The 72,089-nt window shown below is 38.4% G+C and overlaps 2 protein-coding genes across 3 annotated transcripts in view; both read right to left on the bottom strand.

Annotated features, from left to right (window-relative positions):
* Positions 1-20,969: 20,969 nt before the first annotated feature.
* On the bottom strand, positions 20,970-54,769 carry ccdc3b (coiled-coil domain containing 3b). The gene is made up of 3 exons (XM_007256852.4): positions 54,319-54,769; positions 34,578-34,752; positions 20,970-24,262 (listed from the first exon to the last, which is right to left on the bottom strand). The coding sequence occupies exons 1-3, from the start codon at positions 54,726-54,728 to the stop codon at positions 23,978-23,980; spliced, it is 870 nt and encodes a 289-aa protein (XP_007256914.2). The 5' UTR covers positions 54,729-54,769; the 3' UTR covers positions 20,970-23,977.
* A 16,417-nt stretch (positions 54,770-71,186) lies between these two features.
* Positions 71,187-72,089, bottom strand: part of si:ch211-236d3.4 (protein FAM107B) — a 72,556-nt gene continuing 71,653 nt past the window's right edge. For both annotated transcript variants that reach the window (XM_049471657.1, XM_049471658.1), the window contains one exon: positions 71,187-72,089. This exon is cut by the window's right edge and continues 5,422 nt beyond it. The gene's annotated coding sequence lies outside the window, so the exon portion shown is untranslated.

The raw sequence follows: 72,089 nt of genomic DNA, 5'->3' as shown, positions 1-72,089 counted from the left end.
CAAGATCTGGGCCAGCCTTGCCAACTGCACATCAAAGGCCAGCTCTTGTTTTTCTCTTTGGTACATTGCATCTCCATTCATCCGGCCATCAATTTGGGCTGTCGCTATGCCTTCAACAAAATAAAATAAGACTCTTAATCTCTCAAATAAAGATTCATAAAAATAAAAAACTAAAAGAACAAAAGAAGCTTCACCCACATAAATTAAAAACAATGAACAAAAATATGTACAAACCATAGTTTCCACCAATTAAATAAAATTAAACAAAAAAAAAAAAAACAGATAAGATTCTCAAGCTTGCATCATTCACAAGTTCAAGAGGTAACTAGACTGAAAAAATAAAATATATACTACAATAAACCACAGATCAATCTGTGAAAACAAACATATCTGTGAGAAAAAAAAAGCGCAAAAGCGCAGAGTTGGGATCTTGGCACTAAGGGTGCATCCTGGAAAAGCGTGTAAGTGAGAGTCCTGTGTGCTCTCTGGAGGTCTTTTTGAGAGAGTTTTTGAGAGAGATCTGCTGCCTCTTTCTGGAGTCCGCTGTTGAATGTGTGTGTGTGTGTGTGTGTGTGCGTCTCTAGAGGGAGGAGTATTCCAGCAGTCCTCTAAAGCAAAACGAGTTTTCTCTCTCTCTGTTAGAGGATGGTGTTAATCAGGGCTGCTGACTGCTTGAATCGCCGCCTCCAGCTTCTCTCTGTAGATGTTGTAGCGGGTGGTTATCACATGGACCTGATCCTGCTCCTCTTTATCCAGGATGCGCAGGAAGTTGTGCAGCTCGGGGATGGAGAATGCGTCCCACTAGAAAGAGAGGAGAGATGGAAGGGGGAGTTGATTATGAGGGGGGTGTATTATATTCTTATATAGCAATCTGTAAGAAAAAGGGCTTGTGTGGTGGTGTAAAATCAATAAGCTTGATATAGTATTGCATATTTTTCCCATTGTGCATGTGATCAGGAACAGAACTGTCCATCATTAAAATAGTCGTTCATTGATCATAATCCAGGTAAAATCTTTATTTTAATTTGGGATTCAATGTATCATGATGTATTGCAATACTGTAAGCAAGGCGATATATTTTTTTATTTAAAAGTCATAGTATAATAAGACACCATTATATTTATAAAATCTAAACTACAACACAAAATGAACCTCTGTCTGCCACCAATCTTGCATCTGAACCTGAAGTCATTTGAAATCGATGCAATGTTTTAAGAATACAAACATAATATCTTAATACCTTGATATATATGTTTTTATTTATATTTTCTTATACCCATATTTGTCTATGTGCTTTGCCAATTTAGAGCGAGAGTGAAGGGGAAAAGCTGGCAAAACAAAACAATTCTAGGACGTTAGTTTTTTGCAGTAAAGTTTTCAGTATTCATAAGGACAAATGTAGGGGATTGACGGTAGTAGGGGCGGGGCCAGAGGGGCAAAGCAAGTCTGACTGACCCCTGAAGTGCCTCTGTCCTGTTGCTCATCTGTCCTTTGCCCAGGAGTGATTTTCAGAATATAGGTGCAATTGCATGTCCAAACACTAGTGGCGCTAATGAGACAAATAGGAATGTCCAGAATGATTAAAGCTTGTTTTGATTGGACAGTGTTTGTGAAAAAGATAAACGTTTTAAAAATGAATAAAATGCTGGATTTTCTCACATGCTGTGTGTTTCAGAGGTTAATTTTGTGTCAAACATTTTACACAAACATATAAAATCTGCAATCAAAATTGATTATTGATTATTATACAGATCATAGACATATAGAAGCAAAACAGTTAAGCAGAATCTATGATTCCAGAAGCAAAATTGATTAAAGCAAAAACTGGCAAAATCCAAACACACAATTTTCAATTAACTGCAAAAAAAAAAATATATATATATATTTTATATATTTTTGGTTCTGTTTTAAATTTGCAACATATACCTTTCCTTTTGATTCTAAAAATGTTTACTGCTGATTACATTTTTTTGTGTAAAACTTTTGGCTAAAAATTAAATCCATATATTTTACTGTGTAAGTTTTTAAACATGGTGTGACTGGTAAAATAATACTATATAAAATAATAATAATAACCAAAGCTTTTAGTTCTGCTTTTTGTACTTCACTATTGTAAGTCGCTTCGGACAAAAGCGTCTGCCAAATGTAATGTAATGCTGATGGAAATTTGAAGCTGTGTTTATGTTCGTTATTATATATGAGTATTTATTTCTTTCATCGCTTGCAAGCTCATTTTTATGTACTGTGATTACTTTTCTTTGGTTCGTGTGTCCTACGATACAATGCACAAAACACATAATACAAACATGCAGCTAAATTCATTTAAATAATTTTTTTATTTCTTTATTTTTTTGGTAATTGGTGATATTTACGATAGCTAAGGTATTTTATGTAATATAATTTCGGAATAAACACTGTAATTTTGTGGATATGATGAACATCAGCTGTTTAGATTTGAAACGTTTAACCCAGTGACTTGCTTTTATCTGAATCCCACTGAAACAATCAGCTACTATGTTTGTTCGACTGTCTGTTGCTTAGTAGCATGACCCGCAATGCATTTTGGGACACATTTAGCTGGCTTAGTAAGCAGCCATGTTTACTATAAATCGTGATGCATTATGGGATTTTATAGTGCCCTCCCCGAATTTCCCCGTATTCAAACACTCAAAGAAAAATGGCTGACATACTCAATAGTACCCTAAATAGTAAATAATGAGCTATTTCAGTCACAGCCATGGAGAGCTTCAGTCACAGTGCATTATCGGCTGATAATGTCACTCGTAAAACGCCTCAGCCTGCAATCACATTGCAGGGTTGAAACTAACTGTGGTATAATGTAAGTTATTGTAAATCCGAGTTTAATGTTGCCTTTTCTATAGTGGTGTACTTTTGTGTTTTTTTCATTACCTATACCTACCATCCATAGGACGTTCCCAGGTTTCTGCAGGCAGATTACAGTGTAGTTCTGCTGGTTGTGATCTTCTCAGGCACTGCTAAGGAACGGAGCAGGTGGAAACCATTTAGCCACTGCGGGGGCGTTGCACTCGCAAACGACCTGTTATTCAGCCAGTTAACGTGCATTTTATTGTCACATCCATTATGCACATGTGGACGACAGAAACAGAGTGTTATCTCACAGCTTTAGAGGGGTGAGAGGGAGGTTTCAGAGCAATGCTGGAACAGAATTATGACGCTGATCTCATTCCACACTGTGGACCACATGGTCTCACATTTCGGAATGTACTGTATAAAAGCAGCGGGGAACTGGATTTAGGGTGTGAAAATGCTGGTGTGAAATCAGATTGTTTGTTTGTTTATTTAGTATCACAACGCTTAAAATACGTTTCTGCACCAGAGATCGTAAAGTGATTTCCTGCAAAAATGTTGCAATGTTATGGGGTCACTATTATCCCATAAAAGAATATACTGCAAATTCTATATATAGTGGGACTGGTCGGGACTGCAAGCACTGCAGGACCTCTGTAATGTGTGCAGCATATCGTTTTCCATTGTCTTGTTGAACAATTCATGGGCATTCCTGAAAAATATGTTGTTGTTATTACAGAAGAGTACTGACACAACCCCATACCATGGAAGTCCCTGCCTTTAGGACTTACTGATAATGGTCTGGATGGTCCTTTTGGATTTGTTCCATTTCTTCCAAACTGTACAAGTATTCTATCCCAGAGACGTTGATGCTGTTCTATCAGCTATTGTTGAAAGACGGTTCTTAAAGGAGAAATCCTGTATAAAACTGATTTTGGGTGTAGTAAAACATGATTAAGAGTACTAACTATTCGTTGAATAGCCCACCTCCGTTCTCCTGCAGCTTTCCGAGATCCAGCAATTTTGTGCAGTTTGTCCAAACATAATTTAGAATGGGTTTTAATGGGGCATATTTTTCCCCTGCAGATAAATCCCTTTTTATACAGTTATCCAGGCTCAAAGTAGCTCCTTACCTCATTGGTAGAATCCAGAGAGCCCTGACATTTAAAATGAGGCATTGAGAACTTTAAGTGCACAAGAAGTTTATGAAAACACTGCTTACACAATATTCCCATTAAAACCCATTCTAAAGCATGTTTGGACAAACTGCATACAATTTCTGAATTTTAGAAAGCTGCAGGAGAACGGAGGTGGGCTTTTCAAGAAAAGGTAGTACTTTTATGTTTTACTACACCCAAAGTCAATTTAGTCAGTGTTCAGGCTTAGGCTCATCCCCCTACCTTTTATACACTTAAATTTATCCAAAACCCTTTGAATGGTTTAGTGGTATTATTGGGTATAGAAGGAGAATTATGCAGATCCCTTGCAGTCTTTCTTTGAAAAATATTGTTTTTAACATTTTACATTTAAATAATTTTTACACATTTATTACAAACTAAAGATCCTCTGCCCATCTTTGCTCCTCTAAGACTCTAAACTTTTGGTTGATACTGATTTTATGCCAAATCACCTGTTTGAAATGCCAAGAATACAGGAATGGGTGTCTGTTAAAGCTAATGTCTGTAAATGTTGGGATTTAGTGGATTTAGGCCCCTCTCTGGTGAGAATGGGTAATTGCACCGAGCATGCAGAAGAATCATTTTAAACTAAGCGGCTGTGATGCGGCCTCCTTTCAGAGTGAATGAATCCGATTCCAGGTTATGTTCAGTCAGAGAGGGAGAGAAGGCGCTTAGTCAGAAACATCACTCCGTTCACTTCATTTCCTTGGTTTTACTTGGTTCTACTGAGCTCTGAGTTTCCTCTTCTGAAGTCTCCATTGCTCCACCAGCCACTTACGTTCAATAAAACTGAGCCTGATCCTCTTTTAGAGGCTGTACATGTGATGTAAGTAGTAAAGACACGTGATGTGGCCAGAAGAACTCCCGCAAAAAGCGAAAAGGCACCCCAGTTTTTAGAATAAATATATTTTAGGCTTAGCAGTGATGGTCGTTCCAGTACACTGGCACCATTAAAGCCAACATTTTATCTCTTCTCTACTCACAAATGCTTCTGCTTTCAGTTTAGAAACAAAATAATATGAAATGCGACTTTAACAAATGTAATTGCACACTGTCTGCAATCAAATATATCTAATTAAGTCAAAGTAAATGAAAGAAGCTTGGTGTTTTGTATTTCCATTTTCAATAATGTCCCAACATTTTTATTTGGAGTGGTATCTTTCAGGTATTATTATTTCCACAGCAGCTATTTTTGGTCTGGAACTAGAACATAGACTTCAGCCAAAAAGTCAGAAAGAGAAGGGAAAGATGGGAAAGGGAACATGTTGTCTTGAGTAAGGAAAAGTTTACTCATTATTATGCTTCTTTTCTTCAGGAGGAATGGTTTCCATCTGTCTGCTTCTGAATCCAAAACAAATCCATGGTGGTTACAAACTCTTGCGCATTCGACCTTTAGGGAAAGATTTGAGAAAAGAAAACTTACTTTGGCCTCTCAGTGATTCTGTATCTCTGTCCTTATCATCCGTCTATTCGTCCATCCACCCATCCATTACATTCTTCTTTGGGTGATTGACATTATCTCCATTGGCCTACTTGCTCCTCATCTTGTCCGTCAACAAAACAACTTTAAAAAATGACAACTCCCAACCCCATGCTGCATAGTTTGCAATAGGAATTAGTAGGATAAATCAAATGTTTATATGATGTAGTGGTTTCTCTCTTTTTAAAATCACTGTTCACTGATTGTTTTCTCCACTTTGTTCCACCGAGCTGCCGCCTCCATCTCTCTCGCTGACTCACTGACTCTCAACTCACCCACAGAGGGTCACACACTAACAATGGGAACGCTTTGTTGGACAACAGGTTTGATTTCCTTTTAAACGCTTGTTTCCTCTTGTTTTTCAGCCTGTCAGCTCTGGGTGAGATCAGCGCTGAGGAGGGTAAACGGCTGCCAGAGCTACATAAAAGAGAGAGACGGAGAGGGAGTGAGAGGGAGAGAGAAAGCAAAAGAGAGAGAGAGAGAGAGAGAGATGCTGTTGTCCCTCACAGCTGAGTAAACCTCGTGACCTTGAGGAGGAAAAACCCCAAAGCTCTGAGGTCCAGGAGATCACACCAGAGATGATCTGTCCCCTGTGTTGTGTTTGTGTGTGTTTATGCAAAGTATTTTTGTGATTTCTCTTTGTGAGGACCAAATGTTCCTATGATCACAGGTCAATAGGACAATGCTGACAATATGGGGACATTTGATTGGACATTGGACGCTGGACAAAGAAGTGTATCATGGACGTCTCTGGACCCAGAGGTATTTAATAGACAGTGACCTCACCTTAGTCCATAAAACTCAGTGACCACAACCAATCACAGGCCCAGCAGCTTCCAGCAACTCCAGACATGGGTAGGTGACAGTATTGCGAGGCCCCCGAGCACAAGCACACTTTTTGGAGCACACTTTTTCCCACAGTCCAACAAGAGTGCATAAAAATTATAATGAAAATCCACCCCTTTGCCTAGATTTATTTTCACCACTGGAGTAAAAATAAAACACCCTCCACAACTGTAGTGGGAGCACTTTAGCAAAATCTGACTCATGCAATTTTCATGTATTCATAAATGATGTTTTAAGTATTTTAACTGTAGCAATTTGGAGTAATGAGATGTCAAAGCTGTCCATTCGGTTTTGCACCAGAGTTTGGAGTCAAGCGATTATAAAATGACACTGTGAAATCCAGAAGCCTTTCCATACTATTAATTAATGAAAACATGTTCTAGCATTCTAAAGTAGTGGGAGGTCAAACTTAGGAAAAAATGTCCATTTGGTTTTGCATTAACCATAATTTGACATATTGAATTTAAATTATTATGTGGGGGTACCAAAAAGCATTTGTGCTTAGGGCACCCAAATGGCCACCACCAGCTATGATCTTGACCCAAAACCAATTTCATTCTAGGTCAGGAAAATTGAAATCTTTATATCAGCATGAAACTCACAATTGGAGATGTCCAGTTCAAGAACTTTCCCATCAGCTTTCCCACAAATCCCAGATTCCCATTCTTTCACCACAGGGACCACAAAGCTAAAAATACAGCTGAACTGACTTCTGTATTAGAAGGACTTGAGACCCTTCATGTCAAGCTGAAGCCAATTCATACAGAGCAGAGAGACCTGAGTGGGGATTCCCACAAACTAAGCAGTGCTGCAAAGTGACCCTCAGTCTGAATGTTTTCTCTGTTGGTTAATACATTTAAACATTTACGGTAGATAGATCTTAAAGGGTTACTCTGGACTAGATGAAATTTAAGATTTTACAATGTCCTCTCCTGAAAGCCTGGTTGAGCTTCTTCACCAGTTTAACTCTTGACCAACCAACCACCATTCCCTTAAAAAACTCATTGCCCAGCAGGTCCATTTAAAATGAATCTAGCCCTATTAAAGCACCGACCATAACCCATCAAATAACTCATGGTAAACACACTTTAATAAGCTTATATAAAATTCAAATAGTTTCATGACTTTCCCAAGCAGTTGCCAAACATAAACCAACATAAACTGCCCACTAGAGACCAAGCAACAAACCCAGTGGTTAGCCCACCGCAAGGTAGACCAAGCAGTGCCCAATCATATCCCATGTTACTGCCCATTGGAGACCCAACTGGTTTTTAGTGTGGGACTTAAACTAAACCCATTAACACACCTACTTGGATAATAAAACCAAGATAGCTTCATGGTTACCAAACAGCAACCAAATATAACCCATTCTACTGCGCTCTAGAGACCCAACTGTGTTTTGCCCAATTGAAACCCTACAATGTTCATGAGAAGCCCATGATGGTGCCTGGTCACACCCTGTAAATCTGTCCACTTTGAGCCAAAGAAAATACCCAGGTAAAATTCAATCTGTGTATATCACTTTTCTAGAAAAAAAACAAACAATTGTGTGGATTCAGTTTTTGCCATTCTTTTATAATCCTCACTAAAATTAATTCTGAAATCATTTCAGAAATACTGTATATAGTTGTAGAAATATATACATGTGTTTTGTGTATACATGTCTCTGCTTTCTTCCACCACAAACAAATTATGCTAACACAACGTAAATCACTACAAATCTTTACAATTGTCTGAAAGTCTTATTAAAGTGTGTTACATGTGCTGTAATGGTTTGATGAGGCGTTATTGAATCTCTCAGAGTGAATGGACATTTTTGAGAACATTAATAATCTGTTTTGTTCAAAATCCAGCAGAAAAGGCTTTAATGTCCAAACCACAGATCTGCTGAAGTGCTTCCAGCAAGACTGCTCCAGAGTCCCACAAACAGGCAGAGTGAAAAAAAAAACACTGGAAAAAAGTATTGTTTGTTCTGAATCAGCAAATAAATTTAAATGTCAAATTATGCACCGCTAACAACTAACACACGAAGTCGTGGTGAGGGTGCTGGCATTGTGGTCGGTGCCAACAACCCAGAGCTAGGAACCACACAAAGTGCCAGAGCACAAGTGAATGATGTGGGAAGTGTGAGGACAATAAGTTCAACCACAGCAACTAACACTGGTTCAGTAAATATTTTTTTCTTTCTGCTAAGATCCCAGTTTAAGGACAGTTTCAGATGGTCTGAGCTGGTCTTTGATTGTGAATGTGGTTGTAAAGCTGGTCTTCCAGATGAAAACTTCACTCTACTGGTAAGCTAGCTAGTCAACCAGCTATTATTTGATTTTGGTCATGTTGATCAGCAAGCTTGGTTTTGTTGGTCATGCTATTTGGCCTAGACTATACTAGGCTACTAGACTAGACTATACTGCCAAACCAACTTGGTCAAGGCAGTAAACCAATGTGGTTAAATTGGTCATGCTGGTCAACCAGCTTGGTTATATTGGGCAGGCTGGTCAACTTGCTTGGTGCTGCTGGTTCTGTTGGTTAACCAGCTTGAGCATGTTTCTAAACCAACATGGTCATGTTAATCAACCAACTTGGTCTTATTGGTCATCCAGCATGATGGCCAAAATTGGTCTGGCTCATCGTCTTCGGCTTGGTCAGGTTGATCGAGCTTGTAGACCAGCTAAACCATCAATCAGAAAAAGGCTTGACCAGTTTGAAATGGCCATGTTGTCTTTTTCCAGTTTTATTCAGAAAAGAACCCTATTTTAAGAGATGGGGATATTGACCTTGGAAGACTCAACGAAGTATCCTTAAGTTTGGGCACCAAGCACCAGTTGAGCCCCTCTGTGTCCCCTTATGCCATAGGTAGTAAAGAAGAACTGGTAGACATTTTAAGTTTAAGTTATACTACAATATCTACAGTCTTGCTGTGTATTGTAATGTATTGCAATAATACTGTAATAAAACCTGTTGATGATTGCTTAAAAATGTTGAAACATCACAAATAACACTTTGTCTCAAAGCAGGTCATAGAAAAGAAGCAAGGCTTTCACAAGAGTCTTAAACGATTAATTAAATACACATGTCCTCCATCTAATCCAGGTTATATTTTATATATAATCCATATTATTTGAGATCCATGTGGTTTCTCTGTGTGGTGTAATTGTTTGCTATGCTTTTAAATCATATACAAAAAACAGGTATCACTGATCAGCTGATGGAAAACATGTTAAATACTGTAGTGACTGTCACTATTGAGAAGTGCTGCCCTCACTGTTAGCTTTCTTTAAATGGTTGCTTTATTACAATCAGCAGTAGCACAACAACCATTCTGTGTAAATATGGAGAGTTAAGACAGCCCACAAAAAGCTTAAGAGCTTAATTCTACAACAATTTACTTAATGATCACTGTGGTTAAGCTGTTAACATTTCAGGTCTGGGGAATCTAGCCAGCTAATTCACAGCCTTCACTGGAAAGTATACTGGAAAGTCTTTGGCATTTGTGAAAGAGTACACACTCTATAATGGGGACAGGTCAGGACTGCAGGCCATACCATTTTCTTTTTCTGGTTTGTGGTTTTGTATTGTCTTGTTGAAAAATGCATTGCGTCCCTACTCGTCTACATTAATGCTGATATCACAGAAGTGTGCTGACCCAACCCTGTACCATTTAATGTTGTTGCTGATGAAAGTCTGGATGTCCTTTTTCACAGTCTGGTGTCCATTTATTTAATTTGTTCTGAAAAACTAATTCCAGAACACGGACCACAATACTTATCCCTACTATGTGAGCGTATACTCCAGATGCCTTTGAGCCCAGAGAAGTTGATGGCGCTTCCCTACTTCTTACACCTACCCCTTAATTTCAGGTGTAACCCTGGTGAAATGCTCCCCCCTGCCCGGCTGATGTGTTGATAGCAGTGTAGCGCTAACTTTCAGTAACCTAGCTGCTGGTTAATTAGTTAACTTTAGGGTGTATTTTATTGTATGTCTCCAGAAAGGCAGGAGGTGGCACAGAAATAATAATTATCATCCATTCCTTAATTCCTCTGTGATGTGCAGCTGAAATGAGTTTTAACTAGCTGTATGTTGCATCATTTAAGGTGGAACCAGAAAGTTATCTAGCTAGCTAGCTAGCTACTGAGACAAACTACTAATGATTTGTTACGCTTGTTATGAAGAATTTGGCCATAAAACATTGAAACTACACAATAAAACTATGGAAAATACTTTGATTTGTCAGCTTCTTTGGTCGCTTGGGTATGGTTTGAAGTGTGCATCTGAAAAACCTCAGAATGAAGGACTACCAAGCCCTAACCCTTTCGCCTAGCCCTCCAGCCGAACAAGAATTGGGACAAAAAAGAGGGGTAGGGGTAAGTGGTAGGGCCAAGGGGTGAAATGGGATTGGTCCCAAGTAATTTGTTCTCCATGATGTTCTATCAGCTATTGATGAATTTCGGTTCTTGATGGTTTTTAGGATTGGTGGTTAAGGATGTTTAACTAAGGATTGCCCCATTAATGGTTATCACTACAATTAATGGTAAACATTACAAAAAAAAGAAGGCAGCAGCACAACAGATACGCTGAGTGTAGTTCCATTTGATAAACTTTTTATAAACTCTTATGTAAACCTAAATGGAGAAGCTGGAGACCTGGCCTGCCATGATTTCCAGCTTTCTTGCTCATGAGTGATGATCATGTGGAATTCGAAGAAGACCGATATCTCGTCTTATTAAATCACAAACTAAAGTAAAATCTGTTACTCGCATCATCTGAAAGAGACTGCGTATTATTGCTGGGGCTCTTGAGATGTCTGAGGTGTTTTGGACTGAGAAACACTGAGGCGTGCCAGGACCTACACACACACACATACACACACTCTCTCACATTCACAATCACATGCAAACATTGTATTGGAAAGAATCCTAGTCATATGTGCAGCAGACCTGCTGTAATTCTAGTTCTCACATATGCAGCTGCAATGCATATCCTGGCATCAGTCCATGTCTCCATTTAATCCTTAATTAGCCCGATGCCATGTTGTTCTTTGTTTGCCCCGCAGCTCCGCATTTAAAACTGAGCTTGTTTCACTGCTTTTCTTGGCAGTCGGGTCACTTTATTGTGTGTTGGATAGAAGAGCCGGGGCCTGGGGGTTACCAGACTCTGTTTGTTCAAAACTCCGCCCCCCTCCCAGCCATTCCCCCCCAAATAGTTTTTAATTACCCTGCGATGCATTCAGACGCTTTGCTCAACCGCTGCCAAATGGACTCGACAGCGGAGTTACAGGACAGAACCACCACAAAGCCTTTATAACCTGCTTTCACAGGGCCTTTTCATGGGAAAACTTCAGAACTGCGAGTCACAGCAAATAAAAATTCACTATGGGAGGGCCAGTTGAAGCCGAGACTTTTGTTTGTTGGGATACTGTTGCTGTGTTTAAGATAAAATGAAATTTTTCGTTTTTATTTGTTAATTTACTGTACTCTTTATCCATTTACATGTACATTTCAGACTTGAAACACATTCTCAAAAATGTTGCTACGAAGGTAAGTTAAGATTAGTAATACGATTTGAAATGTGATTTCAAACAGGTGATGTCAACAGTGTCCACAAAATAAGAGTTTTTGGTTTTTAAGGAGCAAAGATGCAAAGGGGCAAAGTCAACCAATGTATCTGACATTTATTGAAATGTTTAAAAAGCAGTGTTCCTCAAATAAAAGATCGGAAAGGGATGCCGAGTGGTCCAGCCCTCTAAAGCGCTGCCACTATGATTGGGAAATCACTGGTTCAAATCCCGGTCATGCAGCTTACCATCAGCTGCCGGAGCCCCGAGAGAGCACAATTGGCCTTGCTCCCTCTAAGGGGTGTACTCACTATTGTTGCTGGTGGTCGCTGTTCAATGAAAAACAAGTATCTCTATTTTTGTTGATTTTAAGATTACTATAATTTTAACAAACAAACTGTCCCTTAAACTGTGCCAAAATTTCTTGATGAACAGACCAATAGAAGTTCTCCAAAATGACCTGAAATAAACAGTTTTTACATTGACTTCCATTGAAAGTTAAGAAGGTTTTATCTCTCTCCTGTAAAGTTGCAGTTTTGGAGATACTTGTTTTTCACTGGACAGCAACGGTATATATATATATATATATATATATATATATATATATATATATATATATATATATATATATATATATATATATATATATATAAACCAAAGTCCTGAAGCCCTCAATACTTGAACAAAACAGCTGAGTTAATGAAACTATTGTGTGAATAAAACTCAGTTAAGTTGAATAAACCTAGAATTTTATATAAAAATGATGCAAAATGATGACTTGACTGAGTTAAGTTGAGCCAATAATTTTTTTTTCAGTGTGCAAATTTAGGTTAACTTGGTATCTTTTGCTTCAACTGCTACTCTAAATGTGGAACTTCTACATTCTTTGAAGATATTCTGATAGTTGGATGGTCTTGGCTTCTTGTCTCAGTCTCTGCCCACATTGCCTGAAACTCAGCTCAACAGAGTTAAAAGTTATGCCCAGTGGAAGACCCTGACTACATCTGGATCTGGCGATAATTGCCCCATAATTCCCCACAGCATCCAGAGCTTCCTCTTCTGAAGAGGAACCCGAACTATTCAGTGTTTTCTTTTTTTTCCTGTATTAATAACAGCCCTGTAAAAGCTGAGATATGCTTTGGTCTCTTTCTTGGCCATAGTAATTTTCCTGCATTCCAGCACACTTGCTGGCTCCATGTTCTCAAGGTTTATGGCAGAACTTTATGGATCTCTTAATGTTTTGTGACAAGATTTTGTGATTCTTTGTATGGATGGTTCGTTTTGCTGAAGAATAATTTATTGAATGCAAAGAAAAGAGAAAAATGACCACCCTACCAGGTATCTTGGGGCAAGCTTTGGTGCAGTTTATTCCGTATCTCAAGTATCCAGATCCAATGTCTATTTTATTGCCTCCAGTTGCCTCAGCATCAGTATTGGGAGCGCATTTTTTTTTTAGAAGTAGCTGCAGTTGTTCCAGAGTTTCCTCGATGACTATTCCATCTTTCTCTCACATCATGAATCCTGGAACCCCAGAAATAAGAAGGGGAAAATAGTCTCAGTATCCAAAGTCTTGCCAAAGAATGTTCAACCTCCACGGAGCAGCACTCACCTTAACAACTGGTCTATGGTGAGTAATTAAGATATATTGATAAGTACACTCCAGGAAAGCACACTGGCAGAATTCTATGGAGTAACACTGCCATTTTTAGTAACATTTTCTTCATATCTGTCAAAGAGGTACTGCAGACGGTCTCTGAGGACTTAGCTTTGACAGACGCCATAAAAGGTGAACTTCAGCAGTACTGTGGAACAAATGCAAAGAAAGGATGGAGTTAGAAATGGGCTGCTACACGCAGTTCCAAATCAAAATAGATTGAGATAGAATATATCTAGGCGAATTAATGCAAATAAAACAGTGTTTCTTACATTTATTCTAACTTTAAATTAGTCACAGACAGTATAAACCCAAGATATTTAACTTAAACATATATTCAAATACTCAGTTTGTTCTTAAATTTCACCAAATTGAAAACCTGGTGATTACAGCCATCAAACCAAGCTGAACTGCTTACATTTTTGCGCCAGGAGTGGCAAAACGTTATCGAAAAGCAGGGTGTGAGACTGGTGGAGGAGAACATGCCAAGATGCATGAAAACTGTGATTAAAAATTAAGGTTATTCCATCAAATATTGATTTCTGAACCGGTAATCACTTCTATAGTGTTAATCATATACAGTAAGTTTCAAATTATATTACTGTAGTAGGTTAGAGTAATGGGATAGAAAAATATGGCAAATTTGTATATACAGCTCTGGAAACAAGTAAGAGACCACTTAAAAATGAATCATAATGAATTTCTTTGATTTTACCAAATTGAAAACCTCTGGAATATAATCAAGATGCTCACAAGCCATCAAACCAAGCTGAACTGCTTAAATTCTTGCACCGGAAGTTATTCAAAAGCAGTGTGTAAGACTGGTGGAGGAGAACATGCCAAGATGCATGAAAACTGTGATTAAAAACCAAGGTTGTTTCACCAAATATAGAACTTATGAATATGAACTTGTTTTTGTTTGCATTATTTGAGGTCTGAAAGCTCTGCATCTTTTATTTGAAATTTGGGAGAAACGTTGTCTGTAGTTTATAGAATAAAGCTATGTTCATTTTACTTAAACATATACCTATATATAGCAAAATCAGAGAAACTGATCCAGAAACTAAAGTGGTCTCTTAATTATATTTCTTATGAAAAGCATTGCGATCAAACACTTCCTTCTGCGTGCCACTATTTTTGCAACATTTTCTTCTCTGACAATGAGTGTATTATTTTTTTTTTTTTGTCGTGCTCTTGTCTCCAGACTCTTTCTGGTGTATTTGTTTCCTAAATGTTGCCTAATCAAAGCTGGAGCCACTGCTTATTAGATCATCTCCACTGAAATCTGTAGGATGTCGGAAATTCACGACAAGACCCCGCTTAACAACAGCAACTACAAATGCTCAACGAAGAAACGAAAATCAATACAGAAATAAAGCGTGTTTAGGCCCACTTAGCCAGAAATGATCTCCAGAGGACCACCACCACACGGTAGGCGCTTTTGTGGAACATCTGTTTTGCAGCTTGCCCGTATGTGTACTGCAACTGTGCTAAGAAGGCCAAGATTGTATATCATCTGTGGAGTGAGTCCACAGAGCCGTGATGGGTTCCTGTGCAGCGCCGGCTATGATGTAGTGTTTTGAGAAGAGCGGAATGGAGCGTGTCCTTCACCCTGCCACCCGTCCACCCTTTGAAAGGGTCAGATTCACTCCATCACGGCTTATGTGGACGTGTAGAGAGTCTATAAACATCTGTCACTGTTCGCCATCTCCTAGAGAGTGACACGTTATTGCTTTCCGGCTCAGATCGAGAGACAATATGTTGTAAAGACGTTTAAACGGTGTTCATTTAAATTTTCATTTCCCCCCTGCTTGTGTTGGACATATGGAAATGATTGTTCTGGAAACTGTGGAGGAGAGAAATGACTGGGGATGGTGGGCTGCCAAGTAAATTCCAGAATGGAGAGTGCTGTTTCTGAGGGAATGCGCCATGACTTTGTTCGTTCAACATTCTGCGAAGAGAATGGTATCTTAGGAAGGTATTTTTTTTTTCTTTTCCAATGGTACACTGTAAAAAGTAGCAGTATCATCGACATTTTACTGTTATTTTACAGTGCATCTACTAAAAAAATTTGAGACCACTTCAGTTTTTGAATCAGTTTGTCTGATTTTGCTATTTATAGATACATGTTTGAGTAAAATGAACATCGTTGTTTTATTCTATAAAACCAAAAAAAACTTTCTTCCAAATAAAAATAGTCATTTAGAGCATTTATTTGCAGAAAATGAGAATGCAGAGCTTTCAGATCTCAAATAATGCAAAGAAATCACGTTCATATTCATAAAGTTTTATTCATATTCAAAGAGTTCAGAAATCAATATTTGGTGGAAAAACCCTGGTTTTTAATCACGGTTTTCATGCATCTTGGCATGTTCTCCTCCACCAGTCTTACACACTGCTTTTGGATAACTTTATGCCACTCCTAGTGGCTTGTGATCATCCACGTTCCTCTTAATTCTATTTCAGAGGATTTCAATTCGGTAAAATCAAGGAAAAACATCACATCAAGTGGTCTCATTTTTTTTCAGAGCTGTATATTACTGTTAGTTTACAGTTTTGTCTAATTTAACTTTTAGGGTAGGCTATCTTGTGCTTTAATTGTTAAAACAGGACAAAAAGGCACTGCTTCCCTTCTGCCAGTCATTTTCTGTGATTTTCCCATTAGAAAATTTATCCAGCACAGAATTACTGTATTTCTGAGTTAGTATTTACTCAGTCTTAAAGAAACAGAAAATTGGTCTATAACTACTGGTATATACCCAAGAGAAAACCAGAAAAGCCATTGGAGGAGACAACTACACACTGATGGTGAGTGAATACTGGGGGCATGCCTATTATGCAAACAAAGATCCTGGCATTCATTACGATTTGCAGTTTGTTAATTACTGTAATTAAATTAACTTAAGACATATCCTTATTGTAAACATAGTAGAATCTGAAATTCCTGCCATCTCTGTTTGAGTTGAATTTGTTTTCTAAAAGCTCCAATCACAGAAAAACTGCATGAAACAACAGCATGAAAATAGCTGCAGTGACACTGTTTTCTCAAATTTTCTTCGAGTGCATGGCAGGCAAGTAGCGTGTTCTTGGCAAAACTGACCACCAGTGTACAGAATATACTGTATTTATAGATTGCACACTGGTCTGTAACACACTTTACTTCTTCATTCTTTACTTTCTAGAGACCCCAGTGATTTTTACATGTATTACTTTACCTTTTTTAGAAAGGTAAAAAGTTTAAATTTATATTTCCTTTGTAAACACCTTAAACTAGACTTTACTAATAGATAAAAATTACCTCACATTTCTTAAAGATAAAGGTGCTATAAAAGATCATTTTAGAGATGCCGTAGAAGAAGCACTTTTGGTTTCTTTATAGCCATATTTATAAAAACAATAATAGGTTTAAATCTTTAAATTGGTGAACCCCACAAGATCTATAGGACCCAATGGAAACATCATGGTCTTTCAATGAATGTTCTTCAACCTCTTAAACCAACACTCTATGAAACCAACAGTGATTCTTGACTTTAGACCATTTAGAACCAGTTTGCTTTGTTTTACTATGTCAAAGTCAAGTCAAAGTCAAAGTGGTTTTTATTGTCATTTCAGCTATATACAGAGTACACAGTGAAACGAAACAACGTTCCTCCAAGGACCATGGTGCACATAAACACAGTGTAGACAGAACAATAGTGCAACAGTACAAAAGTGCAGACAGACAATACAACACCATACAGACAAAGTACAGACAAAAATAAACGGAAAATACGACAAATAGTAACACAAAAGCACCATTTAACGGACCCGGAGCGGCCGCTGCGTGTTAACGCGCCGCCATCTTCGAGTTGTATTTGTGTATGCATGTTGTCATGGAGCATAAGGAGTTAAATAAGTGCTTCTGTAAGGAATGTAAAAAACAAGCTTCCACTCAAAGTAACCCATCTTTTTTTACCCACAAGTCAATGCCAAGAACAGTTCAGGAAAATTTTAAGGTACCTATATACAACAAAAATACTTATTTAAGCCCTTATTTAAGTAAGCATTTACTTACTGCATGAGCTCAGAGAGTGGCTAAAGAAAGACTAATGGACACGACTGCCATCTCTCAAACGTTCCTCGTCTGTGTTAGTTCCCAGAACAAATGTGATTTAAGTCTACCATGAAATGAAATTGTATTAGGTCCATATATCATCCCACAACTCGTAATGGCTTTAATGGAAACCACATATTCTGAAACGATGACTTTCAAAGAAAGCTTGAGATTTAGTAATCCTGACAGAGCAGATACGATGAACGGTGGGATAGATTTCTGCTCTCGATCTACAGTCTTGATGGCTCTTTGGCCCAATTGAGACACGGTATCAGTAAATCTGTGCTGTTGTGGTGTAGCTGTGGGAGGAGGTGTTAATCTTTAATCTGTTCATTATTTTGCTTAATCCTAAATCTGTGGCTGGAAAGAATAAGAAAAGAGAAACGTAAGAAACAACTGTTCATCATGGGTAGTAAATTTAACAGTATCATATTTTTCACACTATAATGTGCACCAGATTATAGGGCGCACTATCAATGAATCCGGTCTATTTTTGTACATAAAATACACTGGATTATGACACATTATGCAACACTAGTAAAACACAGGGTTTTTTAATGTAATTCAGCAGGTCTAGCTGCTTGGGGGAGGTGGTGAGGGGGGTAGATTAACTAAATTAAGTAAAGCTAAGCTAAGTAAACAAAACACAGCTTAGTCATTCTTAAAAAAACAAAAAAACATTTTATTCAAACGAGCGCTGGATGTAAATCTACACAGATTTCTCTTCTAAAAACTGTTTATTTGGGTGAGTAAAGTGCTTCCATTTATGTACAGTAAGTTTAGATTATTAAATTTCTCCAGCACTAAGACTGTATCTTTAACATTAGCCGCTAACCGCTAGCCGTAGCGGTTAGCAGCTAATGCCACCTGACAGGGCTACATTGAGGAACCCTGAGTGCTTCAGTAAGCCAGGGTGATAATAGCTAGTGTTTTTCCTCCCATGTAGTTTGTTTTAACACTGCAAACACGCAGGCTACAGTCTGATATACTGACTTCTGAACGGTGAAAGAGCTAGCGTTTAGTGCTGTTAGCTGCTAAGGCTGCTTCAGCAGTGTTAGCCAGGGTTAGCAGCAGCAGGCTAAAGGCTGATAATACGCACTTCTTCAGCGCTGTTGGATTTATTAGTTATTTGTTACATTTATTTAAAATATATCCGAAAATATATTAAACAGATATTCATCATAGCATTAGCAAATAAATCTATATATATGAAATAAAATAATATGTAAATTATTTTTTAAAAAATCAATAGATGTAAACCTAAAATAAAAACATAATTATAATATAAATATTTTGGCCATTTTCATATATCAAAAAACATTTTTTCTATATGTATAATTTATTGGTTATGCACATTTAATGGTTGAACATTTTCCATAATGATACTTGTGGTATAATAATGAGAAAATGTATGTAAATCAATAAACAGGGTAAAGTCAACAAATAACTATTTCTAACAAATAATTAAGGTTTTTGGAAAACACTTGCAAAAATGGCGTTCTTAAAGATGAGGTGTAAAAAATAGTGATATACTGAAATATCGCAATATTTTGTTTTGCAATCCTTTGTCAATTTCAAACACAGTATTGAATTTAAATGATTCGTTGAGCGGTACATGTAAAGATTGGTGTCAGACACTAGTTTTTAGTTTTTAGTGTTGTTTAAATCCTGCCCACTAGGTAGCAGCGTTGTTATTGGAAAAGTACTTTTCTCTTACTCTGATTTTATAAATATGGTTTGTTATATATGGTATGTTTGTCTGTTTTTACAATTTGACAGTTTTCCTAAAATTTGATGTAGGCAATTGCAATATATTGGCTTGCTCACAATGTATTGAATGGTAAAACCCTTGTATCATGCAACATTCACTGTTAAAAAATAAAGTCTAAAAACAAAAAAAACAGTAATTTTCTGGCAGCAGGGGGCGCCAGAAAAAAAAACATTTCTACAGTTATTGTTATTTTCTGTAAAATGTTTAATTTATTTATTTATTTTTTTTTACAGTGTATCCCACTGTCAAGTTCTTGCCAATATACTGTTCAAGTATCCGCAATCATTTTCTGTCAGAAGAATAGAAATAATTAACATTATACATTTCAGAGATATCATAAACATCATAAACTTCAGAAACATTTTTTTTGTAAAATGTAAGGTTTATTTCATTATTCACTGGCATACATGTGAGTATGTTAAACGTACAAAAACACATGGCATACATTTCGTTGTTTTTAATAAAATTAACATTTAATGTATATTCAATGTAACAAATCCCGAACAATGAAGAAAACAATGTTCACTAAACTCTGAACTTTAACCATAAAATAAGCCTCGCTGAGTAGTGGTTCCGTTTATTGAGCGCTCAGCGCCCTGTTTGCAAATATAAAAATCATTTTCACTTAGTTTAAGTACAAAAACACTCGTGCGGCTTGGAGTCTTAAAACAGAAGTCGAGAGACTTTTGAAAAAAAAAAAATTGAAAAAAAAAAAAAGGAATGTGTAACAAAATCCAGACATGTCAAGAATCCGTGTCAGCCGGGTCTATACGTGCAGTCTTGGGAATAGATGAGAACATTTTTCATTTCAGCCATAAATGGTAAAACACTGCGGACACTTGGCATTCTTTAATACAGTTCTGGAAGCTGCATCTTCAATACCGTGGCCTGCCTGACACTGCTGGCTCATGGCTGTACTCATACATCATTTACTACACTTACTGAACATTTCAAATGCGGAGATAATTCTCAGGGCATGTTATATATATAGCAGGCATATATAGCAATGTAGTATGGAGTATGGCCCTGTTCACACCTGCTACCTGTAGTTTCCCAGATAGATGGATTGAATCCAGTCTTGAACTGTACAGCCTCTTTTATTGGAGTTTTTTTTTTTTTTTAACTCAAATTAACAATAGTCTTCAATTATGCCTATCCCTGGTCTAGGAAACTGATCCCCTATGTGTTTTGTCTATTTTTCTATGATGAAATCTGGGAATGATGGATGATCTGTAATTTAAACTGTAACAGTTGTTAAACTGTTATAATATTGGATGATTAACGTGTAACTACACAGTTATTAGAAACACTTATTATATATAAAAAGTGCGACCAAAACTTTAATGTATTGCAAGATGTTGCACCCTAGCTGGCACTTTATCACTTTTTCACCTTTCCCACTTCCCTAGGGCGGCCAGTAGGGCAATTTAACCCCCTCTTAAGCCCTATCTGGACAGGATTAGTTTCTAAGGGGGTCCTGGAGCAATTTTGTCTTTTATGGGGAGTCCTCTGTGAATTTATTACCATCCGGATCCATCATGTACATGTTTTTCTCAGATGTCCTCTAAAAAAAAAAATTACAGGCTGAATTTATCTACTGTTTTTCGCTGAACATTTAGTCCCGTCTCTGAGTTTCGTCTCTTCGCTTTTAATAAAATCGTCTACAAAATTTGTCCACTGCCACTTACCATAATTACACTTTACAATTACGCACGTTTCCACAGAGATCAACGTAAAAAACACAACAGTGAGTGGAAATGGAGGAGCTACTGAACGTGATGTCATGTGAACAAGAAAGCTAAAACACTTATTGTTCCTCCTGTTTTTCCAATTGCAGTCCGGATGCAAGAGTTTTATCACGCTTGCGTAGAAGTGAGAAACTAATCCCGTCCGGATATGGCTTAATACAACTGTAATAAATCTATACTAATGCATGCTTAACCAGTAGTTATTACTGTTATCACATGAAATATTTAGGTGTAACTACACAGTTATTAGAGACACTTATTATAAAGTGTGACCAAAACGTACCAAATGGCAAAACCTGCATAGCCGTGTCAGCGTGCAAAAGCTTTGTTGTGCCATGTATGATGAAATTATGTGTCATAATCACTCTGCCATAAGAGTGCCAATAAAGGCACCTAGAAGGCACTTCTGTTTAAAGGGCAGAAGGGCACCCGTAGATGGGCACGTAAGACACATTATCACGTTTTGTTGCTTTAGAGGGCACATCATCACAATGTATTTGTTGCAGGAAGGGGCAACCTAGCTGATCACTTTTCCCTATAAGGTGGCCTAAAAGCCAGTAGGGCACTTTGCCTCTTTTTTTGCCACTCTAGAGGGAACTATAGAAGGAACTTCAGGGACTGGCGGGACCTGCAAGGCCACAGTTAATGCAACATTTCTAGAAATCTAGGAACCCTTCCTTGAATAGTAGAAAGAGTTACAAGATCAAAAGAAGGACATGCTCTTTTTAATGCCCTTGATTTGGAAAGAAATGAATGAATGATTGAATGACTGAGCAATTTTCCCATTTCTTTCGTCCCTATAATGTACTTGTTGATAAGAGCGTATTTATTCAGAGAACGGAGAATATGGCCTGGCTGGTTTGAAAAGGCAGAAGGGCTACTGTAAGTCAGATAGTCACTCAATTGCTCAGTTGTGGTGAGCTGAAGGCCATGCTGGGTTCCAATTATGTCAGTCAAGAACACAAAGCTGAGGCTGCAGTGGCTCAGTGCACATGCTCACCAAAACTGGAAAGCTAAAAAAATTGTTATTTGATGTAACATCATGAATGCATGGACCCAACATGCCTTGTGTGGAAAGTCTAGGCTGGCTTAGGTGATGTAATGGAGTGGGGAGTGTTTGCTTTTCCATTTACCAGATCTGAATCTAATAGAATAATCTAATAGAACACTTTAGAATGACGTCTGAGTGTAGTCTGTGCTGCTTTCAATCGGAACGCTCCTCATTTTTCCTAATTCTATTCTAAGAGGCACATCCAACAACTGCAACTTTAGTCGCATAACTATTATGTGACGCCATCCTGATTCTCTTCCAGGCATGAGAACACTTCAGCTGGATATTAATAACAGATATGAACAGGGTTTATATGATTTTTCTGACTTGAGCCGTTAAAAGAACTGTATAATGGACTGAATGGAACAATGTTATAGCTGCCTCCTGATAGCATACGGACGCCATCAGCCTCTGACCATGACCAAACAAATCAATCTACTAAAATGTGCACGAATATCATCTCATCTCAAAACTGTCATTAAAAAAAAAGATGAAAGAAAAAAGATCATATTATAACATAAACAGTGCGCAATATTGAAGATATGTCTTCTATGTGAACAAAAAAAAATTGGTTAACAAGTACAAGAAGCAAGCATACCAGCCTAGGCTTAATGCTAGGATTGCCCCAAATCAATCCACTATTTACTAAAAACGTTTTAAGAACCGTTTTTTTGAAGTCTAGCCTAATTTAATACATATGGACCTAGACCTGCATTCTTAAGAAACTGTAGGTTCCAACAAGGGTTGGTTGGAGTAGTACCATCGCAGAACATTTGGTCCTTTTGTGAAGGAGATGTGCAAATTTGTCTTTGCAATTAAAAAACTGGAACGTACATTCAAAAACAGCCAAAAACAACTCATGGCATGTTTTCACTGCATGGTACCTACACTACTCGACTACGTACTCTTAACACTTGGCACCTGGTATATGGTTTGTTTTCCAACACAACAGCTCCCCCAGAAAATGGAACTGGTAGCATTTGCAGCAGCTCTTGCTGGATACTTTTCTCGACATCTAATCCAGGGAACGTTTCTACGTTTCTACCCTTTTAAAAGGTCATGGAGTAATTTTACAAGCTGCCATTATTGAGTGTTGAACGACTCATAGGGCATTTTCCTGGCAGGAGCAGTTCAGTTTGATACTGTCTTGATGGGTTTGGGGAGGAAGGGGGGAGGGGGGGTAGATTAAAGCTAGAACAAACCCATGAAGCTACCAGACCAAGCAGCCAACCACACTGTGGCTGGAGTGTTGGAGAGGTTTAGCTGCAACGCTAACTGTTTTACTGAGCTGGATTACTTGCTGATATTTGTTGACAGTGTTGATGAACTTTTTTCTCTTTTGTGTATGTCTGGATATACTGATTGCTGGGTCTAAATATACAGATTGTTGGGCATACAGCTTGCAATGGACACACCATTGCACAAATGTAAATGCTCACAACAATCTAAGCCACTTGCACTTGCTCCTGGCTGTAGGCTGTAGGTTCTATTTCGACTCAACAGAGAAGCATAAATCATCATTTATGCATGAAGTTTTAGACCCTACTTTATTTACTTGGAACCACAAGCAAGTATATACCCAGATCGATCCAAGTAACAGGTACCAACTTCAAGTCGAGTTGATTCAAGTTGAGCAGTGAAGGTACCATGCCATTAAAAAGGTGCCAATAGGAACCTTTATTTTTTTACGTTTAAGTTTGCTAATTAACGTTCCTCATGTGCAGTCATCATGCAGTCATCGTGACTCCCTTAATCGCAGTAATTACAGCACATTCCCTAGTTTTTGAGCTTTCTAGGCAAGACCTTCCTGTGAGCGGGTTTCTGTTCCTGGGTGGTGTCTTGGTGAGGGTGTGGAAGCTCGGGTTCCGACTCGTGAAGTTGCTTGAGAAGGACCGTCTGGTCCTTGGTCTCCCTTTTGGCCTGTCTCAACAGACGTTTCATGTTCTTGACTTTGTCTCTCAGGTGGTTGTTGGCTTTCTCGAGGACCTTAACCTTCTGGGAGAGATCCTTCACCTTCTCTTCTTCCTCAAACAGGGCTTTCTGCACCGTGGAGCACAGGAGCTAAAAAAACAGGACAAGGAAAAAAGGGGTTTACACATTATGGTTGACAGGGTTGACACGGTACCAAGTTTGTCTAATTAAAAAACAAAAAAGCAGAATAGAGCAGGGTTGAGTAGGAGTCTAGGCACCATGTAGTGGAAAAAGCTTTCTGTAACCTGGAATGGAAAGGAACAGGACTAAGCCAAACTGCACAATCTTTACGCTCAAAGACCATCAGAAAACAGAAAACTGTGAGCCAGTGGAACTCCATTTGTGCAGCATGGTTTAAGGTAAACAAGGACATTTGTTATTCATTTCCTCTGTTAGCAAAGAGTTCAAATATGATTTAAGACCCAGAGGTAGTCAGCTTGATTCAAGATAAACCTCTTTTGAAATGAAACTCAAGAACTCAGATGGTCTCCATTGCAAGGCCACTCATTTTGCCTGGAAAAGGTCCATGCCTATACTTACTTCATCTTAAAAGCTGGATTTTAGCTTTTATGTAATGTAGTTCCCTAATTTTAAGAGCTTTTGGATTTCAAATGTTATGCTTGTTTTGAAACATGGCATTACTTGTCCAAGTTAATGTATGAATTTCCCATTTGTTGGGAAAGAAATGAGGGTTCAAAAGCAATGTAACACTTTACTTGGATGGTCCGTTTGATGGTCTCATTGATGCTCAACATGACATTCAACTAACATTCAACTGCATGTTAATTAAATGCAATTGAACTGAAAGGTGAAAGTAAATGATTCATCTTTTGAATATAACCCTATATGCAGCTCTAACCAACGTTGAGCATCAATGACTGTAGACACTACCTTGTCTACAGTCCTGAACTATAACCAGTAGAGAATATTTGCAGATAAAAAAGTTAGACAATGATACTGCAATCTGCAATCAAATAAAACGTGGGACCACCTGAGGAAGAGTCCAGGTGTTCCTAGTTTAAACGTATCTGTCTCCTGTTACCTCTGGAGCAGGCCTTTTGAATGAGTTTGAGTGAGTGAGTGTAAGCCACTGATGGTTTTGATAAGGGACTTAACCACAAGTATGGCGGCTTACACTGATTTTCAGGGATTTCTGAATGTTCCGTACCTTGGGGAGAATGCACAGTGTAGCTCTATGTAATTTTTCCAGGCTCCTCGCATCAAAACGTAACCGCAACACTTTATACTGTGCTATTTGCTGTCTGAGTAAGAAGATCTCAAGGACTCCAGAAGAAGCAGGGTTAAGATGATGTGGCTGATTCTGTCACAGTATGATTAAGATGGGGCTACGATCCCAAAGGCGTGGCCATTGGACGGAAAGCTCCAAAACAGCTGGATGGAAAGCTCTGAGACATGTGGTTTCTCTGACCTTTAAAATCGAGGCATGAACCATGTCAGCATCAATCATCTGAGAGGACTTAGTGCAACTGGCTGAGATCAGGTCTAGAATATATATATATATATATATATATATATATATATATATATATATAAAAAAATAGATAATAAATATACAGTTGTTTGGTGACTGGTGGCTAAATACATGATGTGTACTGTATTTTTTGGCACTATATGGCGCACGCCATACGGCGCGTTATACAGGAGTTTCAGTTTATCCTGTTCTCCAGCAGTATTAGCATTAGCCGCTAACTGCGCTAAGTGCTAGCTTTCGCCATTCAGAGGTGAGTATATCAGAATTTAGCCTGCATGTTTACTGTGTTAAAACAAGTTTCATGGGAAGAACCACTAGGTAATACGGCCCGTGGCTAGAGCTAGCGGTTAGCTGCTAATGATAATATTGCTGCATTCAGCTATAAGGGAATTCTGGAAATCTAAGCGGAGAAATATGTGTAGATTAACATCCAGCACTCGTTTGACTTAAAAAAAATAAAAAAAAATAATAAATATATATATATATATATATATATATATTTTTTTTTTACAGTATTACAGTTTTGTTTACTTAACTTAGCTTAGCTATACAGGTCGCATAATGTGTCTTATAATCCGGTGCCCCTTATGTATGAAAATAGACCAGAAAATAGACGTTTATTGATAGTGTGCCTTATAATCCTGTGTTCCTTGTAGTGCGAAATATACGGTACTCAACAGAGGCTTGGACCCGTACCTCTGTAAATCTGCTTTGTCACAACTAGGGCTGCATAAAACAGGAGTAAACACAAGGTAACTGCATGGCCTTCATTCACATGGTTGGGCACATGTTTGTAAACTCAGTTTTGCAGTGCAGATATTTCCAGTTACAGCTGAATTACATTACATTACATTACATTACATTTGGCAGACGCTTTTGTCCAAAGCGACTTACAATAGTCAAGTACAATGTAAAATAAGTTTAAAGGAAAAACATCTTTGGATAGGGATAAAAGGAGGTCAAAGGGGAATAATGGGATAGAGGAGTAGAGGAGGGGAAGAAGGAAATGAGGTTAGAAGTAGTTAGTGTGTTAGAGGTGTTAAGAGAGTAAGTGCTCTTTGAAGAGCTCTGTCTTCAGGAGTTTCTTAAAGATAGTGAGAGATTCTCCTGATCTGGTAGTGGAAGGTAGTTTGTTCCACCATTGGGGAACTCTGTATGAGAACAGTCTGGATTGCTTTGTGTGAATGTTTGGCAAAGCGAGGCGACGTTTACTGGAGGAGCGCAGCGGCCGGGAGGTAGCGTAAGCCTTCAGGAGCGAATTCACGCTTTCAATTCCATAAAAACACTCGTATGAACCTTTTAAAAGCATTTTAAATGCCTGATTAAAGGGCCGATTACTGTTGTTTTGGGGGTGGGGCTGGTAACGTCGAAAAAAGAACATTTGCTATGTACAATTTTTTTTCAATACCGTGCAACCCTAGTGACAACATCTGTCGCCAAGTTATGCAACAATCTGGGATGCGTTATTTTAACTAAAAGTTACAAAAAAAATCTTTTCTATTTTCTATAGGTACATCACTCTGTTCCGATTCCCTCCTGCTTGCAGGCCTGGCTTGTGTCTGTTTGTACTGTTTTAACCCTGAAAATTAGTCTCAGATGATCCTGTGAGCCTGGCCATTTCTATAAGCAGAGATTTCCTGTATCTGTATTGCTACCATCTGTTCCTGAGTGTTGCTACGCCGTGAATGTTTAACACTACACATAAAGCATATTTTATTTCTTATAAAAAAAAAGTTTTAAGTTGCAAAATATTGTGTCCTACTATTTTAAAGTAGCCGACTAAAGTGTGTTTAAAACACGGCGGTTAATGCCTGTAACGTATGGTGCCGCCAGACTAAACAGCATTACCCTGAACAATAACAGAGCCGGAGGAGATCACACACCTACACCTATCTGCAGCGCTATCTGTCTCTCACTGTTTGGACACTGTCCACCGCACTTTTGACACAAGGCCTTTTTGTACAAACATGCCACGGAAATCGTCCGCGATAGAAGCTGCCGCCCTGCACGCGATCCGTTCAGCAAGCTGCCGACACCTGCATGACTACTTGATTACAGGTATGCAAACATCCCCCCCCCCCCCACCCAGCTCTATGTTGTTATAAAAAAGATGCTAAAAAGCGAGGCGACGTTTACTGGAGGAGCGCAGCGGCCGGGAGGTAGCGTAAGCCTTCAGGAGCGAATTCACGCTTTCAATTCCATAAAAACACTCGTATGAACCTTTTAAAAGCATTTTAAATGCCTGATTAAAGGGCCGATTACTGTTGTTTTGGGGGTGGGGCTGGTAACGTCGAAAAAAGAACATTTGCTATGTACAATTTTTTTTCAATACCGTGCAACCCTAGTGACAACATCTGTCGCCAAGTTATGCAACAATCTGGGATGCGTTATTTTAACTAAAAGTTACAAAAAAAATCTTTTCTATTTTCTATAGGTACATCACTCTGTTCCGATTCCCTCCTGCTTGCAGGCCTGGCTTGTGTCTGTTTGTACTGTTTTAACCCTGAAAATTAGTCTCAGATGATCCTGTGAGCCTGGCCATTTCTATAAGCAGAGATTTCCTGTATCTGTATTGCTACCATCTGTTCCTGAGTGTTGCTACGCCGTGAATGTTTAACACTACACATAAAGCATATTTTATTTCTTATTAAAAAAAAGTTTTAAGTTGCAAAATATTGTGTCCTACTATTTTAAAGTAGCCGACTGAAGTGTGTTTAAAACACAGCGGTTAATGCCTGTAACGTATGGTGCCGCCAGACTAAACAGCATTACCCTGAACAATAACAGAGCCGGAGGAGATCACACACCTACACCTATCTGCAGCGCTATCTGTCTCTCACTGTTTGGACACTGTCCACCGCACTTTTGACACAAGGCCTTTTTGTACAAACATGCCACGGAAATCGTCCGCGATAGAAGCTGCCGCCCTGCACGCGATCCGTTCAGCAAGCTGCCGACACCTGCATGACTACCTGATTACAGGTATGCAAACATCCCCCCGCCCCCACCCAGCTCTATGTTGTTATAAAAAAGATGCTAAAAAAGCGTGAGAATTGTTTATTTTCATATATTTTGGTTGGAAGTAAAAGTTGAAAAGATGACTTTTTGAAGTAAATGAAATAAAATGAATATAAAAACATATTTTCTATGCATAGTTTTGTTTGAAAACTGAAGATGAAAAAATGTTAAGGATGTAAGGAAATTTTGTAAGGATTTTCTATGTATAGATTTGGTTTAAAGTTTGGTTAAAGTTGAAAAGATATTAATGTAAGGACATGTTTTCTGCAAAGAAATTTATTTTAAAGTTGAAAAGATATTTATGTAAAAATGTTTTTTTTTTCAATGCACAGATTTGTTTGAAATCTAAAGTTAAAAGGATGTTTTTTCAAGTAATTTGAATTTGAAAAGATGTTAATGTAAAGACATATTCTACGTACGGTTTTGGTTTAATTGTAACGTTGAAAGGACATATTTGTTTGTGTATAGTTTTGTTTGAAAGTTAAAATTGAAAAAAATATTTTAAAAGGGGTTGAAAAGACTTTAATGTAAAGACATTTTAAGCATTTAGATTTATTTTAAACTTTTTTTAAAGGCACAAATTTAAAAGCTTTTATATAGATTTGGTTGGAAGTTAAAAAGACATTTTATTTTTTCAAGTGGTTGAAAAGATGCTAATGTAAAGACATATGTACAGTCTTGGTTAAATGGTAAAGGTGAAAAGATATTTATTTATGTAAAGAAATATTTTCTAAGGACAGATTGGGTTAAAAGTTTGAAAGATTTTTATGTAAAGACATGTTTTCTGTGTAGAGATTTAAAGTTAAATTTGAAAAACATTTATTTTAAAATAAGTTGAAAAAAAGACGTAAATGTAAAGACATTTTATGCATATAGATTTGGTTGAAAGTTAAAGTTGAAAAGTTGTTTATTTAAGCACATTTTTGATGTACATATTTGATTGAAATTTAAAGTTGAGAAGACGTCTTTTTAAAGTGGTTGAAAATATGTTTATAAGAAGATGCATCTTTTCAACCGTAACATTAAAAAAGACATTATTTTTTTATTTTGGTTAGAAGTGAAAGTGAAAGTGAAAATATGCCTTTCTTAAAAGTGGTTGAAAAAACATTAATGAAAGTATGTTTATTTAAAAGTTAAAGTTAAAAGGTGTTTTCTGTTTTTTTTTTTTTTTTTTTTTTAACTATATCAAAAATGGCTTATTTCTGCTTCACCCACAAACAAATTCTCCAACAGGTAGTTATTATAGCCGTACATTTTTTAACTACTGATATTGGGGAAAAACTTATTAAAAATGTTTGCCTATTGAGAAATTAAATATGTAATTTATTCCTACTGGACTTGCAACAACGCTAGTTAAAGCTACTTAAGTTACCGTTATAAGACAAGCCTGATAAAAATAATCTTGCACTGACATGCCAATAATCATGGGACACCAGCCAGAGTCGCTTGCCAGTGTGTCCAGGTGTGGTCATTCCCAAGCTGTTTATTAAAGTCCACTTGGGAAAAACATAGTGCATCCAACAAGAACATTCAGCTGACAGAAAGCACAAACTCTGCATGATATGTGAAGTCTGAGACCTATGGCTCTAGCTGCTACCAAAGAATGTATTTGTGGGCGGAGCATAAAACATGTTTCGAGAGCCATGAGAAGTGTAGTGATTTCCATTTCCAACCACTGTTATTTGTTGGCTTTAATAAAGGTAGCTCGGGCTGCCAGTACAGTATGGAAAGGGAGAGATAGAAAAAGAGAGAGGGAGAGAGAGAAAGTGTAATTGGACAGATTTCCACATTCTGAGCCTGCCTTCACTCTGACCTTCCCAATAATACGAACGCAATTATGAAAGTCAATGACGTCTGCTGTTCCTTGGCCTTCCTTCTGATTGCTGATACAAACTGAAACCGGCTCATTAATGAAACCTAAGCCATTCAAAAGCCAAAAGCTTTCATGGCTGTTCAGGACCTGATTGAAACCAGCTCCCAGGACATAAATTTCAAGGTCATTGAAAGGATCACTGGGAGTACGCCATGATTAATACATTTTTTCGTAAGAATAAAAAAGAGAAAATAACGATGTCATAGGATTTGGCAGCATTGTAGACGTAGCAATGTAACTGCACACACACAAGAATGTCTGAGATAAATCTAAACATGCTAAATAATTGCTTTTTTATCATTGTTTTCAAGCACTGATGATATCCATGATATGCTCAAAAGATCATATCTTTTTTTCTTAAAGCTCTTCCAAAATTTTTAAGGAATAGTTTACTCGTAAACCGTCGCTGTCCAATAAAAAACACTTACCTCCAAAACAGCAACTTTACAGGAGAGAAAAAAAAACCTTCTAAACTTTCAATGGTTCGTTCATCAAGAAATTTTGGCACAGTGTAAGGAACAGTTTGTCTGTTCAAATTATGTAGTAAAATAAAAATCAACAAAAACGGAGATAAGTGTTTTTCATAGGACAGCAACGATATGGTATATTGTATGATATATGATATGGATATTTTTGTCCACAAAATAAAAAATATATTCAAACATGTTACAAATAGAAACGGCACTTTACAGAGTTCGCATGCTAACTTAGGTAAGAAAAAAACCTTCTCATACTGTCATACTTTTAGCAGCAGCAATTTGCCAATCCTGCTGGAAAATAAAATCCGCATCTCCATAAAAGTTGTCAGCAAAGGGAAGCATGACTTCGGACTTGATAAAACACAGTGGACCGACACCAGCAGATGACATGTCTCTCCAAACCATCCATCACTGATCATCAGTAAATTTTGCATTCAATTTGGAAATCAAGGGACCAGAGTCTAGAGGAAGAGTGGAGAGATACACAGTCCAAACTGCTTGTTGATCCACTGGATTATATCAAGTCTAAAGTCACTTCATGCTTCCCTCTGCTGACAACTTTTATGGAGATGCGGATTTCATTTTCCAGCAGGACTTGACACACTGCCAACAGTACCAATTGGTCTTATATAATATTCTACATTTCTGAAACACTAATTTTTTTTAATTTTTATTACCTATAAGCCAAAATCATCAAGAATAAAATAAATAAACGCTTAAAACCAAAAAGTCTGAATTACTGAAAAAAAGTAATATTCTATTTTTTTTAAATGCACCTGTAGGTGCAATGCTCAATTCAGCTACTAATCAAGCCCAAATTAATAAAACAGCCCTGAGATGAAGCTGAAGTTGCAAAAATGTAATGAGGAAACATGCAGACCTGGTCTGCCCAAATCCAAATGAGAGTCGCATTAGGAAAACAGTGTAAGCGCATGTAATGTAGGGTTTTAACATGCACCCATGAATTAGGAGGAGAAAAAATACTGAAAGAAACAAAGCCAGCCTGTCAGACAGCCCTAATCGTTACTCCCAAGGCTCCGAAGACCTCGACCCAGACATAAACTGTATGGAAGAAAGTCCACGACTCTGTGTTTTTTTTCTCCAGGCTGTATGGATTTGCAAACCACAACTGGTTTGGTTTGGAAAATGCAGAACACACTCATTGAACTTGGAGCGTTTGAGAGGTTTGAAGCAACACAACCACCGTATGTGCTCTGTCTCTTTGCTGACAACATTCCTCGTTCCCTTTCAGAGGTAGAGAAAGCCACTGGAATGAACAATTAGAAGATCCCAGACGGAAGAAGAAGTCTGCAGCATGCAGTCTTCATTTTCTTGCTTTGGTGAAACGATGATGGTTAGCCATAGCTCACAGCTCTAAACCTCTTAAGAGGATGGTTTATATTCTGTTATTTATATTGTATACCTTTAGCCTGGATACATGAGGATTTTTGGTTGGGTATGGAGGCATACAGGTTCCATTTTGGCATAAATACAGCTCTAGAAAAAATAAGAGACCACTTAAAAATTATGAGTTTCTTTGATTTTACCAAATAAAAAAAAAAACTGGAATATAATTAAGGGAAGATAGATGATCACAAGCCATCAAACCAAACTGAACTGCTTGAATTGTTGCACCAGGAGTGAGTAGCATAAAGTTATCCAAAAGCAGTGTGCAAGACTGGTGGAGGAGAACATGATGCCAAGATGCATGAAAACTGTGATTAAAAACCAGGGTTATTCCACCAAATATTGATTTCTGAACTTTATGAATATGAACTTGTTTTCATGCAAATAAATGCTCTAAATGACAATATTTTTATTTGGAATTTGGAAGTGTTGGAATCTGGAGGAGACATTCTTGAGAACCTGGGAGTCCATTGCTGTGTGTTGGACAGTTTTATATTGCTGAAAAAAATGCCAGTTGTAGGTCAACACATGTGGCTGCAGGATGTCTTGCATATATATCGCTGAGCTGTGTCTCCCATATAACTACTAGGGGTGACTGACTGATAAACACGATGGCTCTTCGTAGAGCTGGCCGATATGGCCCAAAAAAAAAAAAAAAAAAAAAAAATCTCCTAAAAGTCGCTAAATGACGTCATCCCCTTATTTGCATAATACATGTTTTTGAAGCTGTAAAGGATGAACATTGTGAGAGAGAAAAAGTGAGTAAAAAACACTCTAAATATGTAAGATATTTAGGAAAGAGGGGAAGGGCTAAGCTCAGGGGAGCGTCGGTGGTGAAAATTAAAACTCAGAGAAAATTGATTTTCATAAAAGCACATTGTCCTTAACTGTAAATTCAAATTAATCGATAAAATCGATTAATCGCCCAGCTCTAGCTCTTCGGACTATTAGCTATTATTAAAAAACGATTATCGCAAACAAGCAAAGGCGACAGTTGGTGCCTGATTGATGACTAAGAATGATCAAGGGCAATTATGGCCTAAAAAAAAATCTTCGTTTTTTTTGTCAACTGCAGATGACAAAGAAATGTTTCAAAACTAGGTTTAATTGTAAAAACAAATTTGTTTTGTATATAGGCTTGTGACTGAAACTTAAGAAATAACGCACTAAACGTGTCACAAAAGAAACTTTGAAGGAGAGATTATTATAGTTTTCCACAATTAATCACATATCCTTACCGGAAAGCGCTGGCGCTGCAGTTTTTAGAAATGGTAGGATTTACTTATAGCTAAATATATGCTTTTTTCCACCGGGTGTTTCTGTAGAAAGTGCTGGAACTTTTTTCGATACAAGCTCGGTCTTTGGACTAAGCGTAATGTTTAGCAAAATATGTTAGTTAGTCTGTGTGAGGCGCCGGTAACCGGTAAGATAAGACGGATAAACACTTCAGAAATGAGTAGCGTTTTCGGATATTTTAGATTAAAAAGATAAAAAAATGTCTGTATGGAAGATCGCAATTACTCCAATTGGAAAATCGCATTAAAACCGCATAAAAACATTAAATCGTCCAGCACTTTATTCAAGACAACCTTCATACTTTTCTTAAACCAATGATTTGGGCAGTTGCCTTGTGTCAAGCAGTCAGAAGGTACACTAACTAAAAGTAGCTCCTGAGAGCCGTTTCTTTATATACACTCTCTTGTGGAAAGAGCCACAGTCTATCCACACAACACCTGTAATCATTTCCATATTTGCATATTGAGGTATTGGAGCATTTCTATTGGATCTTGGTTGTTGGGTCAATTCAAAGGACAATGTCTGCATTCAAATTGTGTCAAAAAGCAGAAACAACTGATGATTTATCAACCTTTTGGTTACCATATAAAAACTGGACATCCACCAAGTCTACAAGTCTAATACAGGCTTATCCTATGACCACAGCTTTAAAAATAATCTGTAAATTTCATTTAGTAAGGAATGCAGTGCTATTAGGACATCTAAATGTGTTGCTTAGAGTAAATTACAGGGTGATTTACACTAAGAAAGATATACAGATGGGTGTTAATTGTTGAGACTTGATTTGTATTACAGTCTTTGAGCTGCAGAGCAACTGTAATTGTAATTGTGAGCTCTTACCCGACTGTCCTCCTGGGCCTCCCACTCAGGAGTGTACATGTGGACCTGGGTTCCGGCTGTGCAGTTGGAGAACTGGAAGAGACTGGCGAACATGCGGTGGTTCTCAGGCGTGTCGGGGAAGATGGGGTCCTGGAAGTTAACTCCATGTGGAATAATGCTGTAGTTTTCATCCATCCTTAAAGAGAAAAAAAAAGAAACATAGGCGAAGGTTAGCTACAGGGGGTCCAGGGTGGTCTATAGTCCAAAAAATAAAATGAAAAATATGTCACACTTCTAGTCAGTGATAAAACTCTTGCATCTGAACTGCAATTGAAAAAACAGGAGGACCAGTGATTTTTTTGGCTCACTTTTTTCGGTCACGTGACATCGCGTTCAGTAGCTCCTCCATTTCCACTTGCTGTTGTGTTTTTTTTATGTGAATCTCCATGGAAACACGCACCCAAAGTGTAATTACAGTGCGTGGAAGTGGACAAATAGCTATTTTATTAAATGCGAGGTGAAGAAACTCAGAGATGTGAGTCTGGATGGGACTAAAATTACTAATTGCGATTTTTCCTCAGAATATTGCGATTGCAATTTAAATCATGATTATTTTTAATCTATTGAACCCTAAACTTTAGTGGTTAACATATCTATCAAATATAATTATAAACTTCTTTACACCTGAAATATTCCCAGGGATCTCTGATAAAATGCCGTTGTCAGTTTTATTTTTCAATTTCAAGAAACAAAAAAAATATATATTTTTGGACAGAACTAAATGATTAGACATACGTGTTAAGACACTGTCATTCTGCTTAAATAGGAGTGACTATGAGATCAAAAAACTACAATCCCCAGCACTCTATGGACTACAAACATGGTGGCATCACGGCAAGGAAGAGCAGGCTACGTCTTCACACAATCTAGCAGGCTATTGGCTAATTCAAATCGTAGCTCCTGCAATTGAAAAATTGCGTTCATTCAAATTTTGATTTAAAATAAAAAAGCCCTATGTGCAAGACATTCTATCACCCACACACAGAGCAAGGGTTTTTAAGGAATGTCTCCATTGGCTTGTGCAGGATCTACAGACCCAACTGCAACATCTGTGTTGGTTTAGTAGGAATTTAAAGGAAGAACTCTTTTTATAGCTTCTGTGAGTTTTGGATGTCGGCCACCAGCAGCCGTTGGGAAATAAAGTCAGCCTAGTATTTTAACTCCAGTATCCAAGTTTGCACTGATGACAGCGAATCGAGTTTCATCACCAGAAAGTGACTGAAAGGAAGGAAAGCTGTCATTTGCAAATAACTGGGAAGCGCTCACGTAATAGTGACAGCTATTGCAGAAGGCAGGAAATGAATATGTGTGCTGGGAGGACGGAGTGAGTGTTTGGGGGTTTGCGTGTTAATGCCTAAAGGGCTTTTACTACAATTTAATCAGTATTGTGTTTCGACGTGTCCTTGGCGGCAGTGTAGTGTAGTATCTAGGAGTGATGGGCAATAAGCCAAAATGTGAATTTGCAGTCCACAGGGTCAATGTTCTTAGATCTGCTTTTTGGTGGAAGCCTCCAGTAAGACACATGGCACATTGGTAAATACTGTATATGAACTTGTAACACTCAAAAGGACCAATCAGATGCTCACAGATAAAATAAAACAGTTAGATAACAGGTAGGTAACCAAAACCAACAAATCGTCTACCATTAATGTGAAAGTCAAAAAGACAAAAGACCCAAACAAACAGAGAAAACCAGAACAGAGAACAAATATAAGTCATCATAAAGATGAAAGCATGATGCGCAAATATAACTGTTGGCAATACTTCGCAAAGAAATGAAACAAACAGACAGGGTTGTATACACAAAAAGTAATAAGTCACAGGGTAGGTTGATGAGATTAAGATTTTTTTTCTGACTCTTCCAAAGACTGAGATTATGGGAGTTGTAGTAAGGGGAATCAATGGAGGCAGGAAGGGGACACTAACGTCCCCAATCCTTGTTCATTAAAAAAGTTCATAAATGGTCATGATACTTGTTTAAGGATAAGCAAATGTGTTACTGCGGCTCCTATCTTACCTCTGTCCCTTTTTCTCCCTCTCTCTTTTACATTCTCTCTGGGTGACAATAAGATTGGTGGAGTGTTTAGGTGGAGGTGCTCACAGATAAATAAAAAAGAAAACTGGTTAAATTGCACAGTTAGATAACGGGTAGGTGACCAAAACAGACAGGCGAAGCAAAATAGTCAAATATTAAAGTAAGAGTCAAAGAGACAAAAGATCCAAACAGACCAAGCAGGCGTAACCATAGCGCAAAACCAAACAGGAGAAAACCAGAACAGAGCTCAATAAACATAACATCAGAGTCTGACAGTTGGCAATACTTTGCAAAGTAATGGAAGAAACAGACAGGTTTGTATACACAAAGAAGTAATAAGTCACAGGTGAATGTTACCGGAATTAGTGAGAAGATGAGACTGGACAAATAGGGAGAGATTATAGGAGTTGTAATAAGGGAAATCAATGGAAACAGGAGGGGGACAAAAGTTAGCAAATGTGTTGCTGCGATGCTATTTGGTCTTTGGTATTTGTGATGTTAACATGAAGCATTTGATGAACCTGGCTCTTATCTTACTATTATCTCTCTCCATTTCTCTCCCTCTCTCTCTCTCTTTTACATTCTCTCTGGATGACACTAAGGTTGGTGTAGTGTTTAGGTAGAGGTGTTGATTTTGGAGCATAAAAGCCCGCAGTTCATCCATCCGGATCCCCTCGGAGCTCTCTGGAGGAGCATCAAAGCTCCAGTCTTAAGGCTTTTGTGTCCTTCAAAGCCAGTAATCCACAACCTGGCTGACAAAAGCTTGAGTGGAACCCCAAACGGCTCCTGATTTACATTTCCTGCACTGCGTAAGGTGGGTGAACGTGGTAAACTACAGCTGACTGCATTGCATTTAGCCAATTGACCTTGACCTGTAGAGCTTTACTGTAAATTACCCTTAAATATCCAAACGGGGGTAGAAAACACTGAACACAAGGAGAGACCAATCAGGATGCCCTCTTCATTACATTTCCACTGATTGTCTCTGTCTATTTGCAGGAGGCTCAGGGTATGTCTGGGAAAAGTGGGATGTCTGGTTCTTGAACCCAGGTCTTCAAAACTGTACATTTGAACCTAGTTTGCAGTCCTGAAAATTTGGTCTAGCTGGAAAAGTTAAGAGAAAAGTTTATGTAACTGACCGGCCATGTAACATCCAACCTACCAAGGATGACAAGAAAGTCAGAACTGAAAACTGCTATTTTTGACGTCTATTTGTGGACGTCAATATGTAGATGGGAGAATCTTGGTAGCTTTAGAGGTAGAGGTGGGATGTTGGAGGTTCTAACAGTCATGTCTTAAAATTTTGAGTCCTATATCTTATTTCCAGTCCTGGATTTTGCTCTAGCTGGAAGATAAGAGAAACGATAACATAGACTCATGACTACCAAGTCCAGTAAAAAGTCCAGAACTGAAAACTGAAGACTTGTTCTGACTATTCTGAACTGTTTTGTTGAACTGGAGCTTGCCCACTCCTCAGAGCAGAATGCAGAGGTTCATAAATCATGTCTACAAACTGCTAAAGGTTTAAACGATGCCCAAGTGTGAACTAGACTTTTTACCCACAGTCACCACATGCACATACACACGTGTGTAAGAACATGTGGTACTGATTTACTCTGAATAAAGTCATTATGTGAGGAATGTAAGAATCCACAGTGATTGCCTAAAACAATGTTATGGATCATAGAGAAGTATCTGAATAGCAGTTCTGCAACTCAGAAGCAGAAATACGGGTAAGAATTCACTGAGAAGTGTTGTGCTCGGATTTCTCTTGACGGTTTATGAGAACAAGATTTCATGATTGCAACTTATACCACATTGACCATGAGGTGATACCTCTGGAAACAGCATGGGAATGTGCACACCTGTGTAAGTTGTGAGGTGTTATCTTGTGAGTGATGGTGAAAACTAGCCACATTTTACATTCCCCAATCGATCCACAGTATCACAAGAATCCTGGGAATATGATTGCACATTCTGCAATCATAACTCACTTACTCTACTGCACCCAAAACGTGATTTCCAAGATACTGTACATGATTTGTAGGCATCAGAAAGCCTCTCTCAATATGTGTGAGAATCACGGATGTCACTGGAGAGGTGGAATGTCTAGGTTTTTTGAGCCAAGTCTTCAAATCTCAACCTGAATCTACAGGGGTTGGAAAATGAAACTGAAACACTTGTCATTTTAGTGTGGGAGATTTCATGGCTAAATTGGACCAGCCTGGTGGCCAATCTTCATTAACTGCACATTGCACCAGTAAGAGCAGAGTGTGAAGGCTTCAATTAGCAGGGTAAGAGCACAGTTTTGCACAATATTGCAAAGCACACAACATTATGGGTGACATACCAGAGTTTAAAAGATGACAAGTTGTTGGTGCACGTCTTGCTGGCGCATCTGTGAACAAGACAGCAAGTCTTTGTGATGTATGAAGAGCCACGGTATCCAGGTTAATGTCAGCATACCATCAAGAAGGATGAACCACATCCAACAGGATTAACTGTGGATGCAAGAGCTGTCTGAAAGGGATGTTCGGGTGCTAACCTGGATTGTATACAAAAAACATAAAACCACGGCTGCCCAAATCACGGCAGAATTCAATGTGCACCTCAACTCTCCTGTTTCCACAGAACTGTCTGTCACCACAATAAATTATTGTGGTCTAAAACCAAGTGTTTCAGTTTCTTTGTCCAACCCCTGTAGTTTCTAGTCTTGGATTTTGCTTTTGCTGGAAGTTTGGAAAAAGTTAATGTCACTGACTGGCCATGTAGGGTCATACATATTTTATTTTTTGCACAAAGAACTAAAAAAGATGACCCATAACCATATATATTAATCTATGTATGTTTTTTTCTGACCATATAACATGAACATTTATGTAAATCTGAGAAACAAGAAAATAAAATTAATGAAAGAGACAGATAGACACAGGAAGTGGGGCAGAGTGAGAGAAGGGGAATGCACTTCAGGGAATTCAGGAGGTTCATTCAGGTCAGTATCTCTTTGCTGTGTACGGAAGGGCTCATTATAGGCAGATGCTAAATATTTGGTAAACATACACTCTAACTGGCTGACAGTTAAAGTACACTCTTCAGCGTAAGTGGCGGTTTAGTTGCAGTAAGGGTCTGGTTCCGATTAGTGTTTAGAGAGAATGTGAAATATTGGTTAGGACAGGATTTGATTGGTGCAATGGGAACAACAGACTTGTTGCATGACAAATAACAAAGTTCAATCTTAATCTTACAGCTTTTGACCAATGCAGGGTCTGACTTTGCTTGAGTTTGATGGTTTAGCTCGTCTTCAGGCAGGACAAACCTGACTATCATCACCAAGCTGAGTGACCAGCATGACTATCTGTCCTTCTGTCTGTCTGTCCATCCATCTGTCCATCCATCCATCCATCCATCCATCCATCCAAGCAAGATTTGCCATAAGAACCCCTGCTTCAAGAACACTGACTGCTTGAATCATGTAGGAGGTCAGCTAGTTCAAACTAAAAACAGTATAAAAACTGTATAGCTAAAAGGCTACCTGAGCACTAGGTTCAAATATAGGTTCATATTATTGAAAAGTGCTTCTAGGAACCCAAGCTGCCTCTTTACTACTAAAAACACTTTCTGACATCTTTATTTTTAAGGATGCGGACCTGAGCTATTACTGTAGTGTACCTAAGTGCATTCCCACATACTTTTCACTCAGCAGCTCCTAGTGCCCTTTCACCCTACTTGGAACCTTGTCTAGGAAGCAGAGAGCCCGTTCTGTTTTGATTAAAATATCCACGCTGTGCTTCTCTGGTTTCTGAACTTTTTGATGATTTGACTTGTGAAATTTGTCCTGCAAAACTGGAACCAGCTGTAAGACTGATTCAGGATTTGGGTTCACACAGACCGCTACAAAACATCATGCTTTATGATCTGTACCCTTGGCAAGATCTGAGGCTTACGACATAGTTCATAGGTTAAGAGCGACACCACTTTTGTTCATCTGGCTTGTTTTTTCTTTGGTTCATTGAACAGAAAATGGAGAAGTGATTCGGAAGTAAAAATGCTGACGGTCAGCTTCGATTTGTCAATCGACAATTGGTTGCTTACTTTTCTATGTTTCCTGGCCAGATTTGTGTCTTTGATTGGCTGACATACAAGAGAGCAAACAAAAGGTCTGGAGTTAATTTTAGAGAGAGGACATTTGCATCTGGAGCCTTTTTCTGTTGTCTCTCACACTGAGAACCAAAAAATTAGGGTCGGCTGTAGTTAATTAGTAAACCGAAAGGCTTAAGCTCATTTGATGGGCCAAACATGGGACTGTCTTTGAGTGGCGGCATCAATCACCCAGTCAAAAGACAAATCAACAAAGACAAGAATGAAGACCCTACTTCCACTCTTAGCCCTCTGCAAGTAATGCCAGTTTCATGCTACAGGAATTTTAGAATCATTCAATCTTTGGACACTTCACACAGCTTGTGTTGTAATTGGAAATAGGGAATAGTGTTTATTCCCAACTGATTAGTGACATGGGCTCACTGATTACAAGATCTTTCACCAGGAGGCTCACTAATTACATAATCTTTCACCAGTAGGAACTTTTACACATAACTACTGAGCAAGCTGCAAGCAAATGTTGATTTGCCTCCAATCTTAGGCTTTTTTTGCAATTTCCAAAAGTAATGGTAATGGTTTGCCAAGAGTGGGTTTCTTGACTGTAACTTCTGTGTAAAATAAGTACCAAAAATCCTACAATTCTTGCATTTTAGGGGTTTGCTTTATGTTGGAGATTTTCTTGTTTGTGATTGTGTCACTTTTAAAGCTAAAATTGGACCATATGAACCATATGCAGAACTAGCATCTTCTTGGAAAACAAATCTAGATGGTTCTTAGAATATTCTTTAAAATAGCACAAAACCTGTTGTATAGAATGGTTCTATGCCCAATAAAAAAGCTCTTTGGTACTGCTCCAAAGAACCCTTTCTGCGATCACTTTTGCAAATAACAGAAATGCACCGCTTCCTTTATAGGTTTTAGCTCATATGTACCTATGTATTAAAACATAAAACCTAATGGGGTCACCTTAAATTTATGGACTATTGTGACCATGCCAAAAGAAAGCTTCCAAAGCTTTCCAAAGCTTACTAAAGTCTCAATTCCTATTTTCCACCAGAAACCCTCGAACCCTCTAGAGCCTTGTTCTTTAACAACGGTTCAGAAACAGAGCACAATGTTTTCCCCAAAACTGCAGCCCATATGTAGCAGTGTTGAACATATGTCTAGTTCTGGAGGTGCGTTTCCTCCCTCCACTCATCTCCTGGGTCCTGTCTGGGGATGGCGAGTGGTGATTGATCGGTGGCAGGCTTCGCCAACTGTCGTTTGGAACGTCTCACAGGAAGCGTGGAACCCACCAGAGGGGGCTGTGAGGAGGGAGGGAAGGGGGGAGCGAAAGAGTGAAATGGAAACGGTTCAGAACTTGTTTGCTGATTCAGCACCTGAGCGGCAGTCGTGTGAAGTGATGGGAACAATGCAGTCTAGCGTTCTGCAGACTCCGTTGAGACTTACCTGGGGGGGAATTCGACTAAAAGAGGCACTTGTAGATAAGCTCTCGAGGCTCCATCCCCAATTTCACTAATGACGGAATGTCTTCGGACCGCTTTGTGCACTGCTATCTGACTGTTTACATCAGGTGATCCTTTCAGCCTTGTTCCCAAACTGATATTTGAGAATGATGGGATTTGGTCAAAGATGTTATTAATGAGGAAACCAGCCACTGACTGAATATGAATGGGAGTTCTCATAATGCTTAACCCAGTGGCTGTTTACAGCTTAGGTCCCACCCTTTAACAAAAAGATCCAATCAGCTAGCTGGTTGTGCCGAGAGCGGCAGAGCTCCTAACTGTTACAGAGATCTGCACAAGTGCAGTAGCCAGAAAAAGATGAAAAATCAGATTTTTGGTGAACTATTCCAGTATTTTGGTCTCTCCCTTTTCAAACAAATGGAGGGATGTTCTTGCATGACATAATAAATAATTGGTCGGCCCATAAGAACATTGGCTAGGTTTGGTGGCTGAATTCCCCATAAGAATGCACCAATCTCTTGAATGAAGAAAGTTTAATTGAAGTTTCAAACCTTATTTGAGTTGAATTAGATGGCCAGAAAGACACTATAATTATAGGGCATTTTCACACCTTTTTACATTTTTTTAAGCATTTGCATCCATACTGTTACGTGACACAAATGCATGCTGAGGTGACAAGGATAAGCCTCAACTTACTTTAATTGGTATGAAAGTCCAAAGTATCTAGAAATTTGCTTTCACATTTAAGATAAATTTTAGACCATGGTCTAGTTGATCCAGGCCAAGACCACCTCTTTTAGTCTGACCAAAGTTTAGTGGTTCACTTCCCCTTTCAAACCATCTAGTTTGATTTAGACCAAACTGAAACGTTTGAAAGTCCAGACTAAACAATGACTGTTTTATTATCTTGATTAAAGAAAGATTCATTGACGTTTCCATCCTTATTTAAGTTGAATTAGATGACCACTCCAAAAAATAGTGAAGGAATCTCTTGAATGAAGTGCTGAAGAAGACCACCATCATTAACAGACTTTTGCTCAGGAAGACACTATAACTTTTTACACTTTCAGCATTTGCATCCATACTGTTACGTGACACAAATCCACACAAAGCCGAGGTGACACGGATTACAGTAGGACACTGGTTATTTTCTTTGGGTTATTTTAGGACTGCATCAACTTACTTTAATTGGTATGAAAGTCCAAAGTATCTAGAAAATTGCTTTCACATTTTAGAGGAATTTCAGACCATGGTCTAGTTGATCCGGGCCAAGACCATCTCTTTTAGTCTGACCAAATTTTAGTGGTTCACTTCCCCTTTCAAACCATCTAGTTTGATTTAGACCAAACTGAAACGTTTGAAAGTCCAGACAAAACAATGTAGGTGTGTAAGCATCCTAAAATTGAATGATCTGAAAGCATTTTTGGCTGAAAAGCCATTTTTATCGATGAATAGTGTCAGTTTTTTGTCAGAATTTTTGGTGCATCACTATTTCACAATCTACTGAACATCTTCCTGTCAAACCATGATCTTGTGTAAATTGTCAGCCAAATCCCACACAAGCACTTTTTAGGTTAAACAGATTCTGTTTCCATGTTCCTATGATGTTCCTCGGACTAGACCAGACTCGGCTCATTGAAGGAACACCATGCAACTCGCACTCCATGTCATCTCAGTCCTCTTACAACACCAACCCCCTTTGTGTTAACCTCAGCACCGCGGCTGTTTTGCTTGGCCTGGGACGTACATATGGGACTGCTGGAGGTGCGGTGGCCTGGAATGTCTTTGAAGAAGGTTTGAAGCCAGTGCAGTGTTAGTGATCTGCAGGGTGATGAAAAAGAAGAGGACAACGGGGTGGGTGAGGCTCAGCCTGAACCTGTCTGCACAAGCTCATTTCTTTAAACACATGGTTTTGGTGTAATGCGGGGTTGCTGAAGGCTAGCCGTGGTGCAAATGCATATTAGCTCTCTGTAGACGGGGGCAGTGTCTCGGAGCAAGTTTAGCAGGCCTGTTCTTCTCATAAAGTCTGGAGCCAGGTGCTGTCACAGAGAACGGTCTGTCTGACGATTTCCCAAAACTGACCCATCACTACATCACTGCACTGTTCCATCACTAGATGCACAGTTTTCATGCATCTTCGCATGTTCTCCTCCACCAGTCTTACTCACTGCTTTATGCTACTCACTCCTGGTGAAAAACCTAGGTCTGGCCTCCCTTATTGATCTTGAGAACTTCTAGCTGATCAGAAAATCAGCAGGGCAAGACTGAAGTTTGCCTGAGAACATGTAGACAAAGACCTGATCAGGACTTCTGAAACTGTGTTCTTTGGACTGATGAATCTTGACTTTTTAATCACAGTTTTCATGCATCCTCGAATGTTCTCCTCCACCAGTCTTACACACTGCTTTTGGATAACTTTATGCTACTCACTCCTGGTGCAAAAATTCAAGCAGTTCAGCTTTGTTGGAATGCTTGTGATCTTCTATCTTCCTCTTGATTCTATTCCAGAGGTTTTCAATTTGGTAAAAGTGGTCTCTTATTTTTTTTTCCAGAGCTGTATTCGTCACTGTCGAAAGAAAAACAAGTGTTTACATTTTTGTTGATTTTTCGTTTACTACATAATTTAAACACACACTGTCCCTTACACTGTGAAAAAAATTCTTGATGAATGGAGTAACAGAAATTCTAAACCTTTACCTGAAATAAACTCTTTTTACATTGACTTCCATTGAATTTCCATTAAATTCCATTAAATCCCATTCCATTAAATTTGCCATTTTGAAGATACTTCAAATACTTTTTTTATTTTTTGGGCCAATCTAAAGCTACCTTCTCATGATCCTGTGGTTATTTGGAACTTTAGGAACTTGTTGCCTCATTTACAAAATTTCAGTGGTGCAACATGCCCTGATGATAGTGTCAGGAAAACATGCCAACACAACCGAAACATGATCCAACATGGCTTTACTAATCCTGGCTCTTCCAGGTGAAACCTTGCGAAGCATTAAATTTCATTGATGTGAATTATTCACCTGAATACTGAATTTGCACTCAATAATCCTATCATAAACTGGATTTCTGCAGTTACGGTATACGATTATTACCAATGTAAACGGCCAGTGTCAATATTAAATCTGGTTTAATCTGATTATTGGAGAATTCCCATTCTGACATCTTGGACCTAATCAAGACCTAGGCCGTTTCTCAATCTGCGTTCTTGTGTTCTTGTGGACTCAGGAAACATCATCGGTCGCAGCCCAAGTACTGTTCCCTAAATTTAGAAGATCGCAATTAGCCAAGTACCCAACTAATACATTTTTTTCTCTCGTCTAAAACGAGGTTTAAATGTTTTCACACTGCAACCAAATGAACCATGATTTAACTGGCCCATACCGTGGTTCTCAGCACCCTTTGCACCTGCTATTTAGGTCCAGACCAACAAAAGTAGCACCATAAAGTGGGTACCTTGTTCAAGCGAGCATGCAATAAAAAAAAACCAATGTAAAATATGACATCACAAAAGATCATATTTTCCGTCTTGATGCAGGTGGATGCTCCCAGAAGCTGCATCTACCCTGTAATTAAATTAACTGGAATACCTCAGATGTTTGAACTCTTCAGGGCACTTAAAGAATCTGTATTAACGTGTTCCTTATCTTTACGATATGTGGAAATCTCATTTAACCTCAGCTCCAGTTTTTTTTATTTTACCAAATTGAAAACCTCTGGACTATAATCAAGAGGAAGATGGATGATCACACGCCATCAAACCAAGCTGAACTGTTTGACCTTTTGCAACAGGAGTGATTAGCATAAAGTTATCCAAAAGCAGTGTGTAAGACTGGTGGAGGAGAACATGATGCCAAGATGCATAAAAACTGTGACTAAAAAACAGGATTATTCCACCAAATATTGATTTCTGAACTCTTAAACTTTATGAATTATGAATTCGTTTGCTTTGCATTATTTAAGGTCTGAAAGCTCTGCATCTTTTTTTGTTATTTCAGCCATTTTTCATTTTCTGCAAATAAATGCTGTAAATGACAATATTTTTATTTGGAATTTCAACGATTTTTTTATATTTCATATTAAATCACATGTAAATTGATGATTTTCATGTGAACAATTCTGAGACATATAAAACTAAATAAAGTTTTCTTTTAATCATTTATTCACCACTGATCATTTATAAATGCAGTTCTTTTTAGAATTAATTTTATAAACTATTATTACTACATTATTGCCACTATTCCTATCAGACATTATCACTGTTATTTTTGTTAAACCCATTTCAAATCAGCTGCAGATGGTAAGATCATGATTAAGGAGGATGTGAGTGGATTCTGTTATATTTAAACCTCAAAACTCAAAAAATTTGTTTGGCTTGAATAATTACACTCTTTGCAGTGTGGTGAGTGTTTTTTAAGCATTAATGGTCTCACAGTATGCCTAAAAATATATATTATTGAAGAAGAAATTAATATAACGCAAGATACTCTCTATGAAAATACTTCTTAATGAGAAAATTAGAGAGAATTTTGGATTTATTGGTTTCAATTTTTACTAATATTCATGTTTATCCTATTTATTTGATTAGCGCTGCCATTGGGAGTGTAAATTTGGGGAATAGAAGTTTAGAGCGCCCAATGTTTAATAAAAATATTGCTATTTGACACAACATATCATCAATATATGGTCCCACCCCTAAGGGAACATAGTCAAAAGGTTATAAAGGAAACTACAGGTAGCTCCTGCCACAGTCAAAGTCAAAGTAGAATCCAAACAAGACTCAAGATTCATCCGTCCACAGAACACTGTTCCAGCCAGAAGTCCTGGTCAGGTCTTTGTCTACATGTTCTCAGGCAAACTTCAGTCTTGCCCTGCTGATTTTCTGGTCAGCTAGAAGTTCTCAAGATCAATGAGGGAGGCCAGACTTAAGTACACGCTTTCACGGCCTGGTGCACTTTTCTAACAGGTTTTCAGTGTAGAAGAAACCCAACTCCAGCTCCACCAGTTTATCTACAGTGGATATACATGACTGTTACATTTCTGTAATTACAGAGGACTGGGAAACCGATCAGAGCTCTTCACTCTCACGGCTGCACTTCCTGCCACGGTGACCTGCCTTCAACTCCATGAATATACTACAGCATGTTTCACGGTAAGGGTTTCATGGTTTAATGCAGGGGTGTCCAAACTACGGCCCGCGGGCCATTTGCGGCCCGTTTCCTTTTTTGGAGCGGCCCGCGAGGTATTTTAGAAATAGAATGAAAGTTGGCCCGCTGTTAAACAGGTTTTTATAATGTGAGATTCAAAGTTTGAACACTAGGTGTCAGAAACGAGCCAAAGAGTCTAAAAGCGGAGAGAGTGCGCATTTCTAGCGCAAAAAATGGGCCAAAGAGTCTAAAAGTTGCCGTAATTAAGGAGTTTAATATTAAGAGACATCATGAAATTAAACATCAATTTGAAAAATCTTAGTTTACACAACACTGTCAAAAATAAAGATAGTTAGTCAAGTAAAATGGTGTGTAAATGAAATAATCAGGAAAAATGTAATATTTAAAGTGGTATATTTCATTATTTGTTTTATTACAGAGTCTGTGGCCCGTGACTTCAAATATATTTCTCCTTCTGGCCCCCAACAAAAAAAGTTTGGACACCCCTGGTTTAATGTAATTGAATTGCAGAGAAAAGCATACAGTCAGACGCTGCAGGGGGGCTGGAGAGCACTTCAGCATTTCACGATCGCCTGGATTACTTGGTTTCTACAAAGGCTGAAGTCGTAAAGCTCATGGATGTTTTGACGAGCATAACCCATTCTCCTTTTTTCTCAAAGGAACATTGGAAAAAAGGGTTTTGTATTGTACTAAAACCCCATTTAGCTCCACAAAGAACCACTTAAAAAGGGATACAATCGGCTTTTCAAAGGTTATGATATTGCAGAATCATGATTACTTAACCTCTTGGGACCCTGAATCCTCATATGGAGACAGTACATTTCTGTGTCTCTGCGCCATGATACTTTGGTCTCATATGGAGACACTGCCCGTTAGGGCTGAACGATTAACTGCATTTGCGATAATCTCGCGATATTTTAAAACGCGATTCTCTAACCGCACTGGCTGCGATTTGATTGGTCAAGCCGAGGACGAGCGGAGCATACCCGAGCAGAAGGCAGGGAGGTGGAGAAGTGAAGCCAACACAGCGCACTTTAGGGCGTTTTCACACCAGCACTATTTGGTCCGGTTAAAACGAACTCTGGTCCGTTTGTAACTTTAGTGCGGTTCGATTGAGCAGGTGTAAAAACAGTAATCGCACTGGGGTGCGGATCAAAAGAACCGGATCGAGACCAGCTAGAGGAGGTGGTCTCGGTCCAGTACCAAACGAACTCTGGAGCGGTTCGCTTGTGGTGAGAACGTGATCTGGTCTCGATCGGATCCAGCTATTAAATATAAGCCATTTATTTGAGCTAAACTGCTAAAAAAGCAAGCATAGTTTAAACTAATATATTAGCTAGATAATGCTAATTACCACAGCTGTGAACAAACAACTACACTACCCAGAATGCACCACCCGCTGACATCATGCACTCACCTGATCACGTGACACCTCACCTGCTTCCTCCAGGAAGTCCCGAATACTGATTACTGGCACTATAAAGGTGCACGCCAAACAGACTACCACGCCGCGTATTGTAGGTTATCCTCGTACAAAGCGTTACTTATCTCTTGTCTCTATTTACTTTGTGTATGACCTTGCTTTTGTTTTCTCGACACCGATTCCTGCCTCTGCCTTTGATATTGGATTGTTTGTGTATGACCTGGACTGTGCTTTCACCACCGCCTCTTGGATTACCTCTGATACTGGATTGCTTGTGTATGAACTTTGGACTGTCTCTCGTCTATGGTATGGTTTTGTCTTCATTGCTCTGTCTACTGGTGATCACCCCTGTTTCTGTATCGACCCTGATTTCATCTGTTTATTCTTATAATAAACGTATATTGTTTTTATCAGTATCTGCGCTTGTCTGCTATTCTGTGCTGACCATGACACTAAAACCGAATAATTATTAATTTTACAAGACCTTGTCCTATAATTACATGAAATCTTTCACTTTTAACATATTTTAATTCTTAAAAAAATAACACACAATCATTATAAAAGGGAATAATTATTAATTTTACAAGACCTTGTCCTATAATTACATGAAATGTTTCACTTTCACCAGATTTTAAGTCTTAAAAAAATCACACAATCCTTATAAAAGGGAATAATTAGTAATTTTACTAGAACTTGTCCTATAATTACATGAAATCTTTCACTTTTAACATATTTTAATTCTTAAAAAAGCGCCATAGACTCCTTATAAAACCGAATAATTATTAATTTGACAAGACCTTGTCCTATAATTACGTAAAATCTTTCACTTTTAACAGATTTTAATTCTTAAAAAAGTATCACATAATCATTATAAAAGGGAATAATTAGTAATTTTGCTAGAACTTGTCCTATAATTACATGAAATCTTTCACTAGATGAACGATCTTTTATACAACTGAGAACCTCCACTCCTATAATTACATGAAATCTTTCACTTTTAACATATTTTAATTCTTAAAAAAGCCCCATAGACTCCTTATAAAACCGAATAATTATTAATTTTACAAGACCTTGTCCTATAATTACATTAAATCTTTCACTTTTAACATTTTAATTCTTAAAAAAGTATCACATAATCATTATAAAAGGGAATAATTAGTCATTTTGCTAGAACTTGTCCTATAATTACATGAAATCTTTCACTAGATGAACGATCTTTTATACAACTGAGAACCTCCACTCTTGTTATGAGTCTTCTATGACATTCTACATTCATACTCAACATCCAATCCAAAAGCCTTTTAGATATCTGCTCTTCTGCATGCAGGTCCAGTGACTGTGTGTTTTGGACAGTGCAGTACTGCAGTGGTGGAGGAGGAGCAGTAGTGATGTATCTGGTGCAGAGAGCTGAGCTCTGCCACAGTAAACAGTGAGGGGAGGTGAGCAGCGCTCCTCGGGGGAGGAGAACGCTGTAATTGATTGGGCCGTGGGGGAGAGACAGAGAACACAACTCAAACAGCGCGTCCTTCAAAAGACACGAAGCTCCCCACTAACAAAACACCAGAACTGTACCGCTGAACCTGGGAGAAGATACGCAAACTAATGAATAAAGTGTGTTATTATATTTCCTGACTCTTCATCTTTCAGACTCTCGTACAAGAAAACATGTGGATTTCTCCCTCTCTCTCTCTCCCTCTATCTATCTATAATTATCTCTCTCTCTCTCTCTCCCTGTATCTATCTAGAATTATCTCTCTCTCTATCTCTCTCTCTCTTCCCAAAAGTTTCCTACGAAAAGATACATAAGAGGTACAACACGCACCTCACTGTGCCTGTATGTTTTTCTCTCTTTCTCCCTCATTTTCGCTCTCTTTGTTCCTCATTCCTCTTTTAATTTGTTGTCCTTCTCTCTGACTTTCTTTCTCTATTTATCACTATTTTCTTCTTACTCTTTATTGCTCTCTCTTTCTATGTGTCTCTCTGTCCCTTTCTTCTCTTCATTTTCTGTCCCTCTTTTTGTCTCTTTTTTTTCTATTTTCCACTATCTCCATGCCTCATTCTGTTTTTGTCTCTCTGTTCCTCATTCTACTCTTCATTTTCTGTCCCTCTCTTCTTGTCTTTCTCTCTCTCTTGCTCTCTATTTCCATCTCTGATCCTCGCTCTCTTTCTATGTCTGTCTCTCTGTCTTTTTCCATTCTTTTCCAAATCTCCCCAATATCTCTCTCAAGTTTCTCTCTGTCTCTCTTTCCGTCCCTCTTTCTGTCTGTCTGTCTGTCTCTCATTCTTTCTAATGTATTTCTGCAATCTCTCTTAATTTTCTGCCCTTCTCTCTCTTTTTCTTATTCACACTCCTTCTCTCTGTCCCTTGAAGGAACCTGTTGCTTCCATCTCCCACTTTCTTCCCAGTTTTCCTTGTCCCTCTATCTTTTTCTTCCTTTTTAATGTCTTTCTGACTTTTCTCCCACAATTTCTCACTCACTCTCACTTTTTTCTCTCTCCCTCTCCTTGCCTGTCTTTCTGTCCTTCTCTCTGTCCCTTACCTCTCTTTCTCACACTACCCCCCCCCCCTCTGTTTTTCTGGTTATAAATCTGAACACTTTGTGCTTATGCAAGGCTCAGAACACACACACACACACACACACACACACACACGCACACACACACACACGTACATGTATGCCTCCCCCCACCATCCATCCCTCCCTTGTGCTCTCAGTTCAGTTCAGTTCTCACTCTCTGTCTTCCATTCATTACTACAGGCACAAGCAGACACACACACACACACACATACACACACACACACACACACCAGTCAGCCTCCCAGTATGCTCGTATACTCTCAGACAGCTGGTTCAGGTTAAGTGTGTGATGTGCTGTCAGTTCCTCCGCCAGCTGGATCTCACTCTCCCTCTAAACATAGAAACAAAGCCTCGCTCGGCCAGAGGCAGCCAATCAACGTTGACCTTACTGCTGTCCAGCATTTATGACTATTACAATATATTTTCACTCGTTATACAGCCTGGCTTCACCAGCTGAGCTCCGAGGAACTTTCAGTCCAAAAACAATGAGCTAATCCTTATTTAATCACATCTACAGCACACTTCACATCCATCACGCTTAAACTATCATTCTGACTGAATACTGATTATTGTGTGATTTGTGAGCATTGCTAAGCTTTAATGTGTTCCTTTTTTGGTCACCACCATAGAAGATCTTTAAAATCCTGCAGCTGATCTTCTTTCTGATCAAAGAATACAAAGTTGGGAAGGTATGGAAAATGCAATTCACTTTGAAAATGTAACTTTTATTTAATTGCAGATGCATGCTGGACGATATGGGAAAAATCATATATCACGATATGGATTTTTTATATCACGTTAACGATATAACCGCATTTGAGTTTGTTTTCAGTTATTCTTTGAAAAATATGACAAAATAATATCATTGACATAAAGTTGGAAAAAAAAGTAAGCAAAGTGACATTAAACCAAACTTTCACAAATTATAAAAATAAATTACTACCTTTTAAAGCAGCAATATATATGTATCAAATGAAAAAAGATGAGGTAGATGCAGTAGCTATTTTTTTAATTATACAGGTATTTAAATTGAGTTATCAAAATAAACTCAATTAACATTTTTTAAAGCCCGTCAAATAATGTAAAGAAGCGTCATGTCGCAAAACCACATTATTAAGCTTTTTATGCAAAGATTACTTAATTATCACTTATATAAACAGAGTTTATGCAAAGTGAACACGCCAATACATTTCATCGTAGCTTACTTTATATATTTGCATGAATAATTTATGAAATTACTGTAGAAACGATATGGACGATAGAATTTAAGTAGCACAATAGAAACTTCTCTATCGTCCCCACGATATTTAAACCCAATATATACTGTGTTGCCAAAAGTACCGGCTTGCCTGCTTTTTGTTTGTTTTGTGCTGTAAGGCTTGGACGCAGATGCTCAACCATGGAAACCCATTTCATGAAGCTCTCTACACTCTACACTTTTTATGCTTTGGTCAGAAAGAGGTTCAGCTGCAGGATTTTAAAGATCTTCTATGGTGGTGACCAGAAAGAAACACATTACAGCTTAGTAACGCTTACAAATCGCAAAATAATCAGTATTCAGTCAGAATGACAGTTTAAGTGTGATGGATGTGAAGTGTGCTGAAGATGTGATTAAATAAAGATTAGTTCATTTTTCAGTTTTTGGACTGAAGGTTCCTCGGAGCTCAGCTGGTGAAGCCAGGCTGTAAAATGATCTTTCTTTGCGAGTAAAAATATTGTAATAGTCATAAATGTTGGACCGCATTTTTATTCAATCCAATAATAAGTTTTGCATTTTCTTGCAATTTCTTTCTGACCCAACAAGCTGTACAGAACTCGTTTTGTTGCCATCACAGACAGTCATGGTTTCGTTTAACCCTCATATTATGCTTCTTTCTGACCCTTGAACACTGTTTTATCAGCTTGATACGTTCCTCATTATATGAGGCCTGCAAACAAACATTTGACTTGGCAACATGGTCCAGAAGTTCCTTCAGAGAAAACCACACACATCTTTTGTTGTGGGTGGCCCCAGCTATGAAACATAATGTAATATACTGGATTTTACGCTTGTTTGGATGAGAAAGGAGAAAAATAAGTCCATATACATTTGTACACTATATGTCCAAAACTTTGTGGACACCCCATGTTTTGAAGGAAATTATTCAGCCACTTAATTTTAGTGTTCGTACACTTTTTAACCAATAAATATTCATGATTTCTTCATGACTTTTCCATGCATTCAAGGCAAATTTTCATGACCATACAATTTTTTTATAGTATCAGTGCAGACATGAACACTAAAACCAAAAATCAACTAAACTACAATCGAAACCGATCATTGTAGGCCTAAAACAAATCTGATAAAAATGTTGACACACAATCTTCAGTAATAAAATGTGTGTCAGATCCTGAAAGCTCTGAATTAGCTCTGAGCTTATGTATTTTAGCTCAAAATAGATTTAATTTATCGATAAACAAAAACACAAAGATTTCTAGACCAAATTTCCATGACTTTTTCAAAACTTTCTGGGCATTTTTATTTTCCAAAACGTATCCAGGTCTGGAAAATTCAATTTTCAAACTGCATGACTTTTCCAGGTTTTAATTGACAAAACAAACCCTGTAAATGTAAGTATCTGAGGCTCAAATGCATGAGCAGACGTGCGAACCTAAGCAGATGCTGATGCTTTTGTGTGCTACTGAATGCTAATCGACTAATCGGACGACTATTTTGTTGATTAGCTGATTAGTCATCAACGCAGCAAAAACGCATCAATGAAACAAATGTGTACAAGTGCATTGGAACAAGGCTCGTGCTCACAGGAGGCAGTGATTAAGTGGATGGCAGAACTAATTGAAATTGACGACTAATCGAAGAATAATCGTCTGATTAGTCGACTAGCATTCTCTCCCTACAACAGCATCCCCATCCCCATCCTCACCTCAGGAAGAAGTAATAGTTGTTGTTCTCCACCACGCTGTACGAGTAGCACGGGAAGTAGCCGAGCCCGGTGACGTTGAAGCGCGAGCCCGCGGGCACCTCCAGCATGCTGCCCCACGCCTGGTCGCACAGCAGCTCGATCTCGGCGGAGAAGAACAGCCCGCCCGCGTCGTCCTGCTGCCACGGCAGGTAGTTGTAGAGGCTGTACGGCTGCTCCTGGTGCACCGCGAGCACGCGCGCGAACACGATGATCTCCGCCAGCTCTGCCCGGCACGCCTCGCTCTGCGGGCGCCAGTCGTGCGCGAGCTGGCAGCTGGAGGACGAGGCGCGCGTGCACCATGGCACGGTCAGCAGCAGCAGCGGCAGCGCGAGCAGCACCAGCTGCGTCGGGATGAGCGCGCGAGAAGCCATCTCGGTGCACGCGCGGCTTTTGCACGGTTCAAGGGACCATGAGCGGAGCGCGCGCTGCAGCATCCAACGACCACGCCCCCCTTTCCAGCCTTCTACGTACAAAAAGTTACCACGTTACTCCACCCACTTATTCTTATAGGCTGACATCCATACACTCAACTTTATCAATTGAGTGAACTTACCGGCCAGTACAACTCAATAAAATGAGTTTAGAGAACTTTAACCTGAAACTTAAAAATGCTTGTTTAGCCAATGAAAAATGTGATTTCAACCAACTTTAAGTAAACTACACCTGTGTCAAGGCTCTTTCTACAGTGTTAGTTCATACAGCTTTCCTATAGGCTCCTGGCGCCATATATCTGCATATTGGGTGTGGCCTCTCCCCTACTTAACATTTTTGTGTTGTCTGTTGCCCAAAGCTACCTGATACTAGGCATGCATTCCCTTAACAAATGTGTTGATTGGAATCTAAAATCTGATTCTAATTGCCTTTAGCTAAATAGATGCTGTGTTGTAAGATTAAGAATAGGTTATATGGATTTGGCCGGATTTTTGTTTTATTGAGTTTGTTTCATTGAGTTGTGACATCAAAAATGGAAGTGTTATTTCAACACACTTGCCTGACTAACCCTGACTGAATATTTTTCAGTAAACACTAAACTAAAAAAGGCATTTTCTGGCAACTTAATTTTCTCATCTATCTAAATTCTGCACCCACTTGGACATGTTGGAGATCACTCAGGAGAAGTAGAGAAGCTCCACCAGAGACACCAGTTTTAAGTATGTGAGGGAGGAGCTGTGTGACCAAAGTATTGAATAAAGTTGATCATACTGGTAAATAGAGACAATTGAGACAAAGATTAATAAATCCATTTTTGGTAATGATAGGCTACAAAAAAAACAAAAACAAAACAAAAAAAAAAAACCAATTGATTTTTAAATCAGCTGAACATAAAATATAAAATTACACAATAAACTCTAGCAAACTAGTTGCCTCGACTAACATTATTAAGTTTCTTGTTAAAAGTTGGCCTAACTGAATAATTTGTTTTGGCAAATTTACAAATTGTTGTTGAACTCTAGTTGAGGCCAAGCCAACTACTCTGCTCTACTGCACAAGTTCAGTTTTATCCTTTAGTTAAACAGGGTCTACTGAGCAAATCTGCAGGGGGTTTCACCTGAATTTGGTCACGCTATCTGCATATTGAGCGTGTCCTCCCACCTCTCACTCTCACCATCAGTGTGTAATCATTCCCCACAGACTGCTTCTCTTGGGATTTACTTGTGTGTTATAAAAAAAAGTAAAAAATCTAGTGCAGTAAGTTGCCTTGAAATTTTTAGTTGTTTTTTTTACTTTTTCATTTTAGCAGCATATCTCTAAGTAAACCTGATAAATAAACCTGTGTTACCAGGTTCTGTTAACTTTGTCACATGATTATTTTTTTATTTTTTAACCAAAAAAAAAATATTGCCTTTTATTTATGCTGAACATGATATGCTCTCCCTCCCTCTCTCCCTTACCAAGTTGTTAAATGTGGAATATGGAGCCAGACTAGTGTTTATTTACTTATTACATTAACGATTTCTTTTAAACATCAACAGCCTGAGATAATATAATAGAAAATATTATAATATAAAAGTAATAAAAGCATAACATGCTCTAGTCTGCCAGGCCTCTCTAACACACTAAACTATTATTACTGACCCCCTCCCAAAAATACAGGGAAATACCAGCTTTAAACAATTGAAACATGATTTAAATCATGATTAAATCACAGAAAATTGTGGTAAGCAGAGATAAGTTCAATCTTGATGAGAAAAATCCAATTCATCACGATTAGTCATAATATTACACTGATTATTATTTGTTTTATCAATTAACTATCCTGCTTTTTATACATGGCCTGTAGACAAGGAACTGTATGAGAAAGTTCTTGCAAGGCGTTTTACCGCCCTCTAGTGGTGCATTAATGTGAAGTGGCAGTAGTGTATAATTTTTCTAAGATGTTTGATCTCATAATGAGAGATATTAATGAACCAGAAAAGGACCCAGCACTAAGCCTTGTGGGACCCCTTGCAAAGTTTGAATGGAGCAGATAGAATATAGAGCCCAGAAAATCGTCCATTTACATACAATGTGTGTCCAAATGTTTGCAGACAACTCTAATCAAAGTAAAATTCCAATGAGCATATGCACACTTACAGCTTGTCTAGTCCTCTGTAGAGAAGTGCTGCCAGTAAAATAGTACAGATTATTTTTTTTGGCAACATGTGTAATGCCAGTAATGGCATGCCTAAGGCGTGGGATGGAGTGCATCATCTAGTGCCTTTAGGGTGCAATCAAATCCTTACAACAATGCAAAGCTAAATCAAAATCTAGCATACATTATTATTGGACACTCGAGGCAATTTCTCCAACAAACTCAAACAATAAGCAGCTGTCCCAATACTTTTACTACAGAGACTCAGTTAAGTTGTAACCATATAACATTTTAAGTTTATTCAACTTAACTGAGTTAAAACAAGGTGTTTCATTTTCTCAACAATACTTAAATTAAGTCTGTTTTTCAAAGTATTGTGGGCTTAAAAAATTGTTTATTTAATATAAATATGTATAAATATTTTCAACATATTTAGAATAACTATACAGACTTGCCAATACAGCCAGCACAACACGTAACTTGCTCTTACAGCCCACAACACTAGCAAGTTCTAGCAAACTACACATGTATTACTTCAAAGCATGTCTAGGATAAGGTAGCTTTGGGCAACAGACAACACAAAGATGGTAAGTAAGGGAGAGGCCACACTCAATATGCAAATATATGGTGCCAGGAGCATTATGGGAAAGCTGTATGCACCCACACTGTGGAAAGAGCATTGGTACATAGTACAGTAACTAAAAGTTGGTTGAAATCCCATTTTTCCATTGGTTCAACAAACATTTTCTGGTTCTCTAAACTCATTTTATTGAGTTGTACTGACCGATAAGTTCACTCAACTTGATAATATTAGTTCTTCTGACTAAAACACACAAAAAATTATTTTTTGGACGTAAAAGATTCTGACTACACTCAGAAATCATATTTCTATGACTTAACCACTTTATTTTTCACCCTTTATATCCTTTATAACAAGCTGTGTGATAGGGTGGACAATGATAGGGTGCTCTTTGTTAGAGATAACATAATACTGAAAAAGTATTTCAGCATGAAAGCATGATCTCTGCTGTTTGTAACAAAGCAAACCTAGCGTGAAAATCGCGTACAAATTGGTAGAGTAAATAAATGTAAACAAATGTAAATAAGTGCACTGGGTGCCGACTGCTATGCTATGTGGAGTCTATGTATATATATGTCTGTCATTATCAGTACAATGATGGCGGCGCCCAGTGCTACAAAGAAGTGTAAACAGTGGATTGTAATAAGCTTCTTGTGCTTTTTTTAAGTTATTAATGCCTCCATTTAAATGTCAGGGCTCTCCAAATTCTACTAGGGAGGTGTGGAGCTACTTTGAGTCTGGATAACGGTGTAAAAAGTGAATTATTGGGGCAAAATATGCCCCAATAAAAGTACTTTTTATCATGTTTTCCTACACCAAAAGTCTATTTTCAAAGATTTTTTTTTTCAAAAAAATTTAATAACTGTGATATTTTATTGCGACAGGGTGGAGAGCTTAAGTTTTACCTCTTCCCACTATGTCAAGAGATAATATGATATATATTAAATCAAATTGAGCACAGTCAGGATTTAATTGAATTTGAGGCAATCAGTTTGCTATAGTTTATAGTGCAATTTTATTTTAATTTTTTAGCCGACTTAAAAATCACATTAAGGAAAACAATTTCAGGTTTGTTCTTTACAGCCTGCTTGTCTATGCTTGTCTAGGCTGTTTTTTTTTTTCTTTAGCAGGTTGTTTTTCTCTTTCACTCTTCCGGTGTCCCATTTCCTCTACAACACCTCCACCTCTTTTTACCCACCCCCTACCTTGCTCTCCTTCTCATTCTCTCTCGTTCTTTAGCTCTCTCTCCCTTTCTCTCTCCTGGCCGGCTCGCTCTGGTGGCTCGCTGAAGCGTGTCTGCTCCCACGGTATGGCTGTCACACTTCCAGTACCTCCATGTCCTGCAGCTCCCAGCAGCCTGCCGCCAGGGAGCCGGGTGTATCAGGTGTAGCGCTGCTCCCTCAGGTGAGCCTGCAGGCGGGCCATCCGAGCCACCGGCATTCTCCCGCTCAACTCGACTGAGGCCGCGGGGTGAAGGAAGCAGGTGTTTTGGCCTCGAGTCAGGTGAAAAAAAAGGAGCAAAACAAACCAAAACACTGCCACCCCGTCTCGACCACCGCTTTTCACACTCTCAGGTGTGCTCTCCCATGATTTTTACAGTACAGTAGCTGGAATTTGCTTGCCATGCTGGTGCAACGCCATCCTTGGAAGGGCTTTGTGCAATGCACGCTGCTGCCAGCAGATGGAAGCAGTCACCAGACAAATGATCTCAATTGTGCTCTTCTTGGTGTGTCCCAATTGGGTACCCATATAGAGCTCTGGAAAAAAAATTGAGTTTCTTTGATTTTACCAAATTGAAAACCTCTGGAATATAATAATCAAGAGGAAGATGAATGACCACAAGCCATCAAACCAAACTGAACTGCTTGAATTTCTGCAACAGGAGTGAGTGGCATAAAGTTATCCAAAAGCAGTGTGTAAGACTGGTGGAGGAGAACATACCAAAATGCATGAAAACTGTGATTAAAAACCACCAGGGTTATTCAACCAAATGTTGATTTCTGAACCCTTAAAACTTAATGAATATGAACTTGTTTTCTTTGCTTTATTTGAGATCGGAAAGCTCTGAATCTTTTTTATTATTTCAGCCATTTCTCATTTTCTGCAAATAAATGCTCTTAATGAGATGTTTTTTATTTGGAATTTGGGAGAAATGTTGTCTGTAGTTTATAGAATAAAACAGTAAAGTAAATTTTACTCAAGCATACACCTAAAAATGGCAAAATCAGAGAAACTGATTCAGAAATGATTGAAGTGGTCTCTTAATATTTTTTTCCAGAGCTGTACACTACACTAACCTTAAAGGAGACATATTATGCAAAACTCACTTTTTGCATGCCTTTTTTATTTCCACTTGGGTCTCGGCTGCCTCTATAAACCCCAAACCAAAAAAAAAAAAAGTTAAAAGAGTTTGGTATGGGGAATTATATGCTTCTATGAGCCGTTTGGATGCTCCCTTGTTGTGATGTCACAATAAGGAAACCTGCATAGAACCACCCTGGCACCACCCCTCACCCTTCAACCCCCCACCAGAGCCCCACCCACTAGATCAGTTGAAGAAACGTCATTTGGGTCTGCTGGTTGAGATCCTCAGAGTGTACACAGAAGGATTAGCCAGCAGACTCTTATACGCAAGAAGATGAACTCTGTTTAGAACGACTGAAAACATCGTTCGTTAAAGAAGTTTTTCCTTTAAATTGAATAAAGTTTTCTCTTTTAACTTTTAACTATTCATTTAGCTTGTTGTCTTTTTATTGTCACTATGTTTATTGTAGTATCGCATCTGAATTAGTGGGTATTTCACACTTTTATTGGCAAATAAATAAGACATTCATGAAGCAAGTTATGTTTTTGTTTAATGCAACAAAAATGTCAAAATTTATTAGCTGACAGTGTATGAATGTACTATTGTGTACAACGCAGCTGCAGAAGTGCAAAGAAAACCCAGTCTATCTATCTATCTATCTATCTATCTATCTATCTATCTATCTATCTATCTATCTATCTATCTATCTATCTATCTATCTATCTATCTATCTATCTATCTATCTATCTATCTATCTATCTATCTATCTATCCCATCATCCATCCATCCATCCATCCATCCATCCATCCATCCATCCATCCATCCGCTGCATTGAGATTTATCCTCAGGTATGTGTTTAATAACTTGAATGGTATAGTATTATAGTATAGAATAATAGAATATAGTATCCACCTTGAAGTCAAAATGTTCATACAAAAAAAAAAGATGCTGGTGAAAAGGTGGAAGATGGAAGCAGTCGCAGAGCAAATGATCTCAAATGTGCTCTTCTTTGTGTGTCCCAATAATACTAAATAATATAAATGAGAGATGCATTGGTGGGTATGATTTATTAAATGTGCTTTATTAGACAGACAATTAGGACGATGATCAAAGATAACATGGAATAACATAGAATGGATAGTAGATTCTCAAAGTCAGTGCAGTTTAGTACCTCCATAGAAAGCCAAAGCCTTCAAATTCCACACAGAAATTGAGAGTAATCTCGGGTAAATAAGACATTGCATAGATATAAAGATGCTTTAGAGAAATACAGAAAATCAAATATAATCTCAGTATAATTCAGAAGAAAGTGAGATATAGGATGAAATAGTTTGTGTCAATAGAATTAGTTAATGGTGAATCATACAGCACAGTTTAAACTGTACATAGCAGAGAATAGTAATGTTATATAGTATATATGGATATATATGAGCACTGCTGATCCAGGTGAAGTAATATGAAGATATATTGTGTGAACAAGATGTTCTACTAAAATGTAGCTTCAGCACCATCTCTCTGCTGTGGAGATTTTATATAAATTTGATAAAACCAGTCAAATTTTAGCTAAAACTGGACAAGAGATCAGCAGCATTCTTAAAAAAAAAGAAGACAAAAAAAACAAAAAGAAAAGCACCAAGGTTTGCAGCACCTCATCTATGTTAATAAACAGTATATCATGCCAGTAAGTACAATATATGAGAATCTTATCCAGGTCAGAACTAAATAATAAAAAAAAAAGATTTAAAAAAAGATTCTGACTAGATTATAAACCAACAGGCACGAGTTACAGTGTGTTATTGTTTTATATAATACCATCTACTGTAAAATTAGAACATAAGGTGTTAGAGTTCTACAGTTGTTTATTGGAGTTAAGTGGATTTAAGACTCTGCTTCGTGTCTAGGTGTTGACCCTCTGGTGCAGAGTTTTGTCATTGTGTCTGATGGTGTTTTGCCAAGGCCGGATACATGAAATCTTAAAAAAAAAAAAAAAAAAAAAAATCTACTACACTGCAAAAAAAGAAGACAAAATATATGCAAATTGAATGTATTTATGCTTATATTAAGCTTATTTTTTGAAATAAGCATTGAAGTAAGACTTAAATCAAGCTTAAATTTGGACACAAGAATCAGAATAACTTGATCGATACATTTTTGTGCTTATTTTAAATTTATACTACGTAAAATTTGGCCCCACTTTTTAATAAGTGTCTTTAATAACTGTGCAGTTACACAATAATAATCGCTGTAATCACAGAGTAACTACTGGTGCATTTTTTTACAAATTAATTACTGTCATAAAGCATAAAAACCCTCAGCCATACATGAAGTTACAAAGAAAATGAATATGGGTAATTTTTGACCCATGTGTGCACAAGAGGGGTAGTGATACAAAAAGGGCTTTTATTCCAAAAGAAAAAAATAACATAAAGATGTACTATGATTAAAAAATCATGTACTATGATTAAAAAGTTAATTGAGAAACACCTTGGATACTGTATGACTGAAGTAGTTCCATAGAAAATGAATGCAGGTCGTTTACTGACCTTTAAAGTTTAACTGACCTTGAAACACATGTGTAATTACATAACCTGCACAACTGCACTCAATCTGTGGCAATATGTACTTCACCAGTAGGTACACGTGAGTTATTACATGATTGTTACTGTGTAACTACACAGTTATTACATACACTTAGTGCAAAGTGGGACCAACAAGTCTAAGGAAGAGTGATTAAGATCCTTATAGGTAATATAAGCTTAATAATTTTACACATCAGGTAAAAAATTAGACTTATTGCCATAAAACGAGATAATTTTACTTGCTAAAAAGTTGTTTTTGGCAGTGTAGATTTTAAAGCCAAATACTGAGATATTTAGGAAGTTGTTTTCTTAAATTAAAAATAAGAATACATTTTTAAAACAACACATTCTTAAGAAAGTCTTATTTAGTATCTTACATATTGTTGCTATGTGTTAATGACCGTCTTTTTTCATGTTTTAATATAAAAATGTATAAAAAAATGTACAAGATTTCGCAGATTCATTTAGAGGGAGGTTCCCAAACATGGATTAAGTCTAGTCTTGGACTTATACCACATTTTGAATGGAAATTTTCCATGGAAAGAAAAATATAGTATAAGACTAGGCTAACTTAAAGCTCTGTCTGGGAAACCAACCCATTATGTCCAAATCAGAGTAAAAATGTCTAAATTAGTTTTTCATAGTACAATGACCATATAGTTCTAGGTGTTGCAGGTGATCTACCATATGTAGATGGAAACCTGTTCTGCAGTGATCAGGAACCCACTGGACCACCACAGAAGAGAAAATATTAAGGTTATGGGTGGTGGGACACTTGTAATTGGGTGACACCAATTCAAATATTGGGGGTATTTTAATGTTAGTATAAAATGCAGAAGTGCTGCTGGAGGTTTTAAACACCTGATAGTGGTCCACCAACAGTGTCCTGTGGGTAGTATCTTGTGACCATAGTTGAAGAGCCTATAGTGTTGTATGACCATGAATTAAGGATGTAGAAACAAGTATATTGTCTATTTGTAACTGCAATCCAGTATCTCCATTTTTGTCGATTTTTAGTTAACTACATAATTTGAACACACAAACTGTCCCTTACACTGTCTTAAAATTTTCTAATCAGTTGACCAAATAGAAATTCTTCAAAATGACTAAGTCGATAAACTCTCTCTTCACGTTGACTTCCTTAGAAAGTTAAGAAAATTTTATCTCTTCTGTGTAAAGTGGCAACATTTTTAAAAAGATACCTGTTTCTCACTGGACAGCATTCCCTTAAGATGATATCATAGTAACTGTTATTCTGTTTTAGATCTAATTTTAAGCTGTTAAGGAAAAAACAAAGGAAAAAAAAAGACTAAAGACACTTCATGAATCCGGACCTCAGTCCATGAATGCGGCGCAGCGGAGCCATCACAGCCCAGATACCCCGAGGCTCTCTTTCTCTGAATCTCGGCAATGCAGACACATGGACGCAATGGCCTCCAGCCTTCCGCCCCAGGGCTACATACCTGAACCCTCCTGCCTGGTGTCCCCGAGAGGGGCCTGGAAGAATAAAGGCAGAGTGACTTAATGATTCAGTCAGCGATTCAGTCGCTGTGTCTGTGAGAGACACAATGAGACAGTGATTTAATGATTCAGAGCGATAGAGGAGAGGGCGAGCGTGAGATAGAGGGAAGCAATAGAGAGACAAGAGAAAGAGCGACAGAACAAGGGGCGTCCCCAAGGACGGATTCCGTTACGGGCTACTTTTCACTATATCAAAGAACTGAGGCGAGCATGCGGAAAGCGAACAAATGGCCACCTGCTCCACTCTGCTCCAGCGCTAAGCCTTCTCAGCTCCTGAATGAAAGCATTAACACTTACAACACATGTACAGCTAGCGAGGTGCGGAAAATACTTTAGCGGTAGAAACGTGTATAGATAGATGCGGGTCCATGCAGTCTAGGACCGCTGTGTTCAAAAATGGATGAGAATTGACCATGCTTTCCATCATCAAAGAGGGAGAGAGAAAAAAAAACATTTGACTCCAGGTTACGCCTTTTTTTATAAAGGCCTTATCTCCTGCAATCTTGCACCACAGTGCTTTTTAGCAGTTGTTTTTTTTTGTGTTTCAGGTACGATACAAGGCTTGGCTTACCTTGAGCAAACCTGTTTGAGATCCAGCAGGAAAGAAGAACTTGGAGTTGTCTTGTTCCTAAAGGAAAACAAGGAGAAAATTCAATCATCATGAAGAGAACATCATCTTATGAGAACACCATCAGGGAACAATGATGGCCTTTCTTGAAGGGCAGCATTTAGTTCATAAGACCATATGAAACCTGTAGTAGAAAGGCTTTTATGCCAATCTGTTTTAGAACCTTTATAAACCTTGTTAAATATTTAAGTTAAGTAGCCATACTTCCCAAAGCAGGATTGGGACCAGATGGTTGTTTGTTAATCCCCTGGACAGACATGAATTGGGAACAAACTGGAACACATTAATGGCTAAGGTGCCTTTATGTAAGGCACCCTGTGCAATTGCTCCCTTGGCCCTGAATGTAGATAGAAAAGCTTAAGGCTTTAGGCTAGAATGTCGCTGGTTCTATCCCCTTGACTGGCAAGAATTGGGAATAAACTGTGCCTTCTTCTACATCAATGTTAATTGCTGAGGTGCCTTTGGGCAGTTGCTCTCTGGGTCCTACCTCAGCATTAATGGTGGAGGTGCCCTTGTACAAGGCACCCTTGGAGAGTGGGTCCTAAAATTATGTAGAAAAGTAGACTTTGGCAACAGAAGGTTGCTGGTTCAACTCCCACAATTGGTATGATATTGGGAAGCCCATGAACATGAACAATGAAGGAACCTTTATCTTGCTTTCTCTTGTCTCAATTCTGAGGAGGTGCCCTTGAGCAATTGTGCCCTGGGTCCAGAGTTGGCTGCCCACCACTTTGAGAAATGGATGTTCTCAATCCAATATAGAAGTTAAGAACTTCACTTTTGCATTTAAGAACAGCTCATGAACAGCTACACCTTTAGTCACAATATTAATAAAAAACGCAGACTTGGCACCGAATGGTTGCAAGTTCAGTTCCCTTAGACCCCCAGGAAGTTGGGATAAGGAGATTAAAGGAACTGTGTTTTTTCTTTTGCCTTAATTGTTGAGGTGCCCTTGAGCAAGACTCAACCCCCAACCGTGCCCTGTTTGCTGAGGTGCCTGCCCACCACTCTGCGCAGCTATGTTCACTTCAATTCAGGGTAGTGTGGGCAGTAGTATGATCACCTTTATAAAGCTGTATAGACTTGTATGTAGTTATACCCTGCTTATGCTAAAGGCTTATGTAGGTGTTACGTAGCCTTATGGATTTGAATGAATACACTCATTAAACATTACACTTGGAACCAATCCCTATCCTTACTTTCCAATCTAAATCCTGCCTTTTCACCACATTTAATAAATGTTTACAACTCTGACAAAGTTGAAAATTGTTTAGTATCATCCTCTACCCTCAGTTGTAACCCTAAACATTACACGACACTGAAAATCACTCCTATGAAAGCAAGTAAGTAGCCGATAGGGTGCAGGAAAGTTGGTTTGGTGCCCGGTGCTATTAGATGCACTGACAGAGGGTTGCTTGTACAGCTTGTAAGTTTGTGCCCAGTGTTGGAAAACAAACTCACGTAATCAGAGTTGGCCTCCAGCATCTCCTCAGCCTCGCTGTCCTCCGAACTGCAGCCACCATTCACACAGTGGCTGGCACGCTTTTCCCTCGCCGACCGCAGAAAGTCGGCGGCTGACGACCTCCTTAGGAGAGCTGCAACGGAATGACATTATCAGGCTAAACCAGGGTTTTTAATCCGTCTTTAGAAGACCCACAGCATAGTTTCGGTATTCCATTCCTGTCTGAGCAAAACTAAGCAAAGCCAACTGAATTTGTTAACAGATGATGAAGATCTATTTGAACTGCTTGATAAGGAAATACCTTGACTATAACCATGAAGGGGGTTCCTTGAAGCATTACTTGAAGTGTTTAGAAACCCTGGTCCGTGCAAAATGCGATGCAGACATGCAACATTTGGCCAGGCTGTTTTTATGCCAGATAGTAATCAGCTGTACCTTGTCTTTAGGATTATATATTGATCAATATATATATATATATATATATATATATATATATATATATACACAGCTTGCTTTCCAAGAATTGACAGTCATAGCAATTAGTAACTCCTTCAGGTACTTCAGGTAACTATGCTCTGTTACAACCCAATCTGAATCTTTAATTTTTAGTTGGTGCAAAAGCAAATTTGCTTTTTAATTCATAAAATCCAACTCAAACCTCTTGGCCACTTAGGGTGTCCATTCAAAACCATTCAAACATACAATCACGTCCCTTTTTTTTAGAGCCAAGGCAATAAAGAGTGTTAAATTACCTGCTTCGCAGATGTAGGCCATCAGCGCCAAGACAAGCAGAGTCACAGCCAGCTCCCCTCGTCCACCCATGTCTTCCCTTCACTCAGAGCACTGAGACCCAAAGCATCCAAGCTCTAGCACTTTGTAGCGCACCCACCGGCCTAGGCCCCTCCTACAGGCTGCTGCAAAACAACACCTGTGGCCAACCGGAGGGGTGTGGCCCCCGAGCATCCGCCCCAGGTGGATGCATCTGAACTGGCACTCGCATCAGGTTTACATAACCTTAGGCGCAGCCCTGGAGCCTAGTCTGAGTTAGGTTTAGCGAATGCACGGCTCGGTGGGATATCTGACACGATGAGTAGGAGATATTTTACTCTGCTTGCACTGGCTGAGCAATTTGTAAGGGAAGTTACTGCCGGATGAGCAGTCAGGTTTCTGTAGGTATGGCCCCTAAAAACTTGATTGGGTTCAGTTTAGTCCAGGTAAACACTGATTATTTGCCTTGTTTACACAATTAGTGATTGATAGTGGTGGATGGTTGTAATGTTGAGTACATACTTTGTTAACTGGCTCGTAAAAATGTTTGCTAATAATCAAGTGTTCAGTTTCTCACCGCAAAAAATACTGTAAAGAAATACTGTGTTTTGACTGAGGAGAATCGACATTTGATGGTTCTATTTGCCACATTTTTCTGAGGAATAGTGGTATTTGATAAAGGGGACATAAATACCTCTTTTTATACGAGATAGAGTAGGTCTGTACACTATCCAAAACATAATGATCATAACATAAGGTTCTTTACACACAAAATCACTTTCACATAAAGATAAAGATCTCAGCTCTATTCTCTATAACAGTTTTTGTCCCTTTCTGAATGAGCCATTTAAGGGCTCTGTCACTTTTATGCACATGAGCTGTTGCTGGCCACACAATAGTTTTAGCTTGTGCTAAAAATCAACACAAACAAGCTAGTTCATGCTTAACTGCGATAGAAGCACAAAAAAATATTATTTGAAAATACTTGCATCTCCTTCATCTGCTGACTTGCCATAGACCCACTCTTACTTGATATAGATTCTTTCCTCAGACGAAGTCTGCAGGCTAATCGTCCTGCTCCAAACAGCTTATAGAAGCATATGATTTCTGACAGCGAACCCTTTCAGCTCATTCACAGAAATCAGATGGATAAATTGGATATAGAGGCAGTTCACAAAATCACACATAAAGTGAGTTTTGCATAATATGTCCCCTTAATGTTTAATATTTTTACAAACCTCTTATATCACATAATCGATTCATTCTTTTCTCACATTGTTTTATAGTTAGTTATTTGCTCAGACTGACAATTTTTTAAAAAACTCATTGGTGATTAGTTGGAAATGTTCTATTCAAGCAGGGGAAGCTTAGTAGCTCTGAAATGCTTCCTAGTTCAAATATATGATTCTATGTAAAAACCTTTGGTGGGAAAGTTTATTTTTATTTTTTAAACCAGGGGCTTTCAAGGCACTTCTTGCACATCTTGGCTGGATTTTCTCAGTCAATCAGCTTTATGAGAGTCACCTGGAATGTAGGCTTTCAGTTAACAGCTGTGCTGAACTTGTCAAGAGTTAATTACTTGAATTTCTTGCCCTTTAAGTGTGTTTGAGAGCATCAGTTGTAAAGTTGTGAAGAGGTAGAGTTGGTATACAGTCAATACAGTGAAAGCCCTATTTGGTTAATGTTCTAATCCATATTATGGGAAGAGCATCTCAACTAAGTAAAGACAAGAAATTTGAGACCTTGAAAAACGTTTTGATGAACCTGGCACTCATCAGGAATGCCCCAGGAAAGGAAGACCAAGAGACCTAAATGCTTTTTTTGTGTGTTTGTTTAACACTTTTAAGTTGAAACATGACTCCTTATGTGTTACTTCATAGTCTGGATAACTTCAGCACTAATTTACAGTGTAGGAAAGAAAGAAAAAATAAACTTAATATATTAAATATAACTAAATATACTAAATATATTTATTTCCAAAACACTCTGTTACATCCCAACCCTTGAAAACTTGAGACCTGTTCCATCTACTCACACCATCTAGTTCACAATGAGCTATCGGGTTCACCTGTACCCCGATTTGCTCCCTTCAAACCTGCCCGGCGTCCAGCAGTTGGTGGAAGAGTGAAGGACGGCAGCTTCCTGCGTGCAGAATTTCGCAAACCTCCAAAGTGAAACCGTAGAGAATAATGGGGTTGTGGCACGAATCTCAAGCAGCAACCGCACCGAACGCCTGCAAGGGAACACCAGTGGCTGGCACGGCTCGGCAAGGAACACACAGTACATGGCAGATCCCATTCGGGGTTATCATGGTCAGTTTCTAATGGCTCTTCAGCGAGGCGAGGTTTTCAACCGGTGGAACTTCTCCATCTCTGCCTTCTGTCCAGCTTCTCGATGGCTTCTTAATTAGACGAGGAGGTAACCGTATCCCCCGACTCACAAGACCCTTTGTCCACGAAAGCACTCTATCCACCTCCAATCTGTATAATCCCTAAGAATCTTCAGGATCCGATTTGTCGCGCTCTAGTAAACAAGGGCTAAATTGTTTGAGGTGGGACGCTGCTGAACCTGAACTGAACGATGGCACACCTGAACCAGCACAGGTAACCGAGCCACAGCGATATCTAGATGCAGCAGCACAGGTGTGGGGCAAGCGCTACAGAGCTAAATACGGACCAAATAAGACCATGCTGTGTGTTTATCCATTATTGTACCAGTTATTTCTAATTTTATATTTTTCCCCAACCCACTCATTAGGACTCCCCCTATCACTAGTGATGCCCCAACACCAGGAGGTTAAAGACTAGCACATGCCTCCTCTGATACCTGTGAAGTCAGCCACCACCTCTTTTCGATCTGATTGCCAAATAGCATTACATTGCGCTCGGAGGAAAGCGCAGCGACTCGGTTCCTATACTTTAGCTCACAGACGCAGCTTGTGCTGATCGTCATCACCCTTTGGAGTGATGTAGGGAGAAAGTGCCATCTACCCTCCCAGAGAGAGCAAGGCCAGCTGTGCTCTCTCAGGGCTCCGCTAGTCGATGGCAAGCAGCATAAACAGGATTCGAACCAGTTATACCTCCATTAATAGCTCCCTGCTTATGATGGTGTTATAAGAGTTCCCCTTTGAGAACCTCTGGAATGTAATCAAGAGGAAGACGGATGACCACAAGACATCAAACCAAGCTGCACTGCTTGAATTTCCGATCTCCCAAAAGCAGTGTGAAAGACTGGTGGAGAGCATGCCAAGACGATTTGAGGTGTGAAAGCACTGCATAGTATATATTTTATTATTTTGACCTTCCATAAAGAATCCTTATTTTTAAGTGGGAACGTTTTTGAAAAAAGGAAAGAGTGTGAGAGTGAAGAAGATTTATTTCTTTAAACCTTAAGATGAAAAATGTTCCTCACACTCAAACATGGTTCTTTTACGCCATTGCTTAAAGAACTCTTAAAAATTCCAATTGATATAGCTAACGCTTAGACAGTTGCGCCACCAAGAAAACCCATATGATGTTTTTAACAGAGGATGGAAATAATAAAACAGCAGGACTTAATGGAGTTTATCTTAGGTTCCTTACCAATATACACTGCCTGGCCAATTTATTAACACCACCTACATGTTTTTATATTTACTAATCAATTGTCTTTTAGCTCTATTGATCATATACGGTACGATTGCTTTGAAGTTCTATAATAAGAGACTGTAGTCCTGTACTGTATCTGTTTCTCTGCATACTTTATTATTATCCTTCTTTCACCTGGTTCTTTAATGGTCAGGACCCTACAGCATGGACCACGACAGAAAAGCTATTAGATGCACTGTTAGATGGATAATGAGTGGACAGATGGTGTATATTCTAAATCAGGGTCGATCATTAATGAACGATAATAAAAATATAATACATAAATTGCTTCTCTGGTGAGCTTTTGTTTACATCCCTCCCCTGTCTCTTTCTGTCGCGCTTGGCGTGACTTTAGTTTCTGCCCGTTCTCGTTTTACCGGCCATTCTTGGGCTCCCTATCTCCTTACACACGGCCGTGTCCCAATTCACTAGCCAGGGCAGCAGTAGTGTATTGGACTGCAACCCTGACGACCCAGGTTCGATCCCGCGTGAGGAGTGGTGTGTTTATTGATTTATTTTTCTTTTCTTCTTGGGTTTACCTGCTTTGAGATCAACTGTTCTGCAATTGGGTTCATCAACCCTCTGGGCTGGAGAGCTACTAGTCTGTAGCACTCCATCTCATTACACTTTATTTTTTTGTGGCCCGCCATGTAATGGCTTGGAAAATATCTGGCCCGCGACCAAATTTAATTGCCGACCCCTGTTCTAAATATTAATCTGAATAAATTTAGAACATTGCAAGTAGTTTGAATAGGGATAGTGCATAACAACATCAACACGCCACAGTATAATATTAGTTTCCGTTTATTTTTATATAAAGTTATAACACTTCTTTTGTCACTTTTTTACAGCAAAGTGTGTGCATACAGTATGTGTGCCTTCAAATGTGTCATGATTTACAGCTACTACAGTGTTCCAGAACCAACAAATCAAATCAAAAACGCAATTAACAATTAACAAGAACATAAAATACCAATACAAACACATGAGAATTGGTTTTATACTGATTGTTATTTCCAATGGCTTTAGAGACTGCTAAAGGCTTGTGCTTTAAAACCCATAGGATTAGAAAAAGACAAAATGATAAGTGCTGCTAAAGAATTAGGTTTATGTTTCATAAACAGGAAAAGAAGAAGAAAACTTTAGGGATGCACCAAATATTAAATATATTCTGCAACCGAAATTATAAAATGATTAAACCAAAAATTGCAAAAAAATTAAAAATGCCTAAAAATCCTAACAAACAAAAAAAAAATACTTTTGCAATGGTAAAAAATAGAAAAAATATAAAATAAAAAAAAAATTCCATATTACATAATTCAGCTGCTTCATTATTTCATTTTTTTTTGTTCAAAAATTTTAATTTTAGTGCATCCCTAATAAAATTCAGTTCGATATACAGTAAACGTGCAGTCTGATTCATCAGTGTGATCTTTCTTTCACCAGTGATTGTGATTATGCTAATTTCAGATTGTGATTAACGGCTGGATACTGCTGTTAATAATCTTTCACTCTCAAACTTTCACTTTCACACATACAGTAAACACGTAAACATACACACACAGACACACACTGCAGACATGCTACAGGATTTAACCTACACCTGCCAGAACTACCCAGCTGCCCACCAACATCTGGTTAAATGTGGGTTTTGATGCCAAAAGTCTAAACGTTTTATTATTTTGTTGATA

This window comes from Astyanax mexicanus, chromosome 24, assembly GCF_023375975.1.
Source record: "Astyanax mexicanus isolate ESR-SI-001 chromosome 24, AstMex3_surface, whole genome shotgun sequence".
In the NCBI taxonomy this organism is placed as follows: Eukaryota; Metazoa; Chordata; class Actinopteri; order Characiformes; family Acestrorhamphidae; genus Astyanax; species Astyanax mexicanus.
The sequence above is the reverse complement of the archived record's forward strand: the minus strand, read 5'-3'. Positions and strand labels throughout refer to the sequence as shown.

Bases quoted from the DNA above. Each gene is read 5' to 3' on its own strand.
- ccdc3b (XM_007256852.4), bottom strand. From the start codon at position 54,728: ATGGCTTCTCGCGCGCTCATCCCGACGCAGCTGGTGCTGCTCGCGCTG. The intron at 34,753-54,318 runs GTGAGGATGGGG...TTTCTCTTTAAG, and splicing joins AACTATTACTTCTTCCTGAG to GATGGATGAAAACTACAGCA. The intron at 24,263-34,577 runs GTAAGAGCTCAC...CTGTTTTTTTAG, and splicing joins AGGCCCAGGAGGACAGTCGG to CTCCTGTGCTCCACGGTGCA.